General features: G+C 42.4%; 3 protein-coding genes across 13 annotated transcripts; 2 read left to right on the forward strand and 1 right to left on the reverse strand.

Moving 5' to 3' along the window:
* The first annotated feature begins 168 nt into the window (after window positions 1-168).
* On the forward strand, window positions 169-2,180 carry edf1 (endothelial differentiation-related factor 1). The gene is made up of 5 exons (XM_060907805.1): window positions 169-395; window positions 609-660; window positions 1,282-1,442; window positions 1,638-1,731; window positions 1,837-2,180. The coding sequence occupies exons 1-5, from the start codon at window positions 321-323 to the stop codon at window positions 1,896-1,898; spliced, it is 444 nt and encodes a 147-aa protein (XP_060763788.1). The 5' UTR covers window positions 169-320; the 3' UTR covers window positions 1,899-2,180.
* An 8,365-nt stretch (window positions 2,181-10,545) lies between these two features.
* Window positions 10,546-11,546, forward strand: LOC132872235 (putative uncharacterized protein BRD3OS). The gene has a single exon (XM_060906918.1). It carries the CDS (start codon window positions 10,991-10,993, stop codon window positions 11,234-11,236), a length of 246 nt encoding a protein of 81 aa, XP_060762901.1. The 5' UTR covers window positions 10,546-10,990; the 3' UTR covers window positions 11,237-11,546.
* Window positions 11,547-11,551: 5 nt separating this feature from the next.
* On the reverse strand, window positions 11,552-35,424 carry brd3b (bromodomain containing 3b). Of its 11 annotated transcripts, none has more exons than XM_060906914.1 (12): window positions 35,089-35,424; window positions 33,699-34,042; window positions 33,465-33,602; window positions 32,692-32,800; window positions 31,736-31,914; window positions 28,330-28,701; window positions 28,042-28,170; window positions 27,773-27,961; window positions 18,148-18,380; window positions 17,670-17,977; window positions 14,645-14,773; window positions 11,552-13,783 (listed from the first exon to the last, which is right to left on the reverse strand). In XM_060906914.1, the coding sequence occupies exons 2-12, from the start codon at window positions 33,897-33,899 to the stop codon at window positions 13,662-13,664; spliced, it is 2,109 nt and encodes a 702-aa protein (XP_060762897.1). In that variant the 5' UTR covers window positions 33,900-34,042; window positions 35,089-35,424; the 3' UTR covers window positions 11,552-13,661. The 11 variants fall into 11 exon arrangements, with proteins under 11 accessions (XP_060762897.1, XP_060762890.1, XP_060762893.1 ...); XM_060906907.1 differs by having other exon boundaries at window positions 32,656-32,800; window positions 33,699-34,039; window positions 35,089-35,423; XM_060906910.1 differs by having other exon boundaries at window positions 28,330-28,698; window positions 32,656-32,800; window positions 35,089-35,423.
* Between the last annotated feature and the right edge of the window lie 36,665 nt (window positions 35,425-72,089).

A 72,089-nucleotide genomic window follows, 5' to 3' on the forward strand; every position in this document is an offset into this window, starting at 1 on the left:
ATAGAGGAATAAAATTGTAGACCTGTCTAGTCGAAAAGCATACCTGCCAAAAATATTAATTACTGTCTAGTGTCTAGAACTAGTAACAGAGTGCTATGCAGCCTCCTAAGTGATTTGGGATACAGCCAAAACAGCAAATCAGTTGAAGCTTGGTTTACGCAGTGACGTGGAAGTCGCACTTCCGGCTTGTAACGTGACGCGAGAGAGACCAAAGAAAGTCAATCCCTACTTTGAAACAGTAGTTTGTAGGAGCTGGGCGTTTTATTAACTCGAAATAAGTCGCGCAATCTGTTATAAAACCAAGGAATATTCGAGAAAAGATGGCTGAGAGCGACTGGGATACAGTGACCGTGCTGAGGAAGAAAGGATCCGCGGCGCAGGCCAAATCCAAACAGGTTGATTATGCTAACGTTGATATCACAGCTAGCGAGTTAGTACTTTTATTGTGTCAGCTAAGTACCAATAAGTTGTCTTATTTGTTATTGTTACATATAGACAGGTGTATTGTTTAGCCGACGTGGCTTTAAAAAAAGATAATTAGCTGGTTGCGGCTCTGTTTTCTGTTTAGCTACTGAGCTAACTGTGTCTGATGAAATACTTGTGTGCAGGCAGTAATTGCAGCCCAGAGAAGAGGAGAGAGCGTGGAGACTACAAAAAAGTGTAAGACGCCTGACTTTCACCTGAGCCCTGTGTACTTACTTTGACTGTGTTGCCAACTTTTGTGTGAGCTTACAAGTCCAAACATCAGAATCAAGTTTATTGCCAAGTATGTTGTCACATACAAAACTTTTTGGTGATTTGGTGCTTGAACAGTTTTTATATAAGTTGTTAAATAAAAAACAAGAAGAATCTAAAATATACAAATTTGAAAAGTGGACATATTTAAGGGGTATGTGCATGGGTTGTTTTGAAGTCCAAGCTGTACAGTATGTTCTTGAATGTGAAAAAAAAAGTCACAGGACCTATTAATTTTCATTAACGTGATTACAAGTCACCAAATGACATTGTATTTTAATTTGTATGTTAGTTGAGTATCTTTTGCATATCAAAAGATACTCAAAAGATTTTCAAAAGATTTTCTTTTAAAATGTATAACCACACAATAGAATAAATCCCTGAGTGAGAGACATCACTGATGTCAGAATTTGTTCTCTAAAATGTCTTGGCTGTTGGACTTGGAACACTGTTCATAAACACATTTATCACCACACACTATCAAATGTTGCCTTTTTTAGTGTCAGTGTGTATGACAATGTATGGGATCATTGCTTTTCTTGGCAGGGGCAGCAGGTCAGAATAAGCAGCATGTTGTCACTAAGAACACAGCCAAACTGGACAGAGAAACGGAGGAGCTCCATCATGAGCGAGTAACACTGGAGGTGGGCAAAGTTATACAGCAGGGCCGGCAAAATAAAGGCTTAACCCAAAAGGACCTGGCCACAGTAAGTATTGATGTAGAAAACCAAACATGTCTTTCAGGAAGCAGTTTGCAAATTAATGAGGTTTGTCTGTGCTGTGAGTTAATCATTGACCAAGATATAATTTGACTGGGGTTTATAAAGGCATGGAGGATTATTTATTCCACTCTTGCTTTCATAGCCTTGGGATGACATAACGTGTTGCTGTGTTTTCTTTAGAAAATTAATGAGAAACCACAAGTAATTGCAGATTATGAATCAGGAAAGGCCATCCCCAGTAATCAAGTAATGGGAAAGATTGAGAGAGCTATCGGTGAGATTTCACATTTTATATTCTTTTGAAAGCTTTTATATTTTGTTTCAAGGAGTCTCATGTATGTGTCCAATATGTTTCCACTGTGTTCTGGTGATTTTGCAGGACTTAAATTGCGTGGAAAGGAAATTGGGCAGCCCCTCGATGCAGGGCCCAAGAAGAAATGAACAAAAAATCCTCGAAATCCACCACTTGGCATGCAGAATCCCTCTCACTATTCTGGCCTTCATCAGTTTCCACATGCTGCTGCCTTATTAATACCCTTTAATTAAAACAGTAATAAAACTGTTTAAGTGGTGGACCAAATGTCAATGAATTGACAGTAATAATGAAATGAAAACATCTTTGCTTACATAACTGCTCTTTCCCTCCCCCTTTAATTTGTTGTTTACAATTACATAATTTTATGCTTGCTTTGAAGTTTAAATAAATTTTGGCATTTGATTTAATCCCTACAAGTGTGTGTCTAACATTTTTAGAAAGGTAAAATTAAAACATTGGAATAAATTATTCAATGCTGATTTGAGACAATTTGATCTTAATTAGTTTTAAATCTTTTGGGGAAAATCATGTAATTAGGAAAATGGGCATGGAGGATTATTTATTCCACTCTTGCTTTCATAGCCTTGGTGTCAGTTTATAATACAACGTGCTGTTCTTACTGACGGAGGCATTCGATTGCAGTTAATTAAATAGATGCCAAAAGTGCAGTATTAATGAAGAACTGCAAAAAGTTTTTCACATTGATATTTTGTAGTTAGCCTTTCACACGTTTTAATTTCGAGTATTGTGATGTAGTTTACAAACTGGTTCATAGTACAGCATTCACACTTACTATGTTTTACATTCAGCCTCATAATCTGTTAATAATCTGACTGGTAGGAATAGAAAACATTGATGCAAACACCTTGATCGGAATAAAATAAACCCCTTTGAGACCAATCTGAGTGAAATTTCTTGCTGATCGAACAAAGTGGGTAATCGTTTTAATAATCAGTGAAATAGATGACTAACCATGTAAACATCTGTCTGATCACTTTCTCTGTTGGTATCAGTGTGTAGTTCTGCACATGCGTGACTCATGCACCTTCATAATTGTGCAATAACCCAATGAAAAAATTATAAACTTGATATTGGCAAAAAAAAATCATAAATGGAAATTTAGCAGTAAAAAACTTGTATTGTTTTCCTGGAGGATCCTGAACAATATGAGAAACTTGGTTCTAATTCAACTAATAAAAAGCTTATCAAATATTTTATATTATGTAGTGGGATATACCTCTGGCTCCTTTGGTATTGTTCTACTTGTGTAGCTACTGTCCCTGTATGCTACATTTATGTTCTTTTACTTTTATTATTTATATATATATATATCTCGGAGGTCGATGATCGACTTTGTTGTCGTTTCATCGGATCTCCGGCCCTTTGTCTTGGACACTCGGGTGAAGAGGGGCTGAGCTGTCAACTGATCACCACCTGGTGGTAAGTTGGATCTGCTGGCGGAGGAGGAAGCTGGACAGACCTGGCAGGCCCAAACGTATGGTGAGGGTCTGCTGGGAATGTCTGGCTGAGCACTCTGTCGGGGAGGTCTTTAACTCCCACCTCCGGGAGAGCTTCTCCCAGCTTCTGAGGGAGGCGGGGGACATTGAGTCTGAGTGGACCATGTTCTCTACCTCCATTGTAGATGCAGCTGTTCAGAGCTGTGGCCGCAAGGTCTCCGGTGCCTGTCGTGGCGGCAATCCCCGAACTCGGTGGTGGACACCGGAAGTAAGGGACGCCGTCAAGCTGAAGAAGGAGTCTTATCGGGCCATGTTGGCCTCCAGGACTCCGGAGGCAGCTGACTGGTATCGGCAGGCCAGGCGTGCCGCAGCTCGGGCAGTTGCGGAGGCAAAAACTCGGAACTGGGAGGAGTTCGGTGAGGCCATGGAGGAGGACTATCGGTCGGCCTCAAAGAAATTCTGGCAAACCGTCCGGCGCCTCAGGAGGGGGAAGCAGTACTCTGCCAACACTGTTTACAGTGCAGGTGGGGAGCTGTTGACCTCGACTGGGGACATTGTCGGGCGGTGGAAGGAATACTTCGAGGATCTCCTCAATCCCACCATCATGTCTTCCATTGAGGAAGCGGAGGCTGATGACTCAGAGGTTGACTCGTCCATTACCCAAGCCGAAGTCACTGAGGTGGTTTTCAAGCTCCTCAGTGGCAGGGCACCGGGGGTGGATGAGATCCACCCTGAGTATCTCAAGTCTCTGGATGTTGTGGGGCTGTCTTGGTTGATACGCCTCTGCAGCATCATGTGGCGGTCAGGGACAGTGCCTTTGGAGTGGCAGACTGGGGTGGTGGTCCCTCTTTTTAAGAAAGGGGACCGGAGAGTGTGCTCCAGTTATAGGGGAATCACACTTCTCAGCCTCCCCGGGAAGGTTTACTCCAGGGTACTGGAGAGGAGAATTCGGCCAATAGTTGAACCTCAGGTCCAGGAGGAACAATGCGGTTTTCGTCCTGGTCGTGGAACACTGGACCAGCTCTATACCCTTCATAGGGTGCTCGAGGGTTCATGGGAGTTTGCCCAACCACTCCACATGTGCTTTGTGGATCTGGAGAAGGCATTCGACCGTGTCCCTCGTGGTATTCTGTGGGGGGTGCTTCGGGAGTATGGGGTTCAGGACTCTTTGCTAAGGGCTGTCCGGTCCCTGTACGAACGGAGCAGGAGTCTGGTTCGCATTGCTGGCAGTAAGTCAGACTTGTTCCCAGTGCATGTTGGACTCCAGCAGGGCTGCCCTTTGTCACCGGTTCTATTCATAACTTTTATGGACAGAATTTCTAGGCGCAGCCAGGGGCCGGAAGGAATCCTGTTTGGGAACCACAGGATTTCATCTCTGCTTTTTGCGGATGATGATGTCCTGTTGGCTTCTTCAAACCAGGACCTTCAGCATGCACTGGGACGGTTTGCAGTCGAGTGTGAAGCGGCTGGGATGAGAATCAGCACCTCCAAGTTCGAGGCCATGGTTCTCAATCAGAAAAGGGTGGCTTGCCCTCTCCAGGTTGGTGGAGAAGTCCTGCCTCAAGTGGAGGAGTTTAAGTATCTCTGGATCTTGTTCACGAGTGAGGGAAGGATGGCGCGTGAGATTGACAGGTGGATCGGTGCAGCCTCCGCAGTGATGCGGTCGCTTTACCGGTCCGTCGTGGTGAAGAAGGAGCTGAGCCAAAAGGCCAAGCTCTCAATTTACCGGTCGATCTACGTTCTGACTCTCATCTATGGTCATGAGCTTTGGGTAATGACCGAAAGAACAAGATCGCGGATACAAGCGGCCGAAATGAGTTTCCTTCGCAGGGTGGCTGGGTGCTCCCTTAGAGATAGGGTGAGAAGCACAGTCACTCGGGCGGAGCTCGGAGTAGAGCCGCTGCTCCTCCACATTGAGAGGAATCAGCTGAGGTGGCTCGGGCATCTCTTTCGGATGCCTCCTGGACGCCTCCCTGGGGAGGTGTTCCAGGCATGTCCCCCCGGGAGGAGGCCCCGGGGAAGACCCAGGACACGCTGGAGGGACTATGTCTCTCAGCTGGCCTGGGAATGCCTCGGTGTTCTTTGCGAGGAGCTGGCCGAGGTGTCTGGGGAAAGGGAAGTTTGGGCTTCCATGCTCAGACTGCTGCCTCCGCGACCCGGCCCCGGATAAAGCGGAAGACGACGAGACGAGATATATATAACAAACCTAACCTGTCCTGTAAGAAAAAAACAGGTCATGCTACAGATTTCAATCCAGTTACAATAAATTTGAGGTTGGATATGAGGTTTCAGACTAATGGTAACTGATCATGGCTAAGTTCAGTGCTGAATGTTCTGCAGACATTCAGTGAGGACGCAGAATTTACACAGAACAAAAATTGTAAAATATGACAAAATATTGGTAACAGAGGATGTGTAAAAGCATTACATCTGTCATACCAAGGTGTACATTTCATATTTTAGTTAGGACATTTGGACAAATAGAGGATATTACATGGTTAGGTGAAGATATGAAGTTTATCTTCAAGTGGTGAAAATATTTAACATGAGAAGATAAACTTGATATCTTTGTGCCACAGTGTAATGTTCTTTATAATTACATGGACACCAGGGGAGATTTCTCAGAGACAACAAGGGAAGCCGAGCTTCCCCTAAAATTCTCTCCCCAAACTGCGGCATCTATGATGTTGAATTCTCATTAAAACAATGACTTGCATAACATAATATATGCCCAAGATTGTATTTACGTTCATAACTATCCTGTAACTTATTTGAGTGATGTCTGACGAATTTGCAGTTCGCTACGAGAATCACCTTTGCTGCCAGGCTGTCCAGCGTTGCCAGATACTGCTGACGTTTTCCAGCCAAAATATGTTCAAAACCCGCAAAAATGCACTTAAAACCTCCCAATCTGGCAACACGCTGTAACCTTTCTTATTTCAATGGGCTCTATGCGCTGGCAGCCGGGTATCCGTTGCAGTCTATGAGAGGGCTCTGAACAGCCAATTTCGGCTAGTTGTTATTGGTTAAAATCGACAAAATCGTCACTTCCAGGGAAGCCGGGCTTCTCTGGGACTAAACGAGACAGTGGGAGGGACAAGAAGCCGGGCTGATGAAGGATTATTGGAGGTAGTGAGGAGGGCGGGCTCTGTACTTCGGCGTCGGCGAGGAACACGGAAGTATGATCAGTCCCTAGCGGATGTTGAGAAAGTGCAGTCGTGTGCCAAAGTGCTGTTCGAATTTCTTTTCATATAAACGTTTCTTCTCATTGATGTCTCTGTACATTACTCTGTAAATAAATGTAAATATTACTCGTTGTGCTCCGTTAACTTTCATCCATTCTATCAGTTTGATCATTCGCGAATTTACTCGTTTATTTCATTTGTAGTTCAATCTGGGTGTAGGCTAGCTTGAGGCTTATTGGGATCTGCAGTGCTAGCTGCTAACAGAAATTGGTGAAGTCTTTGGAAAGCACAACCAGCTAGTATGACAGGGTCACAGACCATTTTCTGGAAAAGGAGCGGAGGGCGGAATTTGTGCATAAATAGTGTGCATCATATAATGTTCATGAATCTGAATTGTGTATATTGTTCAGTAATGTTAAGAGAATGGTGCACTGCAAAAAGTAAAATCTAACCAAGATTAAATATCTTAAATCAAGACAAAATATGCTTGTTATTTGTCTGCCAAGATAATTCTCCTTTCCAGGCAGGTTTTGTGTAAGAGTATTTCACTTACTTTAAGCATTTTTTCCCTCAATTATCTTAATAAGGTATTATAACTTGTTATTGAGATTTTATTACTGGTTATGAGTAAGTTCTGTCTTAAAATGAGAATTACCATAATTTCATCGGTGTTATATTAACCATGACAAGTTTGTCAAAGTCAGAATTTCTTATTTCAAGCATCTTATCCTTTCTTTTAATCTCTTAACACAAAACAGATAACTAAATTAAATGAATTGTTGTATTGTCAATCTGGCAACAAAAATAGGCTACAAAATGGATTGGTTTGTTGTTTTGATTTTGACTTATTTGGCGGTCTCAGTTGGTATAAACACTTACTTAAACAGAGCACACCAATATGCCCAGATGAAATAGTCAAACTGTTGGTTGGGGGACAAAGTATCTAGCATGTTAAAATGAGTAGTACAACTTTACTTGTTTTTAGTATAAATACACTAGTTTTAAGACATCTGTGGGGTTTCTAAAGCTAGATATATTTACTTGTTTTTTAAAAATCTTGCCAAGTCAAATTTTCTTGTTCTGTTGGCAGATAATTTTGCTTATTTTAAGTAAAATATTCCTAATTGTATTACTTTTTTTTCTTGTTTTTGTAAGCCAGGTTTTTGCAGTGTGGGCTCTGTGTTATAGTTTATACCTGGGTATAATATTCAAGGTTCTGTGTGTTGCATAGCCTACCTGGTTATGAATTTCCAGACTGTGTTGCAGAAGATGTTCAAGTATGTGTTGCACAGCTGGGTGTTGTGTTAAAGACTCTGTGTTGCATATCAGGGTATGATTGTTCAAGGCTCTTCGTTGAATAGCCAGTGATTTTTGGATGTTTGATATTTTTGATTAAGGATATGAGGCACTAGCCTGGCAAGCCAGACTATAGAGATCTTGCAGTCACGTGACCGGAAAGTACACAACCGCCATCGTGTCGGTCAAAAACACCGCTGAATACTGCTGCACTCGTGTACAGAATGGATCAATTTCAACCGACGGACTACACGGCTCATTTTTCTAATGAACAGATAACTAGATATATGTCTAAAATAAACGATCTACAGATTTGTGACCCTTATGGCTTTCCGGACGGAGTTTTCACGACCGGATTTTGAACTGCCAGCGGAATACCCACGTGTATGATTACCTCATCAACTTTCTCTCGCTGTTCAGTGGTGAAGCACTGCGTGCTTATAAATCTCTGGACAGTTATCTTTACAGAAATTCAGGATTTGTCAGTGACTCAGATGTGTCATCTTGTAAACAAGAAAATGATCCTCACTGGATGGGTAAGTCACTTAAGTATTGAGTATAGCACCGACTAGCCGATTATAGAATAAGGTAATTCCAAATCGTCCGTGTTGTTTACATGGATCTGGCGTTGGAGAGGTAGAGGCTTGGCAGTGGAGGTTTGAGTAGCTGTTTTCTGAGCTTAGTCAACAGGCTGGCTCTGCCTGTAGCCTCGCTTTTGCTTCTGCTCCTGGCGCCGCCTCCTTCGCTTTGCTTCCGACAACAATCCACGGAGACCCTGCTGGTCTCGCAATCTGGTCTCGTCCGGAATGTTTTTTTTTTTTTTTCTCGTCCGGAATGTTGTGCATGCGATGGAAATCGCTACAAACCGTCATTTTCTGCTGGAAACCAATGTCCAGTAAGTCCATACGGTTGTAGTGGATATTGAAGTCCGGTACAGACGAACAACACGCAAAAATACACACAAAAAACATAAAAAACGTGCACAGGTAGGGAGAGCTTGTAGCCACAGCCGTTGTAGTAGAATTGTATATAGTAGGGTTTTCCAGAAGAAAAGGTAGAAGTAAAAGCAGAAGTAGAACTAGAAGTAGAAGGCAGAATATGGCGTTTGACCAACACGATGGCGTCTGTCACAATCTGGATCGGCTGTGACGTCACATGCAAGATCTCTATAACATGAAATGTACAAGCAAAAATACTTTCTGCCACTAGGTAGGGTTGTCTAGTTCACTATGCTAATGGGGCACACCTTTCTATGCTTTGATATCCGGCCTACAGGTTTTACGATGAATACGTAAAATGGGCTTCCCCTGTTTTAAAAACCAGCAGCCGCCACTGATGGACACACAAAAAAAAGCAAGTTAATCAAAAGAATTTTAATTTTGAATTGGTTTGCCATTTTGACAACTCGTATCTAGTTAGCAGGAAAACACTGGGAGTGATGTCATCAGAGTGAAATATCGGGAATTATTCTATCCACATTCACTGGATATGACCAATCATGCACTCTGATTGGCTACTCTACTGCTAGGCTATCAGCTCATATACCATGAGTAGAGAAAAACAAAATGGTGGTGTGTTGCTGAACCAACTGAGGATGAAATAAAAACTCTGCTCGACCCCCCCCAGGAAATACAAAAACGTGCAACAAAATATGGAATAAAAGTATTTGATGGTAAGAATGTATCCTTTTTTCCCCAAAAGTATCACATTTTTCACAAATTGCTACTGTCATTTTACCAGTTTGTTTACCTTATAAGCAGAAATTTTGTCACACATTTTGTACAATGGTTTTATTTATCAAATTTGCAAAAAAAAATGCTGTTTCTCAAAATCCAGTGAATGTGAATATTATAATAAGTTATTCTACTCAATCTTATGGCTTACAGTAGGCATATTAGCTGAAAATCCAAATTGTTTGAAACTACTCTCATTGAATTAAAATGCTGAATAGATATTAATGAGAAATTTATTCGGAAAGCAAACATTTTTAATGATAGTATTCACGATAGAAAATATTCAAGAGTTAAGCAATGACAGATTTGGAAACTTAGATGGTCGTCTGCATGCACAATTTTCACAGCATGGCCATCGGGCATCTGATATACCTAGCCATATCGGTGCTACGTGTCTCGTCGACTGTCAGTTCATGACTTGATTTCATGGAATAACTGTTAAATATGACGCTCAGATCCGCGATGTATTGTGTAGGAAAAATACGAGTTTTTCAACACGAGAAGATAAACTTCATATCTTCAAGCCAACATGTGATGTTCTTTTCGTTTTATAGACACATTTACAAACAAAATGGAAATAAATGCTAATTATTGCACATCATCTTTTTGTTTACATGTTATATGATAAAGCAATAGGCGTAGGTGGCCTTCCTTGAAAAATTACAATTCAAATATCTCTGGAACCGTTCAACCTTTTTTCAACATTCCAAGTGTTCAATTCCAAATGTTCTCCTCTAACTGGTCTCAGAAATTCAGAACAATCAAATGAGTTTGAAATTTTAGCTGAAGTGCCTAGATTTATGTCACGGTTTTGGTTCTCCATGTCCCGGATGTAGCTCGTATGAAACTCACGAGTGGTTTATTTCCCAGTAAAACACTAGTGTCCATATAGTAGGGTGAAATACTGAGCAACTTCACTGCGGTTATACAGTGTATATAATTGAGAATGATCTGCCGAGTGTCCAGTTTAGAATGCATTTAAACATACAAAGGAATTCACTTTTACTCGGATTGACGAAAACATTTGCATGCACGAAGTACAAAGTACCGGAACTGTGAATCGGACTCGATGTTTCAGACGGACCTAAATTGAGAAGGACGTTGTTGCCACAGGCAGCACTTGGCGTTGCTTTTCTGGCTTATCAATGTTGTCAGAACTCCACTTTCAAAACAGAGGTTTTATAAACGGAGACGGTCAATAAAACAACCGTCTTCCTGAAATCACTTCTTCAGGAACCATGCAGTGGAACTTATTTCGGGATAAAACCTACAATTTCGGAGTGACTCTATCGAGTTTAATGGATACGAAGCTGGATAAACAAGCTAACATTAGCATGTAACTACGGAATAACTTTACACTTCAAAACGCAGTGCGGGTGCACTTATATGGATTAACAGTTAGTTGATTATTTACGAAGCAGCGGTTTGATCAAAACACCTAAAGCAAGTACTGTTTCACCCTGGCTGTGTTTTTAAGTGGTCGAGTCGAGGATTTCTCGGACATGTCCTCACCTCGCACCACATTCCTTCTCCACCACTGGGCATTATGGCAGAGAGATTTCCTCTGGCCGAGAAGGCCATGTCGGAGGGTTTCGCTCGCCTCCGGTACAAAGACACATCGCTACTCATTTGGCAGCAACAGCAGCTAGAGCTTGAGAAAACACCGACCAACTACCTGAACCGCAGCCGCAGCACCTGGTACAGTCAGTACGGCAACCAGGCCGTGGTAGTACGGGACAAAAACACGCTCCATGAGCCTGCAAGCGGCTCCCGCATATGCTCTGTTATGTAACAGTGTTCTAGGATTATATCTGTTTGTAGGCAGCGTGACAGATTCTCGTCGCAGTTTCTCATACTGTCCTAGGAGTAGTTGAACGCATTTAGAAATTTAATATGAAAGCTATGTTCCGACTTTCACCTGTCTGCCTGATATTTGAGACTCATAGGTACCATACAAACAATTTGATCGGATTGAGCAAGTGAAAACCCTCTACACATACACCTGTGATACAGTGTACCAGCTTTTCTTCAGTATTTTGCATAATATTCACCCCAAATATGCACAAAACACAGTAAATTAAAGGAACTGGTGAGTCAGCAGACACAGTTGTGATTTTTTTTCCTTGATTTATTTACAAATAAAATAAAATAAAAACCAAGGGGCCCACAGTCCAATTTAGGAACTAGTTTAGTTTCTGCATCAGTCTATTTCACAGCAGCTCTAAACCTGCTTCAGCTGGCAGCACTTAATATTCAGCTCAACTAATATTGATGGTTTTACTTCAAAGAGTGGCTTGTACATGTTATAAACAATTTAAAAAAAGATTAAGAAATATTCTATAAATCAACATGCAATACACAAAAGGTTTTCACTCATAAAAAAAAAACCTAAAACAACCTATTTATACCCAAAGCATCAACTAATAGGTGAATATACATGTACATCATATAACATTTATATTTAAGCTTTTTATGGTTGTTGACATCTTTTAAAAACCTTTTTATGTTCTTTTGTTTTTTGTGGAAGGAATATGGGAAAAAAGTAACACTCAGAACACTACTGAGGGGGGAAAAAAAACCCCTAAGATTCACTTCCCATGTCTTGATACAAGTGTTTCGATATCATCTGAGCTGTGAAAGGAAAATCAAACCATGGATCGATCCCGGCTTAATAGTTTCAACTCGATTCCTCTGTGATTTAGAGCATTAGACTTAAGGCAATGAGAGAACATCCATTGTTTTGAGGACACAAGGTAGGGTTTGATGTATTCTTGATCTAGGTTATTTAAAGAAAAAAAAAAAAGTAGTTGCTTGGTCATGTATGGGTTCAGCAGTCATCAGTTCAAAGATGTGACAAGAAAATATAGCAACAACTTCCATTCAGCACTGAAGTACCACTCAAAGCATTTAATACAGTATTCCAAAAGAGATGGTCATTTAAAAAAAAAAGCTATTCATAAAATAGAGAAAATTCATTAGTGTAATACTTTGGAAATGACTAAACATAACCTGCTGAAGTTAAAACAGGAGTACTGCTGTCTGTCTTTACAGGCAAATGAGACAAGTGTCCTCTTGAGTTCAGAGACAACCATGAAGACCCAAACTACTAGTATTCCACGAGAGCAAAGCATCCTGGATTAGAGAGTTTGCCAAAGAGGAACAGTACACATCAAAATGGTTACTATGGGCTCTTCACTGGGAGCTGTCTCTGACTCAGACAGCCAATTATGCTTCTATAATAAATAACACGCTTTTGTGAATTACTGGTCAGTCAAAAACAATGGTGGTTAATATGATTGATTCCAGAAGCTGTAGGGAAAACATTGGGTATATCATTATTAGTTTGGGGGGGGAGAGGGCTGCTTATGTTCAAATAATGTATAAAAACCCATGACTGAGAATGTATAATGCAGTTAAAACAAAAAAGACAAAAATTATACATCAAATACTGAATGAGAGACGCGCACCTCGAGAGAAGGAAATTACAGCGCTGAAACTACTGCAGACTACACAAACGCCTCTCAAAGTACAGCTCTGAAATTTAGGAGAGAAAGTGGGGAGAGAACAGCCAGCCATGGTACAGCCCAGAGCGTCACCTGTTCACTCCACTTAGTCAAGATGCATCAATTTTTTTTTTTTAAGTTCCACTGATTTCTTGATATCTCTGTAACTCCTGGCAAACCAGGAGATGAAACATACCAGATGAAAAATAAATAAGTTCTTTTTTTAAAATGGTAACAATAATTACCATTACCTGTAAAAGAGACATGGAATGAGCTGAAACGTCATGCTTTTACATGACCAGCATAGCAGAAAGAGAGAAAGTTAGCTGCTTGCTCCTTCATACTTGATGAAGCTACTAATTTACTGAAACACAGCCAGGCATTTGTCAGTCCACTAAATACGCACTTGTCATTAGGATCTTCTGAGCAAGAACTTGGGGGAAACAAAACTCAATGTCTCCAAGACCATAAAAATATCTTTTCTGGTGATGCCCAGATGTTTCCCTTTGAGGGCCATGACTGTTCCACTGTCAGCTATCTTTATCCGCACGTTTTTATCAGTGCCAAGGGCCTTCTAAAACAGGTTATTTTAAAATAGCTTCTGTCTTTAGCTTCTAACTCCGTATGTAACAGGTCTGCAGGTGAGACACTATCAGGACAGTAAACACTATTCATTAGAAAAATGGAGGAGGTTGAAGTGTACATGTCGAGAGCTCAGTCTGAGTCGCTGCTCTCGGAGCTGGAGCCGCTGGAGCTGCTGCTGCCTGTGTCGGAAGAACTGCTACTGCCACTCAGTCGAGATGGCCCGCCCCCTGGCGCTGAGCCTGCCTTCTCTGCTGGGTACAAGAGGTGGTGATTAGAGCAAGGAATGGACAAAAATCTATGCCATCAAACGTGCCAAACTCAATGTCCTCACAGTGGCTTGCATTAGTAATCCCCCACCCCCCATTTTGCCCCCAGTGGTATTACAACCTGGAACTGAAATGGGCTTAAATGTTCTTTATTGTTGCTGTTTGTTTAGCCATGTTCACTAACAAACTCTGGGGCCTTCCAAGAACAAGTGTCACTTGACATGTTAACTGCACACAGATCAACTCTATTCACCTAATGATGTCACTTTTAATGCCAACAGGCTACACTGGAACTAATTTAGAGGTTTCCACACTTTTATAACAACTTTCAGTAATTCACTATTATGGCTAGGAGTTTTGTGTAGATTCATGACAATCCCAGTTAAGTCCATTGCAGTTCCAGGTAGTAACAACAAAAATGCATTAAAGTTGGGGGGGGATATTTATGCAACACACTAAGTCATTGAAGATGGATGGTGTTATGACCCTCAGTAAGAACCCTTAGCCCTGCTCCCCTAGACACCAATGTGCTTGTGTGTTATGACAGAATAAAGGCATGCGCACAGAGCAAAGCATTAATCATGACAGAATTGAAATCAACAGTATGGCATGTCCTAAGCAGCCAGACACACTGAGGCAGGACAAAACTGCTTCCAGGTTTGAGTTCGCTGATCTAAATCACACTACCCCTTTAAGGAATAGGACTGAAGCAAATTAAAGGGAAGGGGCACGCTATGGCCTTTAAGTTAGCATAAAAACCCAGTTACAGAAACATTGTAAAGAGAAAGGAATGCTGTTATAAAGCAAATCCCTGTCTGTCCTCTCCACACACTGCCACACAAGTACCTTTTTTGGGTGGTTTCTTGTTGTTGTTGTTCAGTTGTCCACTCACGTCCTGCAGCCTCTTTTCTAACTCTTTCTTCTTTTCCTGAACCAGTTCCTCTTTAGTCTTGGCACTCTTTTTCCCAGTGCCCGCTGCAGGAGACACACAGCGGCGACCAGTGAGTCCTCAGCCTCGCACCCGCCGCCGTGGCAACAAGCAGCAAAAAGCACTTCACTACACTGCAACTGATTCATCTACTGCAGTACAACAAGCTGATGCATACTACTGCATTAACTACAGTGTGTGTAGTGATTAAACAGCAGGGGTGGACAAATCAGTAGCCTGGACACTCAGGAAAAGCCAGTTAATCATGTCCGAGTCATCAGTGCTTATTTGTCGTTATAAAAGACTCAGGAAAAAAACCCTCTTCATCTGACTGTTTTATTGCAAGCCATCAGTTGCTCAATGGCATTTCCCTGAACATGCGCCTGTTAGTTGATGTATTTCTTGGCATGGCAACTCGTGTCAATGCCATGACTAACCTGATATTCTGCACTACAAACGACAACTGAGGAAGCATTCTGATCGGTTTGTATTGGTCACAACAATCCAGACTTCTATTTTCAACACTACAACAGTAATATCAGAGCTGAATATCTTCCGATAACATTCTCAGTTATCTTCTGTGCTCACATAACACACATTCACAGCCTAAACTATGCCAGTGGATCAGCTTGGAAAACAGGTCAGTTATGATCTGATGCCAATTTGGCATTTTAGGCTAATATTGCACTAGTACACTTATGTGCAAAATAATAGCACTGTGTTTAAAACAACTGAGAAAAAGCTCAATCCTCATAATAGCATTTATTTCCATATACACAAAGGCATTGGGAGCACTGCACATTCAATTCCAAATGAAAACATGAACAAAATATCAATTTTAAACTGAAAATGAAGAAAAAAAGGCTTTTCCAAAAAAAAGTGTCTGCATTTTCATTTTCAAACTTGAATATTTATAGTATAAACTGAAATTTGTTTACAGATTTAACTTTTCTGTTAATCACTGAACTAATATTTAGTTGTATAACCTTTATTTCTGATAACTGCTTTACATTTGTGTGGCATGGAGTCAACCAACATCTGACACCTGCGAAGAGATATTCCAGCCCAAGCTGACTGGACTTACATTCCACAGTTCTTCTGCATTCTTGGGTTTTGCATCAAAAACAGCATTTTTGATGTCACTCCACAAATTCTCAATCGGATTGAGGTCTGGAGATTGGACTGGCCACTTCATAACATCAGTCTTGTTGGTCTGGAACCAGGATGCTGTCTGCTTGCTGGTGTGTTTGAGGTCGTTGTCCTGCTGAAACACCCATTTCAAGGGCATTTCTTCCTCAGCATAAGGCAACATGACCTCTTCCAGTATTTTGATATATTCAAACTGGTCCATGGTGCCTGGTATGCGATAAGTGGGCCCAACTCCAAAGTATGAGAAACATCCCCAAACCATTATGCTTGCATCTCCGTGTTTTACAGTCTTCACAGTGTACTGTGGTTTGAATTCAGTGTTTATGGGTCATCTCACAAACTGTCTGTGGCCTTTAGACCCAGTAAGAACAATCTTGCTCTCATCTGTCCATAGAATGTTGCGCCACTTCTCTTTAGGCCAGTCAGTGTGTTCTTTGGCAAACTGTAACCTTTTCAAACACGTCTTTTTTCAGCAATGGTACTTTACGAGGGTTTCTTTCAAATAGTTTGGCTTCACATAGGCGTCTTCTGATTGTTGCAGTACTCCCAGGTAACTGAAGATCATCTTTAATTTCCCTGGAGCTGATCATTGGATGCTTCTCTGCCATTCTTGTTATTCTATGATCTACGTGGATGGTAGTATTTCTTTTCCTACCATGGGTTTTGCTTGCCGTTTTAAAGCATTTAAGATCATTTTAGCTGAGCAGCCAATTATTTTCTGCACTTCTTTATGTTTTCCCCTCTCCAATCAACTTCTTAATCAAAATTCTTTCTCCTTCAGTTCAATGTCTGGAACGACCCATTTTACTCAGTGAGCAAGGGCTAAAACCAGCAGGTATAACATCATTTGCTGCCCTCCTTCTTTAAATAAGGGCCATAATTGACACCTATTTCTTCACAGAATGAATGACCTCACTAATTGAATGCCACACTGCTATTAATTTGAACACGCTGCTATTAATTTGAACACACCCATTTCATTAAATGAGTCAATTACACCCAAGTAGCAGAGTGCATGTCATGACTTGATTCTGTTGGTTGCCCATTACTCGGCTACACCTATTTTTTCCCCATGTTGTATTGTCTTTTCTGCCAAAATCAGTAATTAAAACACATTAGTGATGTTAGACTGCTATTATTTTGCACATGACTGTACATCCCTACCATCACAAACTGTACCACACCGTACCAAAGCACATTAACTAGCTGATCATACACTTATTTCCCATTTTTAGCTTAGTTATTGATGCTAGCTAGCAGAGTCAAGATATTTACCTCACTATCTGGCAAAATGTCCTTGCTCTTACAATATGGATTTTGTTTTTACAGGAAGTAAAAAGACACAAAGCATGAATCTGTCACTAATCCAAGTTGATTACACATTCTGTACCATCTCCATTTGTGAGATTACCTGTAGTATGTATGTATGTACACTTGAGTATTCAATTAGCTAATAATTCATTAGATTTGTCCACCCCTGAAAATAACAGGCCACCAAAAAAAAAAAACCCACACTAATTAGTGGCATAAGTGCCATTAAATTTTTTGCTAAGCTTTCAGGAAGGATTACTGATGGTTTAAATGTAATTTCTTGATTGTTTATACACAGGCACAGTATTAATCTGAGTAAGGAGTGGAGAGGTGATCTACCAATCAATCATGCAATACAGCCGAGAAAGGAAGTGCTCCCATCACAGAGAGAATTATTGCAGGCAAATTCAGCATTCACAGCAGCTCAGCAGAGAAAGAGACAAACCCCCTGTAAACACACAGACAGACAGACACACAACTTACGTAAAGGTTTGCGCTGCTTCTTCTGTAAACAGGACTTGACATAGCGCTCAAGCTCACGCAGTGTCGATGGCTTGAGCGTCTCAAAGTCTATCTCAATCTCATCTGGGTTGGAGTCACGCAGTGATGGCTCGCGGGACTGGATAATGTGCACCACACGGCCCAGCTTCTCACCGGGCAGCCGGTTGATGTCCAAGCTAAGCTGCCTCTTTTCATCGTACGACATTGGAAGTGCTTCCTCCTCGTCTGACTCATAATTTGCCCCGCTGGGTTTGGCGCCTTTTTTCAGTTGCCTGTGGAAGAGTTTGATACTGCAGTTAGAGAGAAAGAAAAAAAAAAACAAAACACACACACACACACACACACTGGGTAAACACTGAGATTTACTAAAGAAGCAATGAAAAGTATAAAATAAAAGAACACCCTGTAATTTATCATAATATTTCCAGTTAATCTTGTGACATGGTCCACATGGTCGTACCTGGTAGTAGATGTGCTGTTGGGTTTCCTGGCTGAACTCTTTTTCGGCTGATTCGGCTTGTTCTGTTGCAAGGACTTTGTCTTCTTCTCTTCCTCCACCTTAGCCTTGGTTTTATCTTTATCCTTCTCTTTGTCTTTCTTCTTCTTCTCCTTTTCCTTCTTTTCTTTCTTCTTCTTTGGTTTGCTGACAGGGCCCTGTGACAGAGCGGCCAGCTGTTCATGAACAGCCTTTAGCTGGGGAGAGAAGGGGAATGGGGGACAGTTAGCTAGCGGGGGGAGAAACTGCTGCTACAGGATGCAAGGAAGATTTTAGCTGTTCAGGGGAATAACTGATTAAGTACTGAAGGACATTTATTTCACATCTTCATTTGCCTGTTTTTCTATAATACTGCAATCTTTGCCCTTTCCTCATGAGAAAAAGTAGTCGACAGTTTTCACACACTTTTTCTAATGAGTAAATGGAAAGCTTCTCAAACTTTCCTTAATAATTTATAACAGCCCTGTCAATAACTTTTAGAGTAGGGGGTATTTGGAAGAGAGTAGTAGGCAGACCCAAGTCATAAGCAATGCTGCCACTGTGATGCGAAGGGGTGGGGGGGGTGGAGGGTAGTGTTTATTCCCCTGAAAAATTAAAATATAGATTTAAAAAAAAAAAAAAAAAAAAAAAAAAAAAAAAAAAGAGCATTCTGAGTGATCCAGAATGCAAAATTTTGCATCTCAGAGTTAAAAATAAATAAATAAATAAAAATTTCTTGATCTCATGATTCAGGTTGGTAATATGTGAAAAATATAAAATTAATAAAAATTAAAGTAAAAGCCTCCCTAATGATTTCATGCCAATTTGACACATTTTCAAGTTTTATAGGTCAATCATGGGTCAAATTATACATAGTAAACTCTAGAATGTTCAATTATTATTGTGAAAGGTCAAGACTATCTTCAGAATTCTGCAGGGCCAAGGCTTTAATAGGAAAATGGCAACCAAAAACCTAGGTCACAACCGGCCGTACGTGCTCCTACGGCCGGTCTACGTGCAAGAAACGCACAGAGGGCACGCGTGTGACGTGCTGATTTTCAAGCCCTAGACTGGCCGCAGAGGTTCTTTGTCATGTCAAACAAACTCTACGGGCGCTTACGTTTTTTTCAGGTTGCAAGACAAACTTATGGCCAACGTGCGTCTTTCTCCACGAACAAAAAAAACAAAAAACAGCGATTTGGGAAACGCCAAAAATCGCACGGCCAAAACATCATACGTCTGGATGTGACCTAGGCTTAAGAAGAGCTGCTTCAAGACTGGAACAACAACAAAGAAAATAAAGAGATCTTGTGGTTTATTTAGTAAACTTTAACTATCAGAACTAAAGAGACAAAATATTTTAAATGAGTGACTCAAGTTTTAACTTGAGCTCATGTAAATTATTCTTAATATGATCTATACATTTAGGTATTTATGCTACTATTAAAACACAAAGCAAAAATGTTACTGAAACATCCATCCCATTGTAATTCTATTACTCTCAAAGGCTAATACAAATTGCACTTTTTACTTGTCTATTAATTTTGTACTTCATTAATGACAAAAGATCTCAAACCATGTGATTTTTACTGGCAACAAAATATGCGAATCAACAGACTTCGCTTTTATAAATTTTAAGTCCCACTTGGCTAGACAACACACATATGCCATACTGACACAGATACTAGCAAACAAACAATGACCGTTGTCAAAGCACAAACATGATTTTTGCCATCTAAAAAGATAGCTTTTCTCAGAGTATAAAAACAAGAAGCATGCCATAGGAAAATTAACATTTTTTTGGGGGGGGGAAATTTTTTTTGTTTTTTATACATTACACACACACACACACACACACACACACACACAAAATCACTGCGCGTAGCCGGTGATGGAACATTTATAGGTAGCAAAATCTCCAGCTGCCGGCAGTCACTGACAGAGCTGCATTAACTGTACAGAGACGGGGAAGGGAAAAAAAAAAAAAAAAAATCACTAGCCTGGATTGCGTGGACAAGAAGATTATGTCCTAGCAATTAGTGTCTTTTGTAGTTGTGTTGGACAAATAGATTTAACAACCAGAGGAATAGAATAAACCCCACTTCCTGCTGATTTTTGACACATTTTCATTTAGTATACATGCACTGGTGTGAAGCACCTCGATGCCACTATAGCAAATGCTTCCGAATCCCATCTCCTGCACTACACACATCAGCTGGGATGCAATCTGTCAAGACAACAACTTTTACTAGGCAGATTAGCAGGTAGCATTGGAGACAGATTTCCAGAACAAACAGGTATGCAGGTATGTGGCAACACTGATAAAACCCAGTAAAAAGCACAATCCCATGCTACGTGAACACAACACACTGTCTCAGTTCACAAGAGAAAGGGGGGGGGAAAAAAAAAAAAAAAAAACACCACCACACTGGACAGACTCAAATATCATGAATTTGTAATGTGTAGAGAGAAACTTCGTAGTTGAAACTTAGTGACTTTTTAAATCGAGGTCGCAAACATATGCTTCAATAGAAACTTGACTAGGAGAGGATAATGGCTACGGTGACACATTTGTCCCCCAAAATGGAATTCGTAAGCAGGTAACTAGCTCACCATTTACACAGTATCAGTCAAAAGTTTGGACACCCTGACTCATTCATAGGTTTTTCTGTATTGACCATTTTCTACATTACAGAACAATACTGAAGACATCAAAACTATAGAATTGTGTCTTAAACAAGGAAGTGTTAAAACAAAACATGTTTCATATTTTAGATTCTTCAAAAGCAGCCATTTACCTTCATGACACTTTGCACATTATTGGCATTATCTTAACCAGCCTCATAAGGCAGTCACCTGAAATGCTTTTCAATTAACAAGTGTCTCATCAAAAGCTAATTCGTGCAATTTTTACCTTCTTAATGTGCTTGAGATCAAACGGTAAACAATACAGTAAATAGCCCTGTTCCACAACTGGAGTAATCCATATTATGTCAAGAACCACTCAACTAAGTAAAGAGAAACCACATCCATGATTACTTTAAGACATGAAGTGTCTTAATTCATAAAAATAAAGAAAAACCATTGAATTATAAGGTGGGTGCCAACTTATGACTTGTAATGTTACCACAGTGAAGCTGATTGGTCAGAAGAGAATGCTAGAATGCCAGGTCACTCAATATAAAGTCAATCAATGTAATGAAATATTACAAGTATTATTACACAACTATTACCAATAATTACACACCTTTGTTTTACACGTGTATTCACTGAAGTGGTTTGGTGGTATTTTATTACTTTTATGTTACTTCTTGCTGCAATAAACCTGGTTTCATTATCTATTCAATTCTGAATGAGTACTGTACAAACTGCTATAACCTCAGTAGTGAAAAGAAACAGTAAAACAAATCAAGTAGTACAGGAATGTACTTTGAACTACTACATATTAAAAACTACAGTGTCTTGCAAAAGTATTCATCCTCTCTTGGTGTTTGTCCTGTTTTGTCGCATTACAAGCTGGAATTAAAATGCATTTTTTGGGGGGCTAACACCATTTGATTTACACAACATGCCTACCACTTTAAAGGTGAAAACTGTATTTTTATTGTGACACAAACAATAATTAAGATGAAAAAAAACAAACAAACCAGAAACCTGGAGTGTGCATAGGTATTCATCCCCTATCGTATAAAAACCCTAAAATATATAGATTTAGGCACTGCCTAAAAGTGGAGCTCCCATCTGTTTCTGGGTTGTAGAATTTTCTTATAGCCAGTCTTTTGTTTTATTTCTTTACTGGCTAGCACTGGTCACTAGGCGGTGTGTATGACTGATAATTACTAACACTGGCCACGAGGCGGTGTATGAGACTGGTAATTACTAACACTGGCCACGAGGCGGTGTGTATGACTGGTAATTACTAACACTGACCACTAGGCGGTGTGTCTCATCTCATCTTCTCATCTCATTATCTCTAGCCGCTTTATCCTGTCCTACAGGGTCGCAGGCAAGCTGGAGCCTATCCCAGCTGACTACAGGCGAAAGGCGGGGTACACCCTGGACAAGTCGCCAGGTCATCACAGGGCTGACACATACCCCTTTTACACCAAATCAGTTCCAGGGCTGGTTCGGAGCCAGTGCTGGTGCTGGTTCACAACTTGTTCAACTTGCGAGCCAGCTGAGAACCAGTTTGCTTTTCCATCGCTCACGGTGCTAAGCGGAGCCACATCATTACGTCGCTGTATACGGAAGTTACGGCGCTACGTTTACATAAACCTTGGCGCGAATATCAAAGCAAAAACAACACGGAAGAAGCAGCAGCAGCAACAACAACAATAAATGACTTCACGTTTGTACAGCTGCTGCTTCTTGCCGCTTAAAAATGGCGATCTTTCGCGGTCTTGTTATTGCTGTTGGTCTTAACAACTCCGCCCCCCCGCTGACATAAGCGGTTCTTTCCTCTGGCCCAGCAGTGAGTTGGTGCTAGCCTGGAACCGGTTTTTCTGGCCCCAGAGCCAGTTCTTTGTCAGTGGAAACAGAAAACCCGGTTCCAAACTAAGCACTGGCCCCGAACCAGCCCTGGAACTGCTTTGGTGGAAAAGGGGCAACATAGACACAGACGACCATTCACACCTACGATCAATTTAGAGTCAGCAGTTAACCTAACCTGCATGTCTTTGGACTGTGGGGGAAACCGGAGCACCCAGATGAAACCCACGCGGACACGGGGAGAACATGCAAACTCCGCACAGAAAGGCCCTCGCCGGCCACGGGGCTCGAACCAGGACCTTCTTGCTGTGAGGCGACAGCGCTAACCACTACACCACCATGCTGCCCTAGGCGGTGTGTATGACTCAGGGATGAGAATGAAAAATATTTAAAAAGTCTGAAAAAACCAGGGCGGTGCCCATGGCCCGGGGGGGGCGGGGCCCATGGCCCAGGGTCTAATGATTTTTGGCTTTTTTTATTTATTTATTTTCTTTATTATTAGACAGGGAGATTATTATTAGACAGGGAGATTATTATTAGAGGCGGCATGGTGGTGTAGTGGTTAGCACTGTCGCCTCACAGCAAGAAGGTCCGGGTTCGAGCCCCGTGGCCGGCGAGGGCCTTTCTGTGCGGAGTTTGCATGTTCTCCCCGTGTCCGCGTGGGTTTCCTCCGGGTGCTCCAGTTTCCCCCACAGTCCAAAAACATGCAGATTAGGTTAACTGATGACTCCAAATTGACCGTAGGTGTAAATGTGAGTGTGAATGGCTGTCTGTGTATGTGTCAGCCCTGTGATGACCTGGCGACTTGTCCAGGGTGTACCCCGCCTTTCGCCCGTAGTCAGCTGGGATAGGCTCCAGCTTGCCTGCGACCCTGTAGAAGGATAAAGCGGCTAGAGATAACGAGAATGAGAAGGATATTATTAGACAGGGAGATTATTATTAGACATGAAGATTATTATTAGACAGGGAGATTCTTTTGTGTAATCTCAGCTGAAGTGGGTTTTGTGCTTTGGTTTTTTGGGGCGCGCGCGTGCTCTCTCTGCCATGCCGATCCTGTAGGCTGCGCTGACTCAGCTGAAAACTCCGGTCCTCGAGAAAAGAGATAAAAGCCCACCCACACTGAAAGCTGATTGGGTTACTCAGCAAAATAAGCCAATCAGGATGCTCTTTGTCTGGCATGCGCTACATGAACAAGCACACAGTCTCCCTCGTGCGCGCACATTCTAAGATGCGTGATGCAGACCTTAATGTTGCGCGCGCACGCTCAAAAACGATTATTTTGGTCTGAAAAAGTCGGAAATCCGCCGATCGGCGGAAAATTCTCATCCCTGATGACTGGTGGTACACGTACACGCCACAAAAAAAAAAAATTCAACTCGATGGGTTTACCATTTTTTCTTGGGTATGGCGCTCCGCTGGGAGCTCCACTATAAGAGCTGGTCCAACCAATTCACTTCATAAATTACATAATTAGTTGATTAAGATCCACCTGTATGCAATCAAAATGTCACATGATGTCTGTATAAAATCAACCCATTCTGGAAAGACCCTGACTCTGCAACACGACTAAGCAAGCAACATGAGAACCAAGGAGCCTCCAAACAAATCAGAGACAAAGTTGTGAAGTAGTATAGATCAAGGTTGGGTTATTTAACACGGTTATTCCATGAAATCGAGTCATACATGAGCGGATAGTCAACGACGTGCATAGCGCCAAGTTGGCTATAGGTCATATACGATGAGATTGAGTGGAATAACTGTTTTATTCTATCCACATTCACTAGAGTTTGAGAAACAGAGCACTATTTTTTGCAAATTCAATAAATAAAAACTTTATACAAAACATCCTACAAAATAATTTCCACTTAGCATATAAGCAAACCAGCAAAATGACAGAAAAAGAACAGTTCAAAGAAATTACTGAAAGCCCAAATATTGCCATGACATTCATGTCACTGTATGTAAACTGACCACAACTGTACACTGGACTGGTTTAAAGAGAAACATTTAAATGTCTTGGAATGGCCTAATCAAAGCACAGACCTCAATCCAATTGAAAATCTGTGGCATAACTTGAATATTGCTGTACACCAATGCAACCCATCTAACTTGAAGGAGCTGGAACAGTTTTGCCTTGAGGAATGAGCAAAAATCCCAGTGGCTGGATGTGCTAAGCTAATAGAGACATACCCCAAGAGACTTGCAGCTGTAACTGCAGCAAAAGGTGGCTCCACAAAGTATTGACTTTGGGGGCAGAATACTTATGCACACTCCAGATTTATTTATTTAAAAATCATCTTATTGTTTGTGTCTAAATAAATAAATAACCTTTAAAGTGGTAGGCATGTTGTGTAAATCAAATGGTGCCAACCCCCCAAAAATCCAGTTTAATTTCAGCTTGTAATGCGATAAAATAAGACAAGCACCAAGGGGGATGAATACATTTGCAAGACACTGTATATTTTGCCTTAACAGACTTAACAGACATATATAAAAGACTTAACAGAATAAGTCTTTATATATGAATGAAATGTTTAGTGCTTCGCATCACTTAGGAACGATAGAACTTTGTTTGAATCACAGAATTATTATGATCGGAGCATTGCACTCTGCTGTTACCTCTTCGTTTTTTCAATGTGACCCCTCCCCACACACATTCCCCTGGTGTATTTCATATTCCCCCTGTTACAGTTAATGAACTTGACAACTGAGAATTAAACCTAAACTGAGAGAGTCTGGACAGTAGAAAGATTTTGTAAACATCTTGAAAATATTTCTTCTAAAAGATTAAGACACTGACTTAATTTTTTTCCTGTTATTAACAGTATTAACAACCCAGTGGCCCCAAGCATCATAAATGTCTTATGAAACCTGCATTTTTCCCCTAGCAACATGATGCTATTTCTTACCAAGAACATCAAGTTGCTTTCCATTCTGTGTGAATCATGACACCCTTGAAAGTGTTTTAAAAAAAAGTGAAAGCAGAAAACACCAGAAAACTAGCAGGTCCACGTCCTATGATTGGCATGTTTTCCTGGTGAGAAAAAAAAAAAAAATCAACAGACATCAGGACAGAACAGGAGGCAGAGCTAAAAGCCAAGCTGCGTGAAAAAAAAAAAAAAAAAAGCAGGAAAATGACCACCTACCTCTAAGGTGTCTAAACCACAACCGCTCACTTAACAAGCACTAACCAAAACAAAACAGACAGTGGGGAGGTGGAGTATAGTTTGAAAAAAACACCTGAAATTCACCTGGAACCTGTTAGTTTTGTGAGGCTCCATAATTAATTGCTGGTTTAAAAAAAAAAAAAACAACAAACACCAAACTGTCACAAGAGTATTCATTAAAAATGTACTTTCACTGACTGACACAAACAAACAAAAAGATGCCCGACAAGACACAGATCTTAGACATAGAAGCAGAGCACAGTGTCTTGGATAACTCTGCTATCACACCTCAGTCACTTCACAAAGCAAAAGAAGTTTTACTTAGTTCAAAGCAGGATGTTTGTATCACATATCTGCCAATTAAAAGAACTCAAAGATGGAGAAAAAAAAAGTTCTTAATAGATTTAGTGTCTACTATAAAGCCACAAAATAGTTTTTATTCTTTATTAATGAAATACCTTGTTTGTGGTTTTAAAAACATTTTCCTTCTTTGGCTCACTTGAGGAGAATGATTGATAAATGTGTCCAGAAAATAAATGCTACAACTGAATGATAAGACCCCCATGCAGCACCAGCATCATGGCTCAATGGTTAAAAGGCTCTTGGTTGTTGATCAGAAGGTCAGGGGTTTAAGCCCCAGCACTGCCAAGTTGCCACTGTTGGTCCCTTGATCTCTGAGCATAACAAGCAAGCTGGTATATGCGAAGAAGAAATTTCAATATAATTTGTTTGACAAATTGTACACAAGCTAATGTACCCTGAGAATATATTATTTTTGAGCTTGAATATAAGTGCATAAAAACAACAAAAGTGCTCTGAGAGCACAATATCCCCTGCTGGCAGCTATGCCATAACTCTGGTAAAATGCGACTGAATTGAACGAAATTACAATATGCGTATTACCGACATATACCAAAGAAACCTGTCAGGTTTCATGAAATTCCTCCAAAAATCGTGAGAGGAGTTGATTTTAGAAGGTGAGTACCCTTCCCAGGACGGACGGATGGACATCGCCACGACAATCCCCATTCAGGCCTTTCGGCCAGCGGGGGATAAGAATTGTGAGGGAAGTTGATTTCAGAAAGTAAGCACACCTTGATGAAATTGCCGAAGTACAAGTTTGTTAATAATCAAGGGCATAACTCTGGTAAAATTTGCCACAATTAAATGAAATTTCAGTATGCATATAACTGTCATATAACAAAGCCTTTTGCCAAGTTTGGTGAAATTTCTCCACAAATTGTGAGAGGAGTTGATTTCAGAAGAACGTACACCCTCATGAAATTCTCAAAGTTATTTAAATCAAGGGTCAAAACTCTGGTAAAATTTTCACAAACGAAATTAAATCGCAATATGCGCATTACTGTCATATAACAAGACCTTTTGCCAAGCTTCAAGAAATTCATCCAAAAATTGTAAGAGGAGTTGATGTCAGAAGGCAAGCACACCCTCATGAAATCGTGAAAGTACATGGCTGTTAATCAAGGGCTGTAACTCTGGTAAAATGCAACCGAACTGAACAAAACGTGTACTACCAACATATAACAAAGCTTTTTGCCAAGTTTCGTGAAATTCCTCCAAAAACTGAGAGAGGAGTTGATTTCAGAAGGAAAAACACACTAATGACATTAACAAAATTATACTTTGACAATCAAGGGCTGTAACTCTGGTAAATTGTGATGGAATTTAACGAAACTGCAATCTACGTAGTACTGACATATAACTGCCAAGTTTCATGAAATTCCTCCAAAAATTGAGAGGAGTTGATTTCAGAAAGTGACCCTTCCCAGGACGGATGGACGTCGCCACGACATAATCCCCCTTCGGGCCTTTCGGCCAGTGGGGTATAAAAAAAAAAAAAAAGCAGCAGCTTGACCAGTGGTTCAGAGAGGTCAAGTATAAAAACCCCTCCCTCCCACTCTGCTCTTGATGGTGCCCACTTGCAGCACACTCACCTGTTCCTGCAGCTCTGCCAGACGGGTGGCTCGTTCCTCCTCCGAGTCAGAGCTGGAGCTGGAGGAATCAGCACTGCTCTCACTGCTCCCTGTGCTCTTACTTACTACTGCCATGGCAGACGTGCCTCCAGGAGACGAGGGCTCAGCCGGCTCATCTGGCATCTTAGCGAAACGCATCTCGAACACATCCTACCGGAACAGTAGAGTGAGGGTTCGGCAAAGTGCGCTGAGGATGTATGAGGAAATCTTTATAGTTCATTACTTTTTACCTGAAGTTTCCTTGCCATGGCAACAACCTCATGATCAGGTGGATTATATTTATAGCAATTTGAGAACATTAACCGGACATCTGCTGCAAAGCTCTGGGCGTCCTGGTACTCTCTGCTGTCCATTTTTTTCTGGAAAAACAGCACAGGATGTCACAAAATGCCAGCTAATAAGTATTAACCATTCAAACCACAGAAAAAAAACTTGTTACATTCAGTGACTCTACTTGATATGCAATTTATTTGAAATTTAAGCAAAAACAAAGTAGGATCAAAGTCTATGTGCCATACTTTGACTGTACTGAGGTCCATCGGCTGCTTGATGATTTCATGGTAGTCATGCAACTCCAGCGCTTCTGCATCCACGGGTTTATAGAAGGGCCAGGCATAGGCAGCATGTTTCTTGGACAGCATCTCTTTTAGGATGGTGTCACAGTATTTGAGGTGGTCGCTCAGTTTGCTCTTCTTGCTCCCCTGCTGCAGAAGCTCGCCATCGTCCAGGTCCTTCTTTGGAGGTTTGATGGGTCGGCCGGTGCTCTCGCGCCTGGAGATCACTTTGCTGTGTTTGGAATCCAGCAAAGGAGTGGGAGACTCGCCTCTGCTGGCCGTGATGGCACAGGTAGTGGGCGTGGTAGTGTCTGCTTTCCGCTTTACCCCCTTCTTCTGGAAGCAAACAAAATAAAACACTATGGATGACGACACTTAACACCTTAAAAGGTGTTAAGTGTTGTCATCCATATCCATAAACACTCCAGGAACAGTTTAGTCATGAGGTGATAACACTTGTGCCGATTTTGCTGAATGGAAGCTTCTGAATAAACCTGATTACAGACTGTGTGAAGTAGAGGACTTGGTAGCCATTCCTGACTGGGTAAAAGAGGACAACAATGATATGGCCATTCTTCAAAGTGAGTATGAAGTAATAAAGATGTGTGGATTATAATCATGACAATTTGTCATGTTTTTAAAATGTAACCATTGTCAGTACTGTAATTTATAGCAGTCCTGCAAGTTTGTCACCCAATGCTGTCCTCATACTGGTGGCTTTGAGATGAGCACCATGATGAACAGCTTTCCCTCTTTGGTCACACTAAAATCATATATTATTCCTCCAAAAAAAAATTCATTTTATGGTATACAGCTTTTAGCTGCGACACTAAAACGGGTCATAAATTGTAAAGCTAGCTTAAGTATTAGTTTACTTAATCTGGTATTTAAGTCTAAACTTTTATAACAGAACTTGTGAACCAACTTGTAGAATCACAGTGAATGTCAGGACACAAGTAATTGATACTGAATCTCAAATCAAGCGAAACAGCAATGTGTTTAGTGATGATAGCTACTTCAGTCCCAGCTTAGTTTACAGCAGGGCTGGGTGTTAATCATCTCAACCTGATTATATTAAACAACACTGTTTTAGATTAACAGAGTCAACAAGATGCTAATTCAACAATGTTTTTGTTGTGGAGTTTGTTCTAGCAAAATTATAAGCTTACCCAGACATACTCCATATCAGTTTTAAGAGGCACACACACACACGAGAACTTTAGCGTCTGTCATACTGAAAATGGAAATCAGGACATCCCTAGAAAACTGATAAATGAAAAATGTGAATTGTATTTTAGATAAAGTCTAAGCTCTTGCAAGAACCTCTTAGAAATATAAAACATGGAGTATTAGAAATATTAAAAATACAAAAAAAAAAAAACTTACGTAAATGAATTTACCTTAGTTCATGTTATAAAATTGTGCTGGTTTAGTTGTTGAGAAACTTAAATGAATAAGCAAGTTGAGATGTACCTGATGAGGTTTAGTTGTTGTTTTTTTTTTAGTTCGGATTTGTGTTAACAGGAGTTTAATGCGCCATGATGTCACACTGCCACAGACCTGCACTGAAATATAGCTGCAAGAATCTCTCAAACCAAACCAGTGCAATGTTATTTAAAGCACAAATCAGAACAAAGGCAGCAAAAATTGATGTTTTATTTAATTTCTTTCGAGATGGCATGTTAACTTACAGGCATTATTGGCCCTTTTCCACTGCATGGTAGTATGCAGAAAAGTACATTGAGATTTTGGAGCAACATATGATGCCTTCACAATGACATCTTTTCCAGGAATATTTCAACAAGACAATGCAAAACCACATTCTGCACACATTACAAAAGGCATGGCTGTGGAAGAAGAGGGTACCCATCCCCTCTGTCCCCAATAGAGAATGTGTGGCGAATTTTGAAACAAATTATAATAATAATAAATATAACAAACACTTCATCACTTGGTATCTTCAGTCCCTAAACATATCTAAGGAACGGCAACATTATAAAGTGGTAAATGCTTTACCATTTAAAACTTTTTTGAAATGTGCTGCAAGAATCAAATTTGAAGCATGTTTATTTTGAATGAATGGAGGTAAAACATCAAATGTGCTATTCTACGTTTTGAGTGCAATACAGATCAAAGATTATTTACAAATTGTTTTCAGTTTTAATTTCAACACACCATCCCAACTTCTGATTTGGGGTTGTACAAGGAGCAAAAACACCACAATGTATATGCTAAAATGGTGAAGGCACAGGGCTTTCAATCGCAGATCTTGGGTTCACATCCCTGCTCGGTGTATTTTTGGGGATCAAGTTTTGCTGCAGGTAACAGAAAAAATGGCCATTAAAATTGGCTAGCCTGTACTGATATTTTGCCTAACTGACAAGTACAAATGCACTCACTCAGTCACTCTGATCTCTGTAGTCAGTAAGCATATTAAAGCAAGCCTCAGACAAAAGGCTGCTGCCTTCATAAGAATCATTCAAGACTAACTTTTAGCAAGATAGATGGAATCCTGCTTCAGCCCGTGTAATGCCACAATGCCTTGATGTTTATTACAAAACCTCAGGTCAACCCACAACATTAATTATAACTTTTTTTTTTTTTTACAAACAGAGGGTAGAGAAAAATATCAGTACAGTGTGGTTCATTTTAAATGAGTTACCTGCAACAAAACATTCCCCAAATAGCATACACTGAACAGGGAAGCGAACCAGCATCTTTGGACTGGTAGCCCTATATCTTTACTGTTACACCATTTCACTGCATAACACTATGTTGGGAGAGTAATAATAATAATAATAATAATAATAAAAAATTCCTCTGTATGCATCACGTTGAAAATCACATCGTAACAGTTTCATGCGGCTTCACTATGATGACCAGCTGTAGTGGAAAATGAACTACAAATGTCAAAAGCGAGTAGAGTCGAGCCAGTACCATGCAGTGGAAAAGCGCCTTAACTACATCATCAAAAGGAAAAAGAGAGTAATATGCAGGAGGAGGCTGTGTTAGTGCAGAATAAAAGGACTCCTTCAACAGACTTACAAACAATGTTTATGTACCGCTTTAACAAATTAAATCCATTCTTTTCCAAAACATTTTCAGAATTCCCACACTTTTAGGAAGCAATCAATTCCACACTTCGAAACGTTCCAAACCTACAGCAGAACCCAGAACAATATTGCTTATTAATAAAAAAAAAAAAAAAACATTTTGTAATACGAACATAACACGCCCTGTTAGAGTGAACACTACCACGCACCACACCAACTGCAATTTGTCTGGATACAAAAAAGGTTTTCCATTTGAATGTATGACAAATCAATCAGATGATCTGCTGGAGAAAAACTTTAGTACAGTGAAGGCTTACTTTGACGACAGGCTGTGCGCTCGGGATCATGGGTGCAGCCGTTGGAACGGCCTGGACGTTGGACGTAATGGTTGGTACAGGCGTCGCTGCAATTACAGGAGTCTGAGGCGGCTGTGGAGGAGAGCTTGGACACGACGAGGATGGGGAGGTCGAGGACAGTGCTGAAGCTTGCGGAGTTTCTGTCACAGAAGAATGAGAAGGTGTATTTGTGACCGGACCAAACTTGTGTACCTTTTGAAGGTGGCACACTTGATTTTTATTGTACTTTTTCAACCTTCATGGTAAAATCCATACTATGGTATGACAGTTTTGTTCAGTGTATTAGAAATTATGACAATTTTATAATAGTCCAGTATCTTTTTTTGTCTCTCTGACACCAATCTGAATTAACTTCATATTGTCGTCAACATTTTGCATGGCTCAGCATTGGCTGAAGCTTAATTGCATCGGCTGAAGCTTAATTGCATCTTTAATGAATATTAAAGCTGCAAGAGTTGCTAGCTTTGTAGGGAAATCATCTTTATAACCATGTACACATCAGGGCTATTCAACAAAAATATTATGAAGTTTCCTTGCTAGAAAAAGTCTAGATAAGTAACTAACATGACTCAATATGGTGAAAATAAAACATGCTTATTGGTCTATTCAGTGTTTGTTGCCTTTTTCCCACCCACCCACCCACCCACCCAGCCATGCCATCATTTCACTAAGAAATGGTAAATAAAATGAAACTGCATGAATGTATAAAATGTGGGTAATTTTCGGTGGCAACTTTATAAGTCCACTAGATGGGTATAGAAGGCATATTTGCATTCAGGCACTTTTTTTTTTTTAATTCATCCAATGCTTAAAAGCTAAAAACTTTATTTTCTACAAGTCAGTCTTGCCTGAACTATTTTTCACTCCGAGTACAGGTTTACCTGCTGCAGGGGCAGCACCAGGCTTGCGTGCCTTGCCTTTTGGAGGTGGTGGCAGCAGTTCTACCTCCTCCTGTGGCATCTGTGCTACCTTCTGGAGGAAAATTTTTTCCAAGGCTTGAGCCATGAGAACAATATCATCTGTAGGCTGAATCCATAAGAAAAAATTTTTTATAAGCACACACACAATAGTGGAACACTTCCTATCTTTAACATACAGTACTGTGCCAAAGTCGTAGGCACGTGTAAAGAAATGCTGTAGACCAAAACCGGCTTAAAATAATGAAGTGTTTCAACATTTTAAAAAAAATAAAATAAACACCAGCAGTAAACCATAATAAATGAAATAGTCAATATTTGGTGCGAGATGACCCTTTGCTATAAGTAAGTAAGTAGTAGTAGTCATCGTCTCAGGTACAATGAGTGCAGTTTTATAAGGAAATGAGTTATAGGTTTTACTGAGCATCTTCCAGAACCAGACAGTTCTTCTGGGCACTGTCACACTTAGTTTTGCACCAAAACCTTCAGCCTTCATTACATTTTTTTTTTTTAATCTGAAAAGTGGTCACTTATGTAATATGCTGCTCAGATATAAACTTTTTTCCTATATCATTTAATTTTGTGCTGGAAAACGAATGTTTGTAACTAAAATGTTTTTGTACCAACTTGATAACATAGAAGTCAAAATAGAAATCTATAACAAAATTTGGATGAAAAAATAGGATGCCTAAGACTTTTGCAAAGTACTGTATATGCATATGAAACATGTTTTAATTACAACAGAAATTATGAAATGGCCAAGGTCTCTTTACCTTGTTATATATATAACAGTTTGTGAACATAGTGTTGAAATCCTGCATGCATTCACCAGCTGTCCAGTAGTAATTATTCTCGAGCCTCTTCTTGATCGTCCCCATGTCCATTGGGTTCTTGATGACTTTATGATAGTCCTTTACAATAAGACACGTTTATCAAGAATGATTACAGTAGCAGAAAAAGTGGGGGAGGGGGGAGGGAAGGCATAATAGTGCATAGATCTTACATACTGGAAGATTTAATTTGATGGCATCCACAGGTGTGTAAAAAGGCCACGCAAACTGATGCCTCCACAACGTCTTCACCACAACGTTCTGCATGTACTGGAGTTGGTTGGTTTTTCGGCCAGGCTTGCTGGGGTTCGTCACTTCAGGTGGAGGGGGGTTGACTATAGGAGCAGCCGCCTGGGTGGGAGATGTGACCGCCGACATTGTAGACAGCAGAGAGGAGAATGTGACTTGATTGAGGTTGGGTCTGGATGTATTTCTCTAGTGATTACAGAATTCCTCTTTCTTCTCCTTACTCCCTCCTCGACACACACATCCCATCTCAGGACCTGAGCGTCAGCACTCTGCTGGAAGATATTGAGAAACCTGTTTGAAGTGAATGAATAGCACATCGTGGACTTCAATCATGGAGATAAATAAAAAAATAAAACCTAAATAAAAAAAAAAAAAAGAGATCGAGTTGTCCCATACAGGTTAAGACATTTTCGTTGTAATTTCTGGTAAACACTTCTAAACAATGAAAAACGCAATATACATTCGTCCTTTAGAAAAATGCAAACAATGTTTATTCAACAATTGATAAGACTCATAAGCCACTAGTGAACTAAAATGAACATCTCGGTAACTTGAATATATCTTGACAACGTAGCCCCAAAGTGTGATCAGATTCAACAATTTAACAAATCAAAGGGATCATTCAAGTCGTTCAGAAATGTTCACACATGTCTGAGAGCTTTATTTTGGTCAGTTAATGCCAAGAAACACTCAAGTTAAAAAGTGAACCGCGGGAATGTTATTAGCTTACTGTGAATAAAAATCAGCTCGACATTAGCTAACGTTAGTTAGCAGATCGCGCGCTTTCGGGAGACTCTGAGACAGTTTCTAACCGGGGAAATTTTCATCAGACCAAAATATTCCGACTAGAGGCAAAATAACAGCGAGCCGGATCCTCTCGGCATAACTTTCTTTAAAAGATGGCGGGCATGGTAAAGCTGTGCATCAAGGCTGCCTTGAAGCTAACGCTAGCTCACTGTGGCTAACAGCTCCTCCATGTCTGCTCCACAGCCATTGTGTGCACGCCGTGCGATGAGCTAACCGGTTAGCAGCACACCGAGCTTCAGCCTCGACCACATTATACACCCGGAAAGGAGCTCAAAAGCACGGCGACATGAACACCTCTCATCTGGGGTTAGAGCTGACCAAGCGGCGCTGGAGAGGGAGTAAAAAGCCCGCTTTGTTGTATTGTTGCACAGCGCTGTGCATCAGAGCCAATCTGTGTGTAGCCACATTCAGCCGTGCATTCCCGAAAAACAATCAACATACACCATCAAAGCGGAAAATAAACTCCAATCCAAAGACATTCATCGTAAACACGTATCTGACACTTTATTACTTTCACTCCAAGCAGCTCCGGTAGCGTTTCCTTGCAGGTTTTCCGGCAGCTTTTTATTGCATCGAAGCGGCATAATACACGGCTGGCTCGACTCTGTGTGTGTGTGTTTCGCCCATGCGCAGTGGCGCACAGTTATGGTCCATATTGTGCTGATGAACTGCTGGCCTTCAGCCTACATGGCGTTTATAAACCGTGCTGCTTTCCGACCGCCTTCATCTCTCACACACTCATCACCCTTACATACAACTGAAACTGTTTTTCACATTTTATTCAATTAATTCTTCAACCTATGTCGTGTCTGATACAGTTAGTGGTTTTTGTCCCCCTCAACCCCCGACGACGTAAATAATAATGATAACCACCGTTGGTTTACTGCCGTCTCTCCTATCGATGCTACTCGATATAGGATTATTTTATGTCGCCTGTGTTCTGCGCATGCGCTGTAGACGCCTTGACTCGGGCTCGATTACGAATGGTTTTGCTTTGTATAAGTAGGGCACTACATACCGTGTGGAAGTCGATATTTTTTATACCCTACGTAGTTCACATGTAGACAGAATACGGAGTCATTTATAATTCAGCCATTTTTCTTGAATTCACGTTGTACTTGAAAGTTAAGCCTTTTCTCTGCACTTAGTGTTGTTTCTTTTTCATAACAAACGGCTTAAATGTATCCATAATATAAACAAAACATGTATTTTATTATTCTTTAAATACAGATTTAAGAACATTTGAAACGGAAGTGTAGCTGAGGTATCCAGTGGCGAGCTAATGAGCTAGCACAGCTCAGCTGAGCACATCTAACAGCTCCAGTTTACTTAGGTGATCTTAAGATAGCTGGGGTGATAAGTGCTTGTCACTTATCACACAATAGTTAGTAGTTGTGTGTATGTTCAGATGTGTCAAGTTGCAGACTGAGCTGCAGTCTAACCTGAACCCATATCGTGTACACACACGGACTTGTGAATTAAAGAAGTTTACTGTTATTCGACTGGACTAAAACACACGTCGACTGTTTTTATAGCCATCTAGTAACGTTTAATAAAGATTATTTTCTTATAAATTTTGATCGTTCCAGAAGATCCCCTTAGTAATATTAAATACACATAAGCAGACGGCTTTATGTTTCTTCTTGCTTAACATTGGCTGTATGACTTGCATTTCTTTCCTGCAACCTGTTTAATGAACTGTAGCCATGGCAACAAAAAAGAAGAAACCAGACACTGGAACAAATAAAACACATTGGTCATCAGCACCAACAACTGTAAAATATCCTCCAGAGCTTAATTCATCCCTTCATTTTCACACATATTGCAGTCTTAATATATTTGTGGTGGCCTGGGAAATCTCTTAACATTGTCAGGGGTGTGTGTGTATATATATATATATATATATATATATATATATATATATATATATATATATATATGTATATATGGCCTAGTTTGGAGAAACAACTTTTAGTTGCATACAAAACCCTGTTCAGTCAACATCAGTTCAGTCAATTATCTAATCTCCTTCCTGTTTTAAAACAACATCAGAGTGCAAAAGCAGATACTACTTCTAGACTTTCTGTAAAGCTAGCTCTTCTGAATGTTAGATCACTTTTAAACAAGTTATTTTTAATTAATGATCTTATTTGCAAACACAATCTTGATTTTTTGCTTCTAACTGAAACCTGGCTGGATCAAGCAAATAGTGCTTCCACCCTTATTGAAGTAGCTCCCCCAAATTTTAATTTTTTGAATGTTACCTGACAAGGGAAAGGTGGAGGGATCGCAAATATATTCAAAGTCTCTTTTCAATGTAAACAATCCTCACTTGGTAATGTTATGTCCTTTGAACACTTATGTGCACTTGTTACATGCTCTCCTAACATATTATTATTAACTATTTATAGGCCTCCGAGACATTCAGCCAAAGTCTTTCTTGAAGAGTTTGGTGAACTGTTATCAGTCATTTGCTTAGAGTTTGATTGTCTTATTATATCTGGGGATTTTAACTTGCATGTAGATAATACTGATAACATTTATGCCAAAGAACTACTTGCAATTATTGACAACTTCAACCTAGTACAACACGTACAGGGGCCGACCCACTCTCGTGGTCATACTCTTGACCTAGTCATCACAAAGGGTCTTACTGTTTCTAATACTGTTGTTGACCTGGCCTTATCCGATCATTTCTGTGTTTTCTTTGATGTTTCTATGTCTCCTCACATTCAGAACAGCTCAACGACTATGGACCCTTTTCACGTGACGTCACGACAAACGCGGCCGCCATTTTGGACATGTACTACCAGTAGTTTACCACAGCCAGCATTGAGGAACGGCAGCAAAGAAAGTGTTTATTTTCAGCAAGACTTCCATCATGCCACTATATTGTTGTGCACCTGGATGTAGTAACCATCAACAAACAAGGCAAGGGTTATCATTTTATCGGATCCCGACGTAGAAGATGGATAGCGGCCATTAACAGATTGGCAGCCCTCGGCATACCAGCGCTTGTGTAGTGACCACTTTGTTGGAGGTAAGACGAATAAAATTAGCCAGAAAAGGCATTACATTGCTGTTAACATTCTGTGGCGGCGAGTGTGTAACCAAATAGGCTAAAATAACCCATTGTAACCTCTTTGTTCTTCTGTAGTAGCTATTAGCTAACGACATTAGCTAGCGTTGTGTTCCTTTGCTGTTGGTAGACTGTAGGACAGATCAGAGGCAGTGTTCTACAAACAGCGCTTAATTTGAGGGGGAGCAAGCCGGAGCGCGCTCCGGAACCTCGGGCGTTGGCTCCGGCAGCTATTTACACTGGATCCAGTGATCCGACACCTCTCTTGACTATGTAACAAAAAAAAAAAAAAACGATTGTCTTTAGGCTTGCCATCCTTCCACTTGCGAGTGGTAAGTGATCTGCGCTGGGATCACACACACAGCGGCTCAGTCCCGAATCGTGGCTCGTGCACTTCACTCGCGCGCTCTGTGAGCTGCGCAGGGCCGGAGTGCGCACCCTCCAGAGGGCACTCGCTGTTCAGGGCGGAGTGATTTGGAGCGCAGGATGCCTGCGGAGCCGAGCGTATCCGTGTATTGGTGTTGCTGTGTGCAGACGAATCGTGTATTAGGCCGAATCCCATTTCACCCCTTGGACCAACCCCTTGGCCCTTCCCCTCCATTTTGCGCGTTCACGTGAAGGGGTAGGGGTATCCCAATCCCAGTTAACGCGGAGGGGGAGGGGAAGGGGTAGGGCTTCTGTACCCCTCCAAACGGAGATTTTCCAGGAGCTGACTCCGAACGAAGGGGTTTGAGTGATTTCCCACAATGCCATGCGGATTTCAGCGAGATTTCATGCGGATTTCAGAAAGATGGCGGTTCCCGCGGCGAAAGATTGTCATAAATGTATTTTCTCCATTATTTACGTGTTTTAAGTTGTTATCCAGAGGAAACACGCCGCTTGATTCGCTTTCGAGCTGAGAATGAGCAGCGATTTCTGAAATCCAAGCTGCTGCTAAAAAGCTTTGGGAGTGAGTATTGTTTTCGGTTGCTTGACTGCGTACGTTTTGTTCTGTTATTCTCGCTTTTATTGTTTACATGAGTGTTCTGACACCTCATTCTGTCGGATGTGGTGCACGAAGCGCCAAAGATATCCCATTCAGTGGTGTTAGTTAACAAATCACACCCTGCCAGCAGAGATTTCTGGCTCTGACTGTAGCGGCTGGTCGCAGCCAATGACGCATTTGGTCGCGTTTTGCTAACGTAAACGCTGACGGAGGTACGCGATGACGTATGCGATCGTTGAAGGGCTATCCCAATACGTAAGGGTTGAATTTCAAGCCCTATCCCTTGTAGCTCAGTTTCAAGGGGAAGGGCCAAGGGGAAGGCGGAGGGGAAGGCGGAGGGGTAGGGGTAGAAATTAGAATTGGGATTGGGCCTTAGTGTTGCTGTGTGCACGCTAATCGCTTTTAAAAACGTTAATCTGATGATCCGCTGATACGGTCTAATGTAAACATGGGCTAAGTGTTCAAAACAAGAGGAACATGTATTTGTCTCTTAAATCCAGGCCATTCCCTGTAATCTCTAACAGCGGTTGGAGAAAGTTATGGCAAATAGCGAGTGCACAAACCATAGAAGGGAAACTGTACACAGCGCCAGGGCAGTGTGATGGTATGTCTACTTTTAGATTGTGTTAGCTTATCAATGAACACACTCGTCACTCGACGAGTTTCACGTCTTTACGACGAATACTTAAATGTGTGTTAGGTATTATTGTTGCAGTCTAAGCAGTCATTGTAGCAGCTAGATGAGCGAGAACCGAAAAGGTCTGTGCCATAAACCGTTATTTCTGTACGGCGTTGCTAATGTGTCGTTACTGTTGTTATTTCTCCCTCTGCTCGCCCTGTAAATGCCCTACGTCGCTGGATAGCGAAGATGTTTTCTGCATCTCGCTCCTTTTTCTTGTATGTTCTCCGTTTGTCGCCTTCCTTGCATTCAAACCAATTCGAGCCGAAGTCCGCTACATGTCCAAAATGGTGGTCGCGTTTACGAAGGTCACGTGACTGAAAAGGGTCTATAGGTAGCTGCCAACTACAATAAAATTAGCTAACTAAAGTAGAATATGTCAACAGCTTGGTAGCTAATAGTAATTACTTGTAACTTTCTGACAAGTAATCTACTCACTCTCAAGGTAACCTAAACATAATCAAGAGTCATAAAAGACAACACATGTGCTCTCTTTGAGCAAGCTCTCTCTCAGAACTCAACCAAAATGTCAGACTCTGTAGATGATTTACTGGAATTTTTTAATTTAAATATGACCCAAATTATGGATGATATTGCTCCATTCAAAATCAAGAGTCAATGATAAGCAGAAAGCACCATGGAAACAGTACCCGGCTGTTAAACTGCTAAAGAGAGAATGTAGAAAGACTGAAAGAAAATGGCGCAAATCTAAACTTCACATTCATTATCAAATCCATAAAGAGATGCTTTGTAATTATAATTATGAAATTCGTAAAGCAAGACAGTCTTTCTTCTCCAACATCATCAGCAGGAATATGAATTAAAGCCGCAAGCGGCCTCGACGGGCCCTCGCGCCAGCGGCCAAGGGGGGCGGGGGCATGCGTCCCTGCGAAAAACCTTCCACAGCTTCTGCGGCAAGAGACATTACTCCCACAATGGCGACAAAGCACAGAATTGGACACATGGCAACAATAGGGTCTCGCACTTCGTGCGTTGTCGACCATGGCAAGCGCCTCAATAAGGGTCTTGAAAAGAGTTTGCTTGCCAAGTTTGACAAATCAGAAGCTGCAATATCATTTTTGCCATAATCAGCACCCCCAGGGGCGAAAGTGCACAAAATTTGGCGTATATGTCAGGTGAGCTATGAAGAGTTTGCGAATGAAGTTTGATGACAATTGAGTAAATAGAAGATGAGATATAGATTTTTGAAGAATAAATTTTTTGGTTTTTCCCATGTCAGTAGGTGGCGCTATGCTGTACATGAGCGATTATGAGTTGGAAAAATAAGTGTCTACAACAGCAACGAACAATCACAAGGTAGTGGTGTGAAGGAAAAGCATTATGGAATTATTTACCAAAAACCCGTTTTGGAGCAATTGCGTGGGCCAAAAACAGCGCCCCCCATGGACGAAAAATCCCAAAATGTGGTATACATGACATGGGAGGTAGTAAGAGGGTGGCCGTGAAGTTTGACCAAATTTGAGGAAAGATTGGATTTTTTGCCCAAAAATAGCGCCCCCAGTGGCGAAACATCACAGAAATTGGGTCACATGTCAGAAGCCCAATGAGTGATTTGCGTGTGAAGTATGAGCAGTGTTGAGCAATTAGAAGATTTGTTATGAATTTTTAAGCATGTAAAATTCTGCATTGAAAAATGATTGACGTAAAACTTCTGAACGGTTTACCCTACGTGAAACGTATTTAGCAAGTTTTGTCAGCCATGTCTGTAGATGATGCGTATCAATTTTGGTGACGTTCCTATGAACGGTCTAGGAGGAGTTGCGCCGTCTTCGTGGCCAAGCATTTTGCACAAAAGTGACATTACCTCACTTCCTGTAGGGCGTGGCTAATGCATTGGCATTACATTTTTGTCCGGCTTGGTGAGATACATATGCGTACCAAAGGGCATGCCACTACTACAAACTACATGGCAACCAGGCACCTTAATGCGAGAGGCAAAAATCACAACACGTTAGGGGGCGCTATAGAGGCCCTGAGGCCCGCCTGGATCTGGGCTTCTGGTTCTCAGTAGCGGTGGCAGTCTAAGAAAAAGGAGCCAAATTTCGAGCGTTGTTGACCATGGCAAGCGCCCTAATAAGGGTCTTGTAAAGAGTTTGCTTGCCAAGGTTGACAAATCAGAAGCTGCAATATCATTTCTGCCATAACCAGCACCCCCAGGGGCGAAAGTGCACAAAATTTGGCGTATATGTCAGGTGCGCTATGAAGAGTTTGCGTATGAAGTGTGATGAAAATTGAGTAAATAGAAGAGGAGATATAGATTTTTGAAGAATAAATTTTTTGGTTTTTCCCATGTCAGTAGGTGGCGCTATGCTGTACATGAGCGATTATGAGTTGGAAAAATAAGTGTCTACAACAGCAACGTACTGTCACAAGGTAGTGGTGTGAAGGAAAAGCATTATGGAATTATTAACCAAAAACCCATTTTGGAGAAATTGCGTCGGCCAAAAACAGCGCCCCCCATGGACGAAAATTCCCAAAATGTGGTATACATGACATGGGAGGTAGGAAGAGGGTGGCCGTGAAGTTTGACCAAATTTGAGGAAAGATTGGAATTTTTGCCCAAAAATAGCGCCCCCAGTGGCGAAATAGCACAGAAATTGGGTAACATGTCAGAAGCCCAATGAGTGATTTGTGTGTGAAGTATGAGCAGTTTTGAGCAATCAGAAGATTTGTTATGAATTTTTAAGCATGTAAAATTTTGCATCGAAAATTGATTGACGTATAACTTCTGAACGGTTAATCCTACGTGAAACGTATTTAGTAACTTTTGTCAGCCATGTCTGTAGATGATGTGTATCAATTTTGGTGACATTCCTATGAACGGTCTAGGAGGAGTTGCGCCGTCTTCGTGGCCATGCATTTCGCACAAAAGTGAAATTACCTCACTTCCTGTTGGGCGTGGCTAATGCATTGGCATTACATTTTTGTCCGGCTTAGTGAGATACATATGCATACCAAATGGCATGCCACTACTACAAACTACATGGCACCCAGGCACCTTAATGCGGGAGGCCAAAATCACAACGACTTAGGGGGCGCTATAGAGGCCCAGAGCCCCGGCCAAGTTTGGGCTTCTGGTTCTGAGTAGCGGTGGCAATTCTCGGAACTGGTGCCAAATTTCGTGCGTTTTCGCCCATGGCAAGCGCCCCGAAAATGGCCCAACAGCGGAGAAAAATAAAGAAGAAGAAGAAGACGGAAGAAGAAGAAGGAGAAGAAGAAGACGGAAGAAGAATAATAATAGTGAACTCTTACAAGAACAATAGGGCCTTCGCCCATAGGGCTCGGGCCCTAACAATGCCCGTGTGCTATTTTCAACAGTAGAGAAGCTAACTAATCCCCCACCACAATTAGCACCTGAACTTCTCTCAGTTAATAAATGCAATGAGTTTGCATCCTTTTTCAAAGGTAAAATTGATAAAATACGGCAGAATATTCCTCATAATATATCTCAGTTGCAAAAAATTGAAAAACTGCAATTACCAATGACACAGATAGATAACTTCAACACAATGTCAGAATTTTGTTTAATTGATTATGAGACTCTTGAAAAAACTGTACAAAATCTCAGTTCCTCAACATCTGAATTGGACATTCTGCCCACCAACTTTTTTAAGTCTGTTCTTCATCTTATAATTACAGATGTGCTTCAAATTATAAATACATCCCTGGAGACTGGTGTTGTTCCCGTGTCCCTAAAAAAAGCCGTTGTAAAGCCCCTTCTTAAAAAAATAATCTGGATCCTTCAGTATTAAATAACTACAGGCCAATATCAAATTTACCGTTCATTGGGAAAATCCTTGAAAAAATTGTCTTCAATCAATTAACTGCCTTCTTGATAGCAAACAGCCATTTTGATAATTTTCAGTCAGGATTTCGTGCCAATCATAGCACTGAAACAGCGCTGATTAAAGTTATAAATGACATACGTCTTAATACTGATGCAGGCAAAACATCAGTCCTGGTATTACTGGACCTCAGTGCAGCTTTTGATACTATTGATCACAACATACTGCTATATCGACTTGAACACTGGGTTGGATTGACTGGTAAAGTTATCAATTGGTTAAATTCATACTTAAAAGATAGAAGCTTCTCTGTTACCCTGGGAAATTGTTCCTCAACGTCAATGTCCTTGACCTGTGGTGTCCCCCAGGGGTCGATTCTTGGACCATTACTTTTCAACCTTTATATGCTCCCACTTGGGCAAATTATCAATAAAAATTCAATTTCGTATCACTGCTATGCAGATGACACCCAAATTTATTTTGCTCTATCACCTAATGATTATGCCCCCCTTGAATGTCTCTACCAGTGTATCGATCAAATCAATAGCTGGATGTCACAAAATTTTCTTCAGCTGAACACAGATAAAACAGAAGTAATTCTATTTGGAAAAAAAGATGAAAGACTCAGGATTACCACTATTCTTGACACAAAAGGGATTAAAACTAAAGAAATGGTTAAAAATCTTGGTGTTTTCATTGACAGCGAGCTAAACTTTGACAGTCACATGAAAGCAATCACTAAAACGGCATTTTATCACCTAAAAAACATTTCCAAACTAAGAGGACTTATGTCAAAAAATGATCTGGAAAAACTAATACATGCCTTCATCTCTAGTAGGGTTGATTACTGCAATGGCCTTTTCACAGGCCTGCCAAAAAAGACCATCAAACGACTTCAGCTGGTTCAAAAGGCAGCGGCTAGGGTTCTCGCACGAACAAAAAGAACAGAGCACATTACTCCAATTCTAAGGTCCCTTCACTGGCTTCCAGTAAGCTACAGAATTTACTTTAAAGTATTGCTGCTGGTATACAAATCTCTAAATGGTACAGGGCCCAATTACCTCTCTGATATGTTGCAGCGGCCTAACCCAATCAGATCTACCAGATCAAAACAGAAAAATTTACTATTAAAACCAGTTGTTAAAACAAAGTATGGTGAAGCAGCTTTTAGCTACTATGCAATACAGCTATGGAACCAACTGCCAGAGGACATTAAAAATGCTCCTGCTGTTGGCAGTTTCAAATCTAGGTTAAAGACCAAGCTGTTTTCAGATGCTTTCTGTTAAATAATTAATATTGTCTTCTTTACATTTTTTATAATCTTTACTTTCTCTGCATGTTTTAAATTTACTTTAATTTTAACTTTATTCTATTTTATTCTTTATTCTATTCTGCTGGTTTCTTTTTTTTCTCCTATTTGAACTTCTACTTCATTTTATTATTTTATTTCTACTATTGTTTAATTCTTATTATTTTCTTTTAATTCTTTTAATTCTTTTAATTAATTGTTTTATAATAAAAATAAAATTATTTTATGTAATTTTATTTCTCTATTGTTTACTGTTTTTGTTTTTACTTCTGTAAAGCACATTGAACTGCCATTGTGTATGAAATGTGCTATATAAATAAACTTGCCTTGCCTTGCCAGGGGCAGTGTTTCGATATCTGGATACCTTCTTGGGGTGGTGTAGTGGTTAGCAGTGTTGCCTCACAGCAAGAAGGTTCTGGGTTTGAGCCCGGTGGCTTACAGAGGCTTTTCTGTGTGGAGTTTGCATGTTCTCCCTGTGTCTGTGTGGGTTTTCTGTGAGTGCTCTGGTTTCCCCCACAGTCTAAAGACATGCAGTTAACTTAACTGGCTACTCTAAATTGTCCATAACTGTGAATGGTTGAGAGGAGAAAACCTATATAATAATCCAGTAGAAGGCAATGGGAAACCACTAATTCTTCCCAAGAAACTTTGATGGCTGAAGTTGTCAGAGCAGACCTGCCATCAGGCAGAACACTAAAGAAGAAGGTACCTTCTTGATTGCATGTCATCAGCAACACTATGTGACCATAGATTTTGGTTGGGAAGGATGACTTTAATCAGGGCCGGATTATGCAGTCACAGGCCCCTGGGCAGAAATGTTGGATGCAAAACAAAAAAACGTGGTGTGGCAGGTGGGTGTTTTTTATTGTAGCCTAATATGTCACAACAGAATGCTACCGGACAGAATAGTTCCAATTGCATATCAACAAAACTGAACTGTTATGTCAGTGCACTAGACAGAACACATAATTATTCTGATTTCAACCGGAAGCACTGCCCACTATTGGAAAACCATTAAGAACCATTGAAGTTAAACTCCTGAAAACCTTAGGCAGGCATATGAAAAATAAAACAAATTAAGCATTATATGCTAAAACCATCAAAGCTCTTAAAATGAAATACTTTAAGTAGGCCTATTTTAGTGTTTATGAACATTTATACAGTAGCCCATGAATTGCTGAATGAAAATAATGTATGAACTTAGAGAAATTGGAGGACTTTTAAAATGTTTTAGTGTCTGACAGCTTTCTCTGTTTCTGACTGGCATCCTCCCTTGCTCTCCTTTCTCCAATCAGGTCTCTGAGGCCTATCATTGTGTCTGTCTGATCTCCTCACTTCTGTCCTCTCTTTCCACTTGATCCTTAAGGCTAGCTCTCCTCTCCTTGTCTCTCCAGGGTATGTCTATGCAATGAATTGCAATACATTACACGTAAAAGTAAATAGAAGTAGGCCTATATCTTCAGTAAAAATCTGTAACATTAAATGAGAAATAAAACAGTCAGAATTTATGTTTATGATTGTACTCCCTGATGCACCTGTTATGGCCCTTTTCCACTACCCTTTTTCAGCTCACTTCAGCTCGCTTCAGCTCACTTCAGCCCGACACGGCTCGCGTTTCGACTACCAAAAACCAGCACGACTCAGCCCTGCTTAGCCCCTAAAACTCGCACCGTTTTGGAGTGGGGCTGAAGCGAGCCAAAGCGAGCCGAGTGAGGCTGGGGGCGTGAGCAGACACTCCCCTGTGCACTGATTGGTGAGGAGGCGTGTCCTCACATGCCCACACACGCCCCGCGAGCACGCTGGGATCTGTAAACACCGCAAACCCGGAAGAAGAATAATTACGAATTACGAGAATTTCTGAAGCCTTATGCGCCTCGCCTCATCTATACGCTCTTGCCAGTATCTGTCCGCGTTGTCGGTGACAACAAGCCACAGCACCAAGACCAGCAACACTAACGACTCCATGTCCTCCATGTTTATTGTTTACTATTCGGGTTGTGAGACTACCACTTAAAAGCTCACTGATGTCACTGTTTGCGCTGCTTAACGACATCACGTGACGTCCACCCACTTTCGCTAACTCCACCCAATGTGTCCACCCACTTCCAGCCAGTACGGTTCAGCGCGGTTGTAGTCGAAATGCAACTCCAACAGCCCCACTCAGCACGGCACGGCTCAGCCCAACTCAGCCGCGTTTGTAGTGGAAAAGCGGCATTAGAAAGACGTCTTACGGGCTCTCCTATTAGCAAAGTTAGTTATAACTTCATCGAATTCCAAACTTCTGAGTAGCTCTGTCTCGATGGCCATGAGTGACAGCGCGCTGTTGCGTCTGTGTCGTTCTAAGCTCATTTTTAATTCTGGCCAGACGTGAAAATGATCGGCAGGCTTCTTAACATTAATGCCTCCCTTTCTTGTTTTTCTCGTTTCTTTTTAAGTTTGCTCCATCCACTTTTTTCACTCATGTCTGCAGGCTTTTGTTGTTTTGTTTTGACGTTGAAGTTAGCAGCGTGGTAGAGAAAAGGGGGCGGGCATGTTACTATTTTGCACCAATTATATAATTTTATTTAGCCCAGAGCTACAGCTCTGATTTACCCTAAACAAAAGGGGACAGGGGCTTGGCAGAAGAGTAAGTAGGGACCCTGGGCACATGCCCATAAAACCCATTGGTTAATCCGGCCCTGACTTTAATAATGGCAGCCTCAAACAAAGTTGAAAAAGCTATCACACTTTTCAGTCATTCGTTCATTTTCTATATTGCTTATCCATTGCAGGTCATGGGTGAGCCAATCCCAGCTGGCATTGGGCAAGAAGCAGGACAGACCTTGGACAGGTTGTCACTCTACCATTGAACAGCCATTCATGACATTCACACCTATGGGCAGTTTTAGAGTTACCAGTTGACCTAATCCACATGTCTTTGGACTATGAGAGGAAACCCACACAGGCAAGGTGTGAACATGTAAGCCTCACACAGAAAAGCCCCAGTCAACCAGCAGGTTTGAACCCAGAACCTGCTTGCTGTGAGGTGATAGTGCTAACTACTGCACCACCATATCACTCACTATCACACTTAACTTTTGCTTTAGCCTACTACCTAGTGAATTTTTAGAGTAACTCAATAATATGCAGTTGAGAGCTGACAACAAAATGTCAGCCAGCATACGGTCTGGCAGCCTGTTTTGAGTGTTTTATGTTTCAGATAATATCATTAACCATAGTTGGCTGGTTTACACAAAATTTCCATCCAAACTACATATTAAAAACCACACAGACCTTAAACTAGCCTAAAAATTTGAGCTTTGAAAATGGGAGACATTCTCTTTTTTCAGCCTTAACAGAATGTAAAATACTTGTTTCCAACACATTTGTGATCTCACGACATTACTTCATAATACCCCTTTCCCTCTCCCAATCCTGCGATATATCTTATGTGATGGTCTGCTGGCCTTGTCTGTGTTTGTCTTGCTTTGTGTGTGTGTGTGTGTGTGTTCCTTGTAGGCGTGGCTGCAGACCATCCCGGGAATTGGCGACACCTGGGCCCGGTGTCGCCACGTCCTTAAAACCACTTTTTTCCCTGTTTTCAATGGGAGCTTCTTTTTTTCCTTCCTTTTGTTTTTTTTTGCATGTAACACGCACGAGCTCATTGTTCACGCATTCATGCATTCCACTTTGCTGATTTTGTTGATTTTTCTTGTATTTTGTTATTATAATAAATTAATTATTATTTGAACTTTACCCCCTGTGTCTTCCTCTTTGTCATGGTTTGAGCCAAGCCGTGACAAATGGGGGCTCGTCAAATTTAGAACCCGTTTGTTTTTTCTTAAATTGTTTGATGCAGTTTTTTTGGTCTGCAAGCGTTGAGGGTCAATTTTGTGAATGGCATGTTGTCATTAGGTACGTCACTTAGTAGTGGGTATTTCCTCATGTTTAGCTCAGGTTACAGGTGTAGAGCTAATGAAACGGGAAGTCTCTATTGTTTGAGGAGGCGCAGTTTTGTTTGAGGTAAAGTTTGGAAGCTCTGCCTCGGTGCGCAACGCTTAATAAGGTAAGTCTTTGACTTGTTGCACTGGTTCGATTTAAATGAGCGATGAATGTCCCTTGTTAGGTGGAGCGGCGTTGTCCCTTTGGACTTCGTCGGGGGGGTTTTTGTAGTGTTGTGGTGAAAGCGGTCAGAGCAGTTGTCTCGGGAGTGTTTCCATAGTCTGAGAGGAGTCGCTAGTTTCTGGGGGGGCGCAACGTGAGGAAAAATAAACCAGAATAAGTTACTATTGCGGACATTTAGCGAACTTCAGCTAGCCTTTGCCAGAGACAAAATGGACCGATTTTTAGTACCTAAAGCTACAGTGAGTGAGGAGACAGAGTCTGGGCCAAGCAAAAAAACAGACCCTCCAGGATTTCGCGATGTTGCGATTTGCAAATTCAACCAATCCCCGCGAATTCAGGGCGGTGTTGCAATTATATCCAATCACCGCAACTTTCCTGCAAATTTGACCAATCGTTGGCGTCGTCTTGAGGTGACGTCGACAAACTACCTTCTGCCTTACTTCCGTGTATACGTTCAAGAGAAGCAGCATGCACACAGTGTTGCCAGATTGGGCGGTTTCAAGTGCATTTTGGTGGGTTTTGAAAATATTTTGGACTTGAAAATGTCAGCAGTATCTGGCAACACTGTGTGCAAGTCAGTGTTTATATAGGCTTAAATTCTGTTACTGAAAGTGTGTTATGTTTACAGTGAAGGACTGTGTGCACTTTACATTATTTTTTTACTTAATACAAGAAATTAATGGATGCCAACATTTTTGCCAAAATGGTATTTTATTTTCCATTGTTTCGGCAGCTTCAGCATCATACTGTGAGATTCTGTTCAAATTGTTTTTTTTTCTTCTATGAAGTCTGAGCCATTTATTTTATTAGTTTATAATTATTGTTTAATTTAGTCTTCAGGAGAGACTGCCTGCACACAGTACTAGTATTAATAGTTTTTTTTTCTTACATGAAAGCTGAGGCATTTATATTATAAGGTAACTTCATGTTGTGCTGTGAGGTTCTATGCACTTTAACTTTTGAACCAACAGGTGCATTTGGATAAGTAAAGCCTATTTTTCTGCATTTTTGTAGTCCTGGTAATCTTTTATATTGGTAAAGTTGTTTATAGGACCATTTCTCAGTGTCTTTGTTTTTTAATCAACAGTTTTTCAGTAATAACTTTAATATTTAACATATCACTCAATTTTAATCACAAAAAGAGAAAATTGCAACAATTTCTCGCAACTTTCACTTCCTCCCGCAATGTAATCGCAACAAAAAACTAAAAAACACCGCAACTTTCATCGCAATTTTTTGGAAACCCCCCCACAACATCAGACATTTTAGCCCGCAACAATCACAAACAAGGCCCACGAAATTCTGGGGGGACTGAAAAAAGAAGGAAGTATGACCACGATTATTTAAAGTTTGGATTTTCATGGACTGGATCTGAAGATGCTCCACTGCCAGAGTGTGTTGTCTGCCAAGAGGTGCTAGCTAACGATACTATGAGATGTTTAAAATGTGTAAAAAAAGATGTTTTAAAAAGCACAGATGTTTAAAATGTGTAAAAGAAAAAAATTAAAATGTGTACAACAACCATTTTTTTAAAAATACGAATGGAACATTAAGTATAGCAACAACAAAAATTGTAAGGGGGGGGGGCGCTGTTGTTTATTTGCTCTCTGAGGGGGGGCTGACTCTCCCACACTTTGAAAACCCCTGGTCTAGACTATCCTGGTACTCAATCCAGAGTTGAAAATAAAGGGTTTCGCTGCGTGCACTGAGTGCCATTCGCAACAATACATAAAACCATGTTCTCGGCACTGGTCGCTAGATGGCACTGTTGCATGATTTGACCTCAGTTCTGTTCCTGGCATCCTGGAAATGGAAAATGAAGAGGCATGCTACGAAGCATTTTCATTTCAAATATAATTTTGCCCTTTAAATTTTGCCCCTTGCATATTTGACAAGGTAAAAATTCAGCAAATTTAATAATGCTGAATTGCGCTTAAATCAGCCCTACATGCCACCAGAATGCACCATTTGAAGTCTGTAATTTCAATTTTTTCTTGGGGAGCATGCCCCGGACCCTCCGAGCAGCCTTCAGGGCCCTACAGGCCAGGCCAGCCCTTACAGGTTGGGCTCTGCAACAGTAACATTGCTCTGATATTTTTTTCTGGGGAAAGCCCTGATTACATATTTTCTTTTAAATCACTGGTCACTCAAAAGAGGTAATTATTATTTAAGTAAAGTTTAAAATGTATGGTGACATGAATGAGGACTTTTGAAGATTAACATCTGATATAGGCCTACAGCTCTTTTCTGGTCCATCTACACCAATGGACAAGTCTTCACTGGTGCATGTGTGCACATGTCTAGATCTTAAAAAAAAAAAAGTCATGTGGTGGCCATGTGACACTCAAAAAATAAATCATTAATGGCCTACATTCCCTCCGGAAACTTTTTAAGGCTTAAGTTCCAAGTGATAGGGAACCCTGACAGTTATCCAGTCTTCATAGAACAAGGTTACATACGTTTTACAGCTGCTAGCTTGCAGGGATGGTGTTTCAACACCTGAATATCCTATGCTAGTACCGCATGTCAGGAGGAACTACAGTACATGCTATGCTAGTAGGTCAGGAGGAACTACACTCCATCTGATGGGAAGTGCGTATGGACACTCCATTCGGAAACAATGTTGATCCTTTAAGATCTTGAGAGGTATATGGCAATGCCCAGGTAGCTGCAGCACAGACCTCCTGAATGGCATGACTCTCAGTAGTGTCCATGAGAATTAAACATTCCTTGTGGAGTGGCTTTTTTATTGTGCTTCAAGGCCATGGTAATGACCAGTCACCTTATAGGCAAACACTATGCTTAGAAATACAACATGTCATATAAACAGCTGGTTCTATTAACAATTAGTTACTTTGTGGCTCATAATGCCATAAGATGGCGGCAGGGTGGTGTAGTGGTTAGCGCTGTCGCCTCACAGCAAGAAGGTCTGGGTTCGAGCCCCGTGGCCAGCGAGGGCCTTTCTGTGCGGAGTTTGCATGTTCTGTCCGTGTGGGTTTCCTCCTGGTGCTCTGGTTTCCCCCACAGTCCAAAAACATGCAGGTTAGGTTAACTGGTGACTCTAAATTGACCGTAGGTGTGTGTTAGGGTTTTGCTGGGATTCGAACCTGGTTCGTTGGTGTGATAATCCAGCAAACCCCCACTAGGCCACCAGGGGGATGACTCAAATGCAGAGGCGTGAGGCGGAAGTAGAAAAAGAATCAAAAGGTTTATTTAAACTATATACACTATATACAGGCCAAAACAAAAGACAAAAAAAAAACCAAAGAGTATAATCCAAAAGAAAAGCAAAGTGCAAAAATTCAAAAGCTAAGAAGATAAAAAAACACAGTACAAAGGAAACTGGAGATAAACATAACAGCACAAAGACTCCGTGACAAGAGGACTGAACTCAGGGGTATAAATAGACAAACTAATTAAGGACACAGGTGAAGATAATTAGGCAATTAACACAAACACAAAACACAGGAACAGTGGCGGCCTCTAGAGGCCAAAATAAACACGACATGAAAAGGAAATAACAGCGGCCTCTAGAGGCCAAAACAGTCCTAGTCCTAACAGGACCCCCCCCTCTAGGAGCGTCTCCTGACGTTCCCAGGGCGATCCGGATGGGCCGAATGGAAGTCCCGACATAGTTCTTTATCAAGGACATCCCGAGCAGGAACCCAGCAGCGCTCCTCAGGACCATAGCCCTCCCAGTCCACCAGATATTGCAACCCGCCGCGGACCCGGCGGGAGTCAAGCAGGCGATTCACAGTGAACACAGTCTGCCCCTGAAAGATGCGGGGGGGTGGGGGGTTCCTAGGGGCAGGGGCATACGTAGACATCAGTACGGGCCGTAACAGGGAAACATGGAAAGTGGGGTTGATCCTCAGAGTCCGGGGCAACTGGAGCCGGTAGGAGACAGGGTTCACCCTGCGCACCACCTTGAAGGGGCCAATGTAGCGAGGAGCAAGCTTGCGGTTCTCCACCCGCAGTGGAAGGTCCTTAGTGGACAGCCAAACACGCTGCCCAGGGCGGAAAGCGTGTGCAGGTCTTCTATGGCGGTTGGCCTGAGTCTGGTTGGTTCTGGAGGTCTGTATGAGGGTCTTCCTGACCTTGCTCCAGGTCTTGCGACACCGTCTCACATATTGGTTGACCGAGGGCACCCCCGCGTCCTCCTCCTGGTCCGGGAACAGAGGTGGCTGGAACCCGAATTGGCACTGGAATGGCGACAGCTTGGTGGCCGATGACTGCAGGGTGTTGTGGGCGTACTCCGCCCATGGCAGCCAGGTGCTCCACGATGTCGGGTTATCCATAGCCAGGCCTCGCAGGGTGGTTTCCAGGTCCTGGTTGAGCCTCTCCGTCTGACCATTGGACTGTGGGTGAAACCCAGAGGAGAGGCTGGCAGTGGCTCCGATGACCTTGCAGAACCCGTGCCACACTCGGGAGGAGAACTGGGGCCCTCGGTCTGAGACGATGTCCTGTGGAAGACCAAAGACTCGGAAGACATGATTAAACAAAAGTTTCGCAGTTTCAAGAGCAGAGGGGAGTTTGCACAGTGGTATGAAGCGGCAGGCCTTGGAGAATCTGTCAACTAAGACCAAAATGACCGTGTTACCTTGTGACTCAGGGAGACCCGTGATAAAGTCGACTGCCACGTGGGACCAGGGACGCCGGGGAATGGTCAGAGGATGCAGGAGACCCTGGGGACGTTGTCGTGGGTTCTTGGTTCTGGTGCAAACCTCACAGGACAGGACAAATGACCTTACTTCCTTCTCCATGTTAGGCCACCAGAAGCGTCTTTTCAGGAAGTCCAGGGTCCTCCGAGCTCCCGGGTGGGCGGTGAGAGGGGAAGAGTGACCCCACTGGAGAACCTTGGCCCGGGCTTGATGTGGGACGTACAAGAGGCCTGGTGGCCCCGTCCCAGGACCGGGGTCCTGGCGTTGGGCTCGTCGGACAGCCTCCTCAATACCCCAGCGGACAGGGGCCACAATCCGGGACACAGGGATAATAGGCCCGACTTCATTCTCCCTGTTAGTGGCAGAGAACAGTCTGGACAGTGCGTCAGGTTTGGTGTTCTTGGAGCCGGGGCGGTATGAGAGGGTGAAGTCAAACCGACTGAAAAACAGGGCCCACCTAGCCTGTCGAGGGTTCAGTCTCTTGGCTTGCTGGAGGTACTCCAGGTTCTTGTGGTCAGTCCAAACCAGGAATGGATGTTGTGCTCCCTCCAGCCAGTGCCTCCACTCCTCAAGGGCCAGTTTGACCGCTAGCAGTTCTCGATCCCCCACATCGTACCGGGACTCAGCAGGACTCAGGCGGTGGGAGAAGTAAGCGCAGGGGTGCAGCTTTCCTTCCGAACGTTGAGAGAGCACCGCGCCGACACCACTGTCCGAGGCGTCCACCTCCACGATGAATGGTTGGGAGGTGTCCGGGAGAACCAGAATGGGTGCCGTGCAGAAGCGGTCCTTGAGGTCTTTGAACGCCTTTTCTGCCTGAGGAGACCAGCCATAAGATCCACCTGTCCCTTTGGTGAGGTCTGACGTGGGTGCTGCCACAGAACTGAAGTTCCTGATGAACTTGCGGTAGAAGTTAGCGAATCCTAAGAACCGCTGAACCTCCTTAACGGACTTGGGAGTAGGCCAATCCCGGACGGCCAGGGTCTTGGCAGGGTCCATTTGGAGTTGGCCTGTCCGTACAATAAATCCCAGAAAGGAGACCTCGGGAACATGAAATTCGCATTTCTGGGCCTTGGCGAACAGATTGTTCTGTAGCAGCCTCTGGAGAACCTGGCGGACATGGTGGCGGTGCTCCTGCACGGTCTTGGAAAAGATAAGGATGTCGTCGAGGTAGACAAAAACGTATAGGTTAATCATGTCCCTTAAGACGTCGTTGATTAGGGCCTGAAAAACAGCTGGTGCGTTGGTGAGTCCGAAGGGCATCACCTGGTATTCGTAGTGCCCAGACGGGGTGTTAAAGGCAGTCTTCCACTCGTCTCCCTGTCGGATACGGATGAGGTGGTATGCGTTCCGTAGGTCCAACTTGGTGAAGACGGTGGCGCCTTGGAGCAGGTCGAAAGCTGTGGACATCAGCGGAAGGGGATATCGGTTGCGCACAGTGATCTTATTCAGGCCCCTGTAATCAATACATGGTCGGAGCCCCCCATCCTTCTTGCCGACAAAGAAGAAGCCGGCTCCAGCAGGTGAAGTGGAGGGTCGAATAAACCCAGAGACCAGGGCATCTTTGAGGTATTCCTCCATGGCCTTGCATTCTGGCTGAGAGAGTGAAAACAGTCTGCCACGAGGAGGGGTAGTCCCAGGGAGCAAGTCGATGGCACAGTCGTAGGCCCGGTGCGGAGGAAGAACGGCGGCCCTGCTCTTGCTGAATACCTCCTTGAGATCCCAGTACTCTGTGGGAACTTGAGATAACTCGGTGAGATCAGGGGGCTCGGCAGGAGACACAGGAGAGCTAGAGAGCAGACAAGAGGCATGGCATGCAGGGCCCCATTCCACAACCTGGCTTGTTACCCAGTCTATGCGAGGGTTGTGGCGAGTAAGCCAAGGAAGGCCTAGAATAACTGGGAACTCAGGTGAAGGAATCAGGTGCAGGGATATTTCTTCCTTGTGACCTTGAGACTGGAGGAAAACTGGAGAAGTAACTTGGGTGACTCTTCCATCACCTAACGCTTGGCCATCGAGGGCAGACACAGACAGTGGGACTTCAAGAGGTGCAGTCGGAATATTGATGCTTTGGGCGAAGTGAATATCCATAAAGTTCCCAGCCGCCCCTGAGTCTATCAAAGCTTGACAAGAGTGGACAGACTCACCCCAGGAGATGGAGACCGGGATGTAGATTCCTTGGCCAGGGAGTCCGGGAGAGAGGGTAGGCCCCGTCACAACCCTCCCTCGGCTGGACGGGGCAGTCCTTTTCCCAAGAGTTCGGGACATGATGCTCGGAAGTGACCAGGCTTGCCACAGTAGATGCAGCACTTGTCCCTCCTTCTGCGCTCCCTCTCAGATGTGGAGAGGCGAGTACGACCCACTTGCATGGGTTCTGGACAGTCACTGAAGGAGGTAGACGGTCTCCAGGTAGAGGTAGGGAGGCTGGGGGGGCTCAAGGCTTGGTGGCGTTCTCTCATCCTGTTGTCCAGATGAATAGCATGTGAGATGAGGGTTTCGAGGTCACTTGGGCATCCAATAGAGGCCAGACCGTCCTTGATGGGGTCAGACAGACCATGGTGGAAGGCTGACACCAGGGCAGTCTCGTTCCATCCACTTACTGCTGCGAGTGTTCGGAACGAGATGGCGTAATCTGCGACGCTTCCTCCTTGCCGGATGGACATGAGCTTTCGGGCTGCGTCAGTACTGATGTCTGCCTGATCGAAGACCCGAAGCATCTCTTCAGAAAACAGCTGGAAATCAAAGCACTCAGGTCCCTGTCTTTGCCAGATAGCAGTAGCCCAGGCTCGCGCCTTACCAGCTAATAAGGTGATCACAAAGGCAATCTTGCGGCGATCCGTAGTGTAGGTGGTAGGCTGAAGCTCAAAGGTGAGTTGACACTGGGTAAGGAACTCTCGGCACTCACTGTGCTTGCCGTCATACCTCTGTGGTGCAGGAAGGCTGGGTTCGCGAGGTGAAGAAGACAGCATTGCAGGAGGCACTGGAGCAGGAGTGGGAGCTGGATCAGGAGCAGGAACTGGATCAGGAGCAGGAGATGCAGGCAGAGATGTCAGCTGTGCCAGGGTTTTCCCAATTTGCTGAAGCAGTTCCTCGTGGCGAGCGAGGGCCTCACGTTGGCTGGTGAGCGTACGTCCATGAGCGTCCATGGTCGCTCCGAAGCGTGTCAAAGCTGCCATAATTCCCTGAAGGTTGGCCGGGTAGACAGTTGAAGCAGCCTCTGCTGAGTCGGTCATGACGGAGTCTTTCTGTTAGGGTTTTGCTGGGATTCGAACCTGGTTCGTTGGTGTGATAATCCAGCAAACCCCCACTAGGCCACCAGGGGGATGACTCAAATGCAGAGGCGTGAGGCGGAAGTAGAAAAAGAATCAAAAGGTTTATTTAAACTATATACACTATATACAGGCCAAAACAAAAGACAAAAAAAAAACCAAAGAGTATAATCCAAAAGAAAAGCAAAGTGCAAAAATTCAAAAGCTAAGAAGATAAAAAAACACAGTACAAAGGAAACTGGAGATAAACATAACAGCACAAAGACTCCGTGACAAGAGGACTGAACTCAGGGGTATAAATAGACAAACTAATTAAGGACACAGGTGAAGATAATTAGGCAATTAACACAAACACAAAACACAGGAACAGTGGCGGCCTCTAGAGGCCAAAATAAACACGACATGAAAAGGAAATAACAGCGGCCTCTAGAGGCCAAAACAGTCCTAGTCCTAACAGGTGTGAATCAGGGCTTTACATTAGCACCCGCCAAATTCGGCTTTGGCAGGTAATGACTTTAGTCTCACTAGCCACTTTGGCAGGTGGTTTATTCTGTGGTATGACAATATATTTTATTTGTAGTTTTCTCTGAAGGCATGTGATATAATAAATGCATTGCAATGTAATATTATGCACCTACAACTCCCATGAGCACCTGCATAAACATTCTGAAACCATGTTACAATTGTTGAGAACGTTCGTTAACGTCTCAGATAAAATCAGTGATGCGGTAACCTGCGGTTAATGAACGAAGCAACAAAGTTGCTGACGACTGACAAGCGCACTATGTGGCGGCATATAGCGGGAGTTTCAAACCCTGCTGCTCAGGGAAAAAGGGGCAGAGATGATCAGGGCCGGAGCAGCATTTTAAAATCACCGAGGTCTGTGATGCGCAAAGCGCGCGCTGAAAAATGTTCGACATATTTAAATGAGAGGGTGAATTACACGCCACACAAGAGATCTATTCCTGAAATTACTTTTAAAATCATGTATGTGGCAAGAGTAAGAATAATTTAAACTTGTTTAATGGTTTGATCTGGCCCAAGCAATGAGGACAAAAGATACCCTAACCATGCAGCCTATGGAACTAAGATACATTAACAATCTGGCATCCGTTACACCTACACACAAAAAACATTCTGGGAAAAAAATCAGTATACACCACCATGTTTTAGGCAAAGTTATCCAAGACAAACATAAGTTGAAACTTTCCACTCTACTGCTTTGGCTTATCGAATGATTTATTTTTAAAATCACAAAGCTACAACTGCGCTGCTGCACATGTAGTACGGAGTAAACCTGAAAAGTAAACCCGATCTGCTCAGAGAGTCATATGAGCTCCTCTTTAGCCTCTTCCAAGATATTGAATATAGGGTTTTGATGGCGCATATCCTATATGGAAAGCCACTAGAGGCAAAGCATGACCACGTTCACATTACACCACAAGTTCCTGAATGTGGTCCTGGAATGCACCATTTTCCCCTGGTTCAGCTATAATCAGCTAATTAACTAATTACCAGCTTAACAGAATTGAGGAATGTGTTAAGGACATTAGACACTGGATGCTTATTAATTTCCTTCTGCTTAACTCTGACAAGACTGAAGTACTTGTACTAGGACCACATACAGCTAGAAGTAAGTTTTCTGATTACACAGTGACTCTGGATGGCCTTTCTGTTTCTTCATGTGCAGCAGTAAAAGACTTCGGAGTGATTATTGACCCCAGTCTTTCATTCGAAACTCACATTGATAACATCACCCGGATAGCTTTCTTTCATCTCAGAAATATTGCTAAGATAAGAAATTTAATGTCATTACATGACGCGGAAAAACTAGTCCATGCTTTCGTTACCTCCAGGTTAGATTATTGTAATGCCTTACTGTCTGGATGTTCCAATAAGTGCATAAACAAGCTCCAGTTAGTTCAAAATACAGCAGCAAGAGTCCTTACTAGAACTAGAAAATATGACCACATCACGCCTGTCTTATCCACACTGCATTGGCTCCCAATCAAATTTCGTATTGATTATAAAATACTACTATTGACCTTTAAAGCACTAAATGGTCTCACACCACAGTACCTGAGTGAACTTCTGCTCCTCTATGACCCGCCACTCCTACTTAGATCAAAAGGTGCAGGCTATCTGCTGGCACCTCGTATAGTGAAGGCTACATCAGGGGGCAGAGCCTTTTCTTACAAAGCTCCACAGTTATGGAACAGCCTTCCAAGTAATGTTTGGGAATCAGACACAGTCTCAGTATTTAAGTCTAGGCTGAAAACATATCTGTTTAGTCAAGCCTTTTGTTAATGGTGTTTATGAGGTAAAGGTATAGATCTAGAGGGTCCTCAGACATAGAGTGTTTTGGTAAACTGGGATGTATGGATGCTGTCAGTCCCCACTCGCTTGCTCACTCGAGTTTGTTGACGGTGTAGTGGCTGGCTGCTTTATGTCCCGGGGCTCCCTCATGCCTGTGTTACCTTCTGGCTCTCCCCTTTTAGTTATGCTGTCATAGTTAGTTGCCAGAGTCCCTGCTTGTACTCAGTGCAGTACTGTTCCTACTTATTCAGGTGACATTGGGCATACCTAACAACCCGTGTTTTCTTCCCCCCCCCCAAAAAAAAATCTGTCCCTCTGAGCTACATGGAGTCAACAGGAAATCTTTTGGTGGAGAGGGTGGAGACCTCAACTGGCTATCGTAGCCTGCAGGGAATTGGCCGTCAGTCATTCTGCCGCATGTCCCAGACCTGGTGAAATGTAACTGAATTGTCTTGGCCAGCCCTAAGGGTCCCATCTGCATCCCATCATTGCTGAGGAGTGTGCTCCCATCACCCAATCAAGCATTCAGCCAGAGCAGGTCATGATATTTTTTACCATATTAACATGCCATTGTTATGTATTATGCCTGATGTCAAGACTCTCATCTCTGCAAGCTTATCATGCAGATTTAATACTTGTGTCATTTTTAGGGCATACCTAACAACCTGTGTTTTCTCTCCCCCCCCCAAATCTGTCCCTCTGAGTTGCACGTTGGTCCTGGGATTGAGATGCTGGCCTCTTCTGCCCCTCGGACCTGCTTGATCCATCCTGGTGCCCTGTGTCTGGTCGGAGTTTTATTGCATTGCTCCTGTGGAGGACAGCCCCATGAGGACAGTTGAGGGTTACACCTGGAGGATGCTCTGGACTCTTACAGTAATGCTTTTATGGCTGAGGACTACAGTTGACTTGCTAACTTTAGGACTGCAGTTGTCATGAACAGTTTTGCACTCAAGTTTCCATCAATGAAGAGTTACGACATCAACGAAACTGTCTTCATGTTAAAACTGTTAATGTTATAGTCATGCTGTCTGTTGTTGCCCAAATGAGGATGGGTTCCCTTTTGAGTCTGGTTCCTCTCGAGGTTTCTTCCTTATGTCGTCTGAGGGAGTTTTTCCTTGCCACCGTCGCCACAGGCTTGCTCATTGGGGATAGATTAGGGACAAAATTAGCTCATGTTTTAAGTCGTTCAAATTCTGTAAAGCTGCTTTGCGACAATTTTTATTGTTAAAAGCACTATGCAAATAAACTTGACTTGACTTAATTAACTAATTATACAACAGTTCAGTAATATATAGACTAATTTGATTGGCTGAGCAGCGTTCCATTAGTGCCTATGTTTAGTATAACCAAACTGGGACGTTACCCCTTTTAGACCAACAGAGAACGGATTCTGTTCTTGTTCAAAGAATCCTGAATGGAATTGGTTCAAGAACCTGTTCCCTGTTGGTCGAAAACGCATACCTACTCATTCGTAAGGTTTTTTTTTTTTTTTTGTAGGCTGTAGCCACGATGTCATCATGTTGTCAGAATCAGTGTAACGCATCTCTTATAACCCGGGACTGAACAGTACCGTCGTGTGTGTGTGTGTGTGTGTGTGTATTATTTACCAGCTGGGGGGGGTCCATATCATGAAATACCGTGACCGAGGTCTTGAAAATACTGACCAAGGCCTCTGGGCCAGGGTCACGGTATTTCACGATACGGACCGACCTTTAGCTGGGAAATAATATATTTATTTTTTCATCTCATCTCATCTCATCTCATCTCATCTCATCTCATCTCATCTCATTATCTCTAGCCACTTTATCCTGTTCTACAGGGTTGCAGGCAAGCTGGAGCCTATCCCAGCTGACTATGAAGTTTGAAAATGTAAATTTAACAGCTTCATGAAAGTGCGCTGATAGTTACCATGGAAACCCCATGTCTCCTGCACTGCGTTCCTCCCCCGAGTCGCGCATGCGCTCATTCACTTTTGTGTTCTTGGTCTCAGAGCCGCGCACACCAAACAGAGACAGAATCAGCGTTTAACATCATTAACAATGCACTTTTTATGGAGACATTTTAATGTTATTATTTATTTTTTTATCCAGTTGAATATTTAGCATACAAATGTATTTTCAGCTCTTAAAAATGACTGAGGTCTGGACCGCGGGGGCCTCATAGCTGGCTGCAGCCATGGAGATGGAACAAGATGCTAATAGGAAGATAAGACAGTTCAATGACAAATGGAAATTCGGGTGAGATTGGCTAGTTCATAGCAAAACCAAAAATACCATGTACTGCGAAGACTGTAGAAAGACTGGCGAAGACAGGCAACAGTAATTTTAAACTTGAAACTATAAAGGACCATGAAAAGTCAAATGCACACATTGGTACTATAACATCAAAACAGGCGAAGATGGCTGGTCACTACAGGACAGCATTGCTTTCAGTCTCTGGCTGTCATGAAGTCGGCTGAGCTGGAGAGGATGGAGCTGCTGTTTAGAAACGTTTACGCGATTGGAAAGAAGTTGATCCCGCCCCAGCTCTCAACTTATGGCCTTCTGGAAGCCTCAGGTCACGAAGACCATTTTTCATGGGCCATTCAGACTCATCTGATGATGAATGTAATGAGGACATTTAATGTCTCTCTCTACACATGTTCACACACACACACTATTAATAGATAATACTTAATTTACATAATAATACTTGACAATACACATAATACTTGCATATCAAAACATCAAATGTTTTTCAATGCTAAATGTTTTGAATTGGACTTTTAATATTAGAATCAGTTCAGTTGTACTGAATGTTATTTTTCATATTATGCGATATTTCATATTGTATAATTAAATCAATTAAATCTAAATCTTCTGAACTTTAACGTATCATGGTGAATAAAAAAACTTCGATTTCCTGGCAACAAAATTGTGGCTAGTGAAAAGGCTGAATGGCTAGTGACTCGGGAAAACCACTAGCCACAATGGCCAGTGAGCAAAAAAGTTAATGTAAAGCCGTGGTGTGAATGTGAGTGTGAATGGTTGTCTGTGTCTATGTGTCAGCCCTGTGATGACCTGGCGACTTGTCCAGGGTGTACCCCGCCTATCGCCCGTAGTCAGCTGGGATAGGTTGCAGCTTGCCTGCAACCCTGTAGAACAGGATAAAGCGGCTAGAGATAATGGGATGAGATGAGATAATGCCATAAGATGTGTACTGGCTACATTCTGCAGGGTGACCCTTGTTTCATACCATGTCTTAAGTTTAAGACACAAACTTTTAGGTGGGAACCCTGAGTTTAGTCACACAGTAACCTAGGAAACATGTGGAGTACAATCCCTTGTTCTACACATGAGAGCTATCTTTCTCTTTCGAGGAGAATAACTGTCTTGGGACAGACAGTTTCTCAAAGGGGTTGGAATTTGGCTGGACCCTAAACCCCAAAGGCTGGGCTAACACCAGAATTGAAGTTTATGTTCCTGCAGCTTAGTCATCAGAATCCCCATCTGATACAGACATTGCTAAATAAAGTTTTTCTGACCATAAACATCCTCTCAGCAAGCTTTGTCCCTCAACGGCTCCTTCACAGGAAATCCACCAATAAGTTGATAGCGTTCAGATAACTAGTTACAGACTGATGCCCATTTAGGGCTTATGAGTTTGAAGATACTTGTGGGAATCTAGCCAATAAGCCAGGTTGTTGCCACTCAAGGGTGGCATCTGGCTGATCCATTCATCTATGACATATGTACTCCTCCTTACAAGGCTTCTTTTGGCCATAGGGCATATGAATGACCCTGGTATGGCTTTTGTACATTTAAATACTGTGTCCATCAGTGCGGTCTGTGCCAAGCATACCTAGCATCATCCAAAATCAGTTTTCCCTCACACAAAGGTTAATGGCTGTAGAATGAAATGACCACTCCCATGCAAGCAGCTGTAGTTAAATTCCTGTTCTTGGGTAGACAAGGCAAAGTCATAAATTTGAGACACATTTCACCCAAATGATGATAATTCAGTGTTTTGGCCTCATGTGTCTGAACATAGCATTATTTTCAGCTACCAGTGCTCTGCGTGACAATGGCCAATAAACAACCAGACCAAACATGTTAGCATGTGCAGCAAGCTCAGGTGCATCACAGCAGAGTACTCTCTGCTTAGTTCCAATATTGAGGTATGGACTGTTTGGAGGCCTCTGTGGCTTGTAAAGGCTAAATGTGGTTCACTCCCAGACCATGCTGAAGCAGAAGTTACACATCATGGCTCACCTGTCAGTTCACAGTCACCTGAGAAATGTCCCACAGCAGTTATTGACACTGTGCTTTGAGAAATCTTCTGGCTATTTTCTCCACTCCACACTCAACAGTGGACTACATGATCAGTGCAGGGAATATCCAAACTCAGTAGTGTCTATCCACAGCCTCCAGAGAGGCTAGACACTTATCTGAGCCACTCTAACTCCTGGATATTCATCTCCTCTTTGATGGTTGTGTCTCTGTGACAGTTCTCTGCCTGACAACACAGACAGGTGATGTAGCGTGTCAATTGACTCGCTAAGACGCTCCACTGATATGGGGATCACTCTTGTCAAAATCCCGATGATGACCTCTCTGGTATTTTCCCCCTCTTTTTCAGGCAGACCGTTCAACCTTCAATTCCATCTCCTTCTATATCGCACTTGTTCAGCAACAGCTTCTTTAAGCCGCATCTTTTCCTCTTGGAGCTCGGTTACCTTTTTCTGCAGCCCGTCAATGTTTTGCTTGATGTCCTTAATAGCTTCTGAGCTAGCCTCAATTCTTGTCTCAAACTTCTTGAGAAGTTCTGTCTGTTGATCCATCTTCAGGGTCAGTGTTTGAACTGCATGTAGAATGGTCTCACACATGCTTTCATCTGGAGGGTTTTGGTCACCTTTCTTTTGTTTTTTTGGATGGGGAACTTTCACTGGAGTGTGTGACAAGTTAATTTTCTGATCCTTAGGAATTTCCTCATCTAATTCGATATCAGCTACATCTTGATCATCACATGCTTCACGAAGAGCGGCCAGGTCATAGTCATGGTCAGCCATAGTAGCTTACTCCCATGCACTTGATGTAAATTTCTTTAGTGAGCAATAAAGATTGCGTTTTAGCTAAGAACTTCATAAAGGTCATTTTCTTGGCTCGTTCTGAATTGTAAACTGCGTAAAAATCACTTTCAAGGACTAAAGACAAACTAATTTCACTGTAGCCGGCAATGTGATTCTACTCACTCCGCCATCTTGGATCCTCTCAGGACTGGCAATTACTAACACTGGTGACTAGGTGGTGTGTATGACTGGTAATTCCTAACACTAGCCACTAGGCAGCGTGTATGACTGGTAATTACTAACACTGGCCACTAGGCGGTGTGTATGACTGGCAATTACTAACACTGGCCACTAGGCGGTTTGTATGACTGGTAATTACTAAAACACTGGTATGATGGCAGGCATGCAGAGGATTGAAACCATCAGAAAACAACTTGATGGGTTTCTTTATGCATCCACACTCTATGCCTATGGGGCTCCGCTCGCGCGGGCCAAAGGCCCGCAAAGGAGCTCCGCTACAAGCAGGTTGTTGCTAAAATGTGCTTATATTGTAATTTGTAGATTGGTGTACCATTTCAGTATTAACATTAGAGGTCCTCTGATTCATTCATTTTTTATACCATTTATCCATTTTGGCGGCACGGTGGTGTAGCAAGAAGGTTCTGAGTTCGAGCCCAGTGGCTGATGAGGGTCTTTCTGTGTGGAGTTTGCATGTTCTCTCCATGTCTGTGTGGGTTTCCTCCGGGTGCTCCGGTTTCCCCCACAGTCCAAAGACATGCAGGTTAGGTTAACTGGTGACTCTAAATTGACCGTAGGTGTGAATGTGAGTGTGAATGGTTGTCTGTTTCTATGTGTCAGCCCTGTGATGACCTGGCGACTTGTCCAGGGTGTGCCCCGCCTTTCGCCCATAGTCAGCTGGGATAGGCTCCAGCTTGCCTGTGACCCTGTAGAACAGGATAAAGTGGCTAGAGATAATGAGATGAGATGAGATTTATCCATTTTGGCAGCATGGTGGTGTAGCAGTTAGCACTGTTGCCTCACAGCAAGAAGGTTCTGGGTTCGAGCTCAGTGGCTGACGAGGGCCTTTCTGTGTGGAGTTTGCATGTTCTCTCCGTGTCTGTGTGGGTTTCCTCCGGGTGCTTCGGTTTCCCCTACAGTCCAAAGACATGCAGGTTAGGCTAATTGGTGGCTCTAGATTGACCGTAGGTGTGAGTGTGAATGGTTGTTCGTCTCTCTGTGTCAGCCCTGCGATGATCTGGGTGTACCCCACTTCTCGCCCATAGTCAGCTGGGACAGGCTCCAGCTTGCCTGCAACCCTGTATAGGATAAGCAGTTACGGATCATGGATGGATGGATGGACTTATCCATTGTGGGTTGCAGATGAGCTGGAGCCAATCCCAGCTGACATTGGGTAAGAAGCAGGGTTATACACTGGACAGGTCACAGACAGCTATTCACACCTAGAGGGAATTTAGAGTTACCACTTGACTTATTCTGCATGTCTTTGGACTTCTTGCTGTTTGGCAACATTTCTAACCACTGCACCACTGTGCTGTGACAAAACTACTCGCACACTTACATTGTAGTAACATGAAAAAAAAATTGAGAAGGCTTCTTAACTTCCTTAGACAGCACCTAAGGCCTCTGGGGGCTGCATTCCTCATACCTTGATGTTCTAGAAATGCCCCTGATGCTCTATATCTAGGGAATGGACACGATATTCTGTTTTATTCTGTCCACATTCCCTGGATATGAGCAATTATGAGCTCTGATTGACTACTCTACTAGTAGGCTATCAGCTCATATACCATGAATAGAGAAAAACAAAATGGTGGTGTGTTGCTGAACCAATCAAGGATGAAATAAAAACTCAACTTGAAAACAAAACCCTAAAAATAAAAAAAGCAACAAAATATGGAATGAAAGTATTTGATGGTAAGAACATATCTTTTTTATTTTTCAAGAATTATTATTATTCTAGCATTTTTCACAAATTGTTCCTGTCATTTCGCAGGTTTGTTTACATTCTAAGCAGAAATAATTTTGTTGGATGTTTTGTATAAAGTTTTAATTTATCGAATTTGCAAAAAATAAAAATGCTCCCTTTCTCAAAATCCAGTGAATGTGGATAGAATAAAAGTTATTCCACCCAATTTCATCGTACATGGCTTGTAGCTGACACTGTGCTATTCACCTCGTCAGGTATCAGCTCATGTACGACTCGATTTCATGGAATAACTGTTAAATATGTCTGCAGTTATGTGTTACTCCTTAGTATTGTAGAAAAAAAGACAATTTGCAATAAACTAATCCATCTGTAGTGGTATAGCAAACAGAAGTAGAGACATACTGCTTTCTCAAGTAAAATCAACTGTAAAACACACAAATTTGCACACATAAATAAATAATAGCATGCAAATATAAACTAAATCCAGCATGTTCTATTGATAAAACCAGCATTAATGGAATTCATAATTTCCTACTGTCCCATAATGATCCTGTGTCTAATCCACTGGCCCCAAACTGTTCTTTGACTTCAGACATTAATTTTGAAACCTGTGCAACGTATCTGGACAACATGCCAATGATAGCTGAGAGAGCAAATGCCCTCTTTAAAAATTCTCCAAAAGGGACTCTGAGGTGGATCAGAGAAGACCTGCTGGTGTTTGTCAAGGGGATGGACACACAGGAGATGTTCGTGTGCTCCACAATCCACCTGGCCTTCTCAGGGGATACAATCCAGAGGAGAGTGAAGGGTACTGATGGACAATGGACGGTCACAAACATTCATTACCCCATTCCCATTTTGGAGTGCAACAAGCACATGGGCGGAGTCGATCTGTCCAATCAGCATCTACAACATTATCCACAGAAATCCGCACCATGTTCCTCCACTTTTCAGACATTTCTACAACAAATGTCTGTATCCTCTATTGTGAAATGTCCAACACATGAGAAAAAGAGCAAATGAGCCACAAAAATGTCATTGTTGAACTGGTATGCCAGTTTGTGGAGTGGAAAGAAAGAAAAAAAAGGAGTTCTTTGCAAAAGGAGCACTGATCATGTTCTTGTGGCAATCACCAGACAAAATAGATGCCAGAAAAATGAAGCCACAGGAAATGTCATCACTGCAAACAAATGAACACAAGTGTTGCCAGGCAAAATAAACCTCCCCCGGCAGCACTTATTTTATACCTATATGTTGATAATGGTAATATTTCTCAATCATCAGCTGTCATATTATAGCTCTATGAAAATCCATGACCTTAAATTTGACATTTCAAAGTCATTCAAGGTCAAAGGTCATGGTGCCAAATGAAAGCCCATATGGCACTTCCTATAAGTTGATAACGTTAAATATCTGTCTACCATCAACTGTTTTCAAGTTACAGCCCTCTGAAAATCCGTGAGCTTGAGTTTGACTTTTCAAGGTCACTCAAGGTCAGAGATCATGGTGCCAAATGAAAAGCCATATGGGAGTTCCTATATGCTCATAATAGTAAACATCTGTCTATCAGCAACCGTTTTTGAGTTATAATGGAAAATGTGTTATTTTGACGGAAAGGTTGACCTTTCCGGTGACCTTCAGCTTGACCCAATTATCCCCAACATTTAATCAGGTAATCTACAGACCATTGCCCATCTACCCTGAAAATTTAAAGTCAATTAATAAATATCGGCGGTCAGCAAGCACCTCAGTGTGATCAGCTGTTCGTTTAACAACAGAATGATGTAACTGTCAGTGCACAGTCAAAGGTAAACCTGTGCATGCGCAGATGGACTTCCTCTGTCTGCTTGACTGCCAGTGTTGCCAACTTGGCGACTTTCTCGCTAAATCTAGTGACTTTACAAATCCTCTTGGCGACTTTTTTTTTGTCAAAAGCGACTGGCGACAAATCTAGCGACTTTTATTGGTGTTATTGGAGACTTTTCTGGTGTTTTGGAGACTCTGACGTGAAAGCACGTATATTTCTGCAGGTACTGTCCTCAACGAGCAGCAGGTGCTGCCGTGAGCCCTCCGCCGTCCTACAGCACTCACAGGCAGTCAGTGTCACAGCAGCCTCGCGCAGCAGTCCCAGCTGCAGTCAGAGCGGAGAGGAGTGGTGGGGGCACTCTTCTCTCCGCTCCAGACTTCTAATGAATCGCGCATCATGTGCAAAGCCGCCGCTATTCCTACCCTGGCTTAGAGAGCAGGATGTAAATGTTTCTTCACTGTCACACTAAAATAAAACACTGCATTTTACTCACACAGCCTCAGTCACTTACTCACCTCGTCCACTGTGTGTGTGCCTCTGACATAAGCTAAGCATCTAGCTAGCTAGCTCATCATGTCTCAGTCTAAACTGTACACTCATACAGAAAGGAGTGGGAATCAAACCCTGAATTCAAAGGCTGGTTGAAACAGTTTATTGGGGATGATACACAGGCATACTGCCTGTATTTGTAAGGCTGATTTCTACACCAAACTTTGTGACATAAAAAAACACATGGCAAGTCAAAAACGTACTCAAAAGGCAAAGCCTTATAACAGTTCCACCCAAAGCAAGCTGCCATTAATGTATAAAAAAATTGACTGCAAAAAAGGCTGAAGCCACCATGGCATTAGCTATTGCTGAACACTATTCCCTGCTGGCATGTGATCACATTGGGAAAGCATGTAAAGCTGCTTTCTCAGACTCCACTGCTGCTACTCACTTCAAAATGCACAGGACAAAGTGCACGGAAATGATTAATGGTGTTCTCGCACCATACTTTCTAAAAAAGTTGGTTGCAGATGTGGATGACCAGCGTTTCAGCCTCCTCCTCGATGAGTCCACGGATGTAAGTGTTTCTAAGTACTTGGGGGTTGTGATAAGGTACTTCAGTGACACCAAACACACAATTGTCTCAACATTTCTGGGGCTAGTTGAGTTGGAGGGAGAAGATGCCGGATCTATAGCCCGAGCTGTTGTGGCTTTCCTGGAGAAGTGTTGTCTTAAAAAAGAGAAACTCCTGGGGATAGGGACTGATAATGCCTCCGTTATGACGGGGATTAACAATGGGGTTCATAAAGTGCTGAAGGAGGAGTATGGCCTTAAAGATCTGGTTCTTATTCGCTGTGTATGTCACTCTCTGCAGCTTGCTGTGAGCCATGCTTCCAATGACACCATCCCCCGTAGTGTGGAGTACTTGGTACGGGAGACTTATAACTGGTTTTCAGTGTCTCCAAAGCGCAGGGAGGCCTACAAAGCACTATATGAGACCATCAACTGTGGGGAGAAACCCTTACAAATAACCAAGGTGCGTGCTACACGTTGGCTCTCCATTTAACCAGCGGTTTCACGCATTTTGGACCAGTGGGAGGCACTTAAACTGCATCTCGCAGTCACCAAATCCAGTGAACATTTGGCTGAGGTTTTATACTCCATGTACAATGATCCTCAAAACATCTTGTATCTGACTTTTTTGAAGTCAGTGCTGGGTGAGGTACAGTTGGCCATCAAGGCTTGTGAGGGAGAGCAGATAGATCCTCTTAAACTTCTTGACAGCTTGGTTAGCCTGATAAAGTCTGTGAGTAACAGGGTGCTGAATCCACTGGCAAATATTGATGTACTCAAAGAGCCAATTGATGGATACATCAGTCCCAAACCGTACCTTGGTTACCTTTTTGAGTCAAAGGCAGCTGAGCTCCATCTTGCACCTGAAGAGAAGGACAGTGTCTGAAAGCGGTGTGTAGCCAATTCACCATCTCCCTCACTAATGAGTTGAGGGTGAGACTGCCGGACAACATCGAAGCATTGTAGTACATGTCAGTTTTCAATGTAGAGGAAACTCCAAAGCACAATAAGAGCCTGGGAGAAATAGAAAAAAATAGCCAAGCTCCTTGGCTACTCTCCTGCACAGATAGACAAGATTGTCCCGCAATAGCGTGTCATCTTAGTAAGTGGAATGAAACAAAAAACACAGTGGGCTTCTGGAGTGAGATTTGGAAGTTCAGGGATGCAGCTGATATCAACCCGTTTCAGGAACTTGCCATGGCTGCTGTGTCTGTGTTGTCTTTGCCACACTCGAATGCTGAAGTCAAGAGATTATTCAGCCAGATGAGTTTGGTAAAAAGTAAACTTAGAAATCGGATGTCCTTGCAGACCCTTAACTCCATCCTGTATGTCCGATTTGGTCTGAAGCTGTCTGGTGAGGCTTGCTATGAGCACAAGCTGCCTGATGATGTTTTGCAGCTCTTTGGCACATCAACTGCTTACTCATTCAAGTCAGCTTCCTCAGTTGCTGAACCTGCCATAGGAAGTCTTGACCATAATGAGGATGACCTACTCTTTCTGTGAGCCAGCACAGCTTGTGTGTGTGTGGAGGGAGGGTCTGAAAAAAAACCAAAAAAACAATGAATGTGAATTAGGGCCAGACTAGTTAGCATCATTTACTTACATCGCCACTGACAGTTTTTTTTTTCTATTGTCTCTTTTTGGTCCATTAAAATTGTTAATGTTGTCATGTTAAAATAGAAAAAAATGTTAAAATGTTATGTTATGACTTCTTGTAGGCTCCTAAGTGGAGCATAAACTTAAGACCCCCCCCCCAAAAAAAAAAAAAAACCAACCCTAAGTAACTCTGCCAGAGTGTGTCTTTTGGTTCACTTTGCCAGTCCCAAGCCTGGATAAAGGAGGAGGGTTGGATGTAGAGTTAACAATTCCACCCCACATAACAGTCTTTTGATTCTATTTGATATTCTAATATTTAACAATACAGGACAAAATTGATTTATGTAATGTGTAAAGTGCCTTGAGATAATTGTATTATGATTTGGCACAATATTTAAAAAAAATTTGACTAAAGTCATTAAGTTATTTTGAGAAGTGATGGCCTATTTCAATGGCAAAATTAAAAAAAAAAAAGAAGAAAGTTCATTTGCAGTTCTCAACATATTTCGGGTGTTTGTTACTCACTTTTTGTCTCTCCCACGACGTTATTCCTCTCTCATACGGCGTCCATTACTTGCAAATTGTCTCGTCTTCTTCCTCTTTATCCGGGACCGGGTCGCAGAGGCAGCAGTCTAAGCATGGAAGCCCAAACTTCCCTTTCCCCAGACACCTCGACCCCTCCTAGAATTGCCACCCCTCCTAGAACTGCCACCTTATTGTGGTGGAGGGGTTTGTGTACTTGAATGATCCTAGGAGCTATGTTGTCGGGGGCATTATGCCCCTGTCAGGGTTTCCCAAGGCAGACAGGTCCTAGGTGACAGGCCAGACCAAGAGCAGTTCACCAAAACCCTTATGGAGAAACAACCAAGGACCGTGACGTCGCCCGGTATGGCACAGCCGGGGCCCCACCCTGGAGCCAAGCTCGGGGTTGGGGCTCACATGCGAGCGCTTGGTGGCCGGGCCTTTGCCCATGGGGCCCGGCCGGGCTCAGCCCGAAGAGGTGAAGTGGGCCCAACCTCCTGTGGGTTCACCACCCACAGAGGTAGCAGTAGGGGGCTGGTGCAGTGTGGATTGGGTGGCAGTCGAAGGCAGGGGCCTCGACGACCTGATCCCCGGACACAGCGGCTAGCTGTTGGGACATGGAATGTCACTTGCAAATTGTCGATTATGCAAATTAGGTGATGATGTCATTTAGTGACTTCTAGTGACTTTAAGGGCAGCCAATAGCGACTTTCCTTACTGAGGAGTTGGCAACACTGTTGACTGTGTGAAATGAGAGATTTCATGCACATTATTTGCTCCGGAATCCCCTCAAATTAAATAACTTCCGAGCCACAGAATGGCCTGATATTTTGTGAGATATTACAGAAACAAACATACATGGGGTCACATGATGCAGCTGAGCTAGGAAGATGTCTGTTCCGGGGCTCCGACAGAAAACTCGGTTTTAACTTATAAATTACACCCAGTCTACCTCTAACTTCACCTGGTTGATGCAATATGGACTTGAGACCTCGAAACAAGACTCCAAGCTCGATTATTGATCACTTTTCCTCTCGGGAAGCAGCACATGAACCAAGCGCCAAGTGCAACATGGCTGCCAAAGAGCAACGTGAAGTGGAAGGAAGCTTCGCGATATTACAAGTGATAAAACGTGGAAATGAAGCACTCTCCCAGAAGCTTGACGCCAAAACGGCCGAAATTAACCATTCTATCTCGGGGTTGAAAACAGTGATAGACGGGATGTGCATTACGGAGGCGGAGGAACGGATTAGCCCAGCCGAAGACAAGCTAACTGAACTGGATTCCCGGGTCCTCAGCCTGATAAAGGCGAAGGATTTTCTCAT

The sequence above is a fragment of the Neoarius graeffei genome, chromosome 24 (genome assembly GCF_027579695.1).
Source record: "Neoarius graeffei isolate fNeoGra1 chromosome 24, fNeoGra1.pri, whole genome shotgun sequence".
NCBI classification, from domain to species: domain Eukaryota; kingdom Metazoa; phylum Chordata; class Actinopteri; order Siluriformes; family Ariidae; genus Neoarius; species Neoarius graeffei.

Bases quoted from the DNA above. Each gene is read 5' to 3' on its own strand.
- edf1 (XM_060907805.1), top strand. From the start codon at position 321: ATGGCTGAGAGCGACTGGGATACAGTGACCGTGCTGAGGAAGAAAGGA. The intron at 396-608 runs GTTGATTATGCT...ACTTGTGTGCAG, and splicing joins CGCAGGCCAAATCCAAACAG to GCAGTAATTGCAGCCCAGAG. The intron at 1,443-1,637 runs GTAAGTATTGAT...TGTTTTCTTTAG, and splicing joins CCCAAAAGGACCTGGCCACA to AAAATTAATGAGAAACCACA.
- LOC132872235 (XM_060906918.1), top strand. From the start codon at position 10,991: ATGGCAGAGAGATTTCCTCTGGCCGAGAAGGCCATGTCGGAGGGTTTC.
- brd3b (XM_060906907.1), bottom strand. From the start codon at position 33,899: ATGTCGGCGGTCACATCTCCCACCCAGGCGGCTGCTCCTATAGTCAAC. The intron at 31,915-32,655 runs GTAAACCTGTAC...CTTCTGTGACAG, and splicing joins TGGTGCTGCCCCTGCAGCAG to AAACTCCGCAAGCTTCAGCA. The intron at 14,774-17,669 runs GTAAGTTGTGTG...TGTCTCCTGCAG, and splicing joins GAAGCAGCGCAAACCTTTAC to CGGGCACTGGGAAAAAGAGT.